The 60,948-nt window shown below is 44.7% G+C and overlaps 1 protein-coding gene and 3 non-coding genes across 4 annotated transcripts; 1 reads left to right on the top strand and 3 right to left on the bottom strand.

The window, feature by feature from the left end:
* Positions 1-13,469: 13,469 nt before the first annotated feature.
* On the bottom strand, positions 13,470-13,561 carry LOC126019468 (small nucleolar SNORD12/SNORD106). The gene has a single exon (XR_007499158.1). It is a non-coding gene; the product is annotated as a small nucleolar SNORD12/SNORD106 (small nucleolar RNA).
* A 394-nt stretch (positions 13,562-13,955) lies between these two features.
* On the bottom strand, positions 13,956-14,043 carry LOC126019466 (small nucleolar SNORD12/SNORD106). Its single transcript, XR_007499156.1, has one exon. It is a non-coding gene; the product is annotated as a small nucleolar SNORD12/SNORD106 (small nucleolar RNA).
* Positions 14,044-14,564: 521 nt separating this feature from the next.
* Positions 14,565-14,656, bottom strand: LOC126019469 (small nucleolar SNORD12/SNORD106). Its single transcript, XR_007499159.1, has one exon. It is a non-coding gene; the product is annotated as a small nucleolar SNORD12/SNORD106 (small nucleolar RNA).
* A 3,260-nt stretch (positions 14,657-17,916) lies between these two features.
* On the top strand, positions 17,917-59,283 carry ZNFX1 (zinc finger NFX1-type containing 1). Its single transcript, XM_049781303.1, has 13 exons — positions 17,917-18,061; positions 27,546-29,342; positions 33,619-33,747; positions 36,272-36,480; positions 37,261-37,410; positions 39,694-39,808; positions 41,955-42,202; positions 46,616-46,755; positions 47,885-48,039; positions 48,347-48,492; positions 53,300-53,410; positions 54,774-54,869; positions 55,892-59,283. Exons 1-13 carry the CDS (start codon positions 18,001-18,003, stop codon positions 58,331-58,333), a joined length of 5,799 nt encoding a protein of 1,932 aa, XP_049637260.1. The 5' UTR covers positions 17,917-18,000; the 3' UTR covers positions 58,334-59,283.
* The last annotated feature ends 1,665 nt before the right edge of the window (positions 59,284-60,948 follow it).

Here is a 60,948-nt window from a genome sequence, read left to right as displayed (position 1 = left end):
TGACTTATACATGGTTTTCCAAGATCACAAAGCAGGAAAGTGTTAGATCCCAGCTGCCAATCTATATGCTATTTGCTGGAGAATGGGGGTGGGATATAAGGTACCAACTCACTCATATAAAACACACAAAATACACATATGTGTTGGAGCCAGAGAGATGTTTGTCTTGCAAGCAGCCAGTCCAGAACATCCCATATGGTCCCCCATGCCTGCCAAGAGCGATTTCTGAGCACAGAGCCAAGAGTAACCCCTGAGCGCTGCTGGGGTGTGACCTAAAAACCTAAACAAACATACAAACAAACAAAACCTACATATATGTATGTATATTTCTTTTTTGTTTTTCTCTTCAAAGCAACATTCTTAACACTCATGGGAGCTGTGTGATTGCCTATGTCTATCCTTAGCTGAAAGATCTGAATAGAGTTGGTATGTGTTGGATTAACCGTGTTCCACTCTATTCGGTACTTATTGGTTGGAAGTACCTTTGGATGAAGCACCTTTTGGATTAGTGCCTTAGAACACCAATGCTTTACCTGAGAGTGTGGTCTGGCACTTCTTAATAAAGACCCTGGGTCTCAGGGGGAAAAAAGCCTTTTTTGGTGGCTTCAGTTTTCCATTACTGAACTATTTGCTACACAGGAGCAGAAAGCTTGCGTGTGGAGTTACTGAACTGGTTTTATCCCTTTAACTATGTGTGGATTATTTTCTGCATTGATGTGTGCTTCTAAACTTGCATCTCTCCAATGTCTTGGACTTGAGGCATGAGGCTTCTGCTTCACCTGACTCTCAAACAGGGACCTGAATCCTGGACACTGAGGCTTGTGCTAATCCATTAACAGCTTTTACTGCTAAGTTTAAAGAGAAAATCCAATCTTAATACTTGAAATTCAGGGCAGGAAGTTTGAAGGAAAGTTAGACTCTGGGGCAGAAGTCTCAATAACTGAACATTGCAAGACATTTCTTACAGTTTATTAAGCATAGGAGGTATCTTGCCTCCAGATTCTGTTCACCAGAGCACTAGGTTTTTGAAGTGTATAGAGTCAAAAAATCAACAGGCTGGGTTTTTGGTTCATTTTTTACCATTTACTGTTCCAGTTTCAATGAACCTCTGGGGATATTATATACATAAGGAATGGGGGACGGAATATAACATCCCTCACCCAAGCCCCTCATTTTACCAAATCAGATGTTTCACCTTATTGCCCAACCCCCTTCCAGCACAATAGCTCAAAGTTTTTGCCTTTTTTTTTGGTGCCACTGGATTTAAGTGCCCAGAACCCAGCCCAATCAAATGGAAATTCAATGTTCCAATCTGGATTCCCCAGTGGGTGATCCACAGCACAAAACTAGAGGCACTTAGGAACTTAGTCAACAAACATCTGAGACAGGGACACATTGAAACCTCCTTTTCTGAATAGAAATAGCCTATATTTGTAATTAGAAAATAATCAGGAGTAGCTGGGAGACTTTTATCTGATTTAAGAGCTGTTGATGCATCCATGGTTTCTTTTGTGAAACTAAAAAACAGCTTAGCCTCATCAATAGCTATTGCAAAAGACTGGTCTTTGATTGTAATTGACTTAAAAGACTGTTTTTATAACATTTCCACTCACCCTTTTCTGCTCCTTTTCTCAATAATAGGGTCCCCATATAGTGATTTCAATAAATGGTTTTGCCTTAGGGCATGGCAAACTCACCCAACATTTGTCAATATTTTGTTGATACAGTTTTACGTCCCTCCAGCTTGCAAAAGTTTTTCCCAAGCACATTTGGTTCACTATATAGATATTTTGATGCCTGTTCTACTCACAGAGAATTACAATGTGCTTATGTTTTTATGTGTTTTATATTTTATGTGTTACAATGTGTTTATCTTTATTTGTGTCATCTACTGGTAGAGTGCTGGCTTAACAATAGTCACAGGGGAAAAAAAAAAAAAAACCAGGCTTTTCCTCCATTTCAATACTTGGGCTCCGTGTTGGAACATACTTCAGTGTGCCTCTATTTCTTTTTCTTTTCTTTTCTTTTCTTTTTTTTTTTTTTTTTTTGGTTTTTGGGCCACACCCGGCAGTGCTCAGGGGTTACTCCTGGCTGTCTGCTCAGAAATAGCTCCTGGCAGGCATGGGGGACCATATGGGACACCGGGATTCAAACCAACCACCTTAGGTCCTGGATCGGCTGCTTGCAAGGCAAACACCACTGTGCTATTTCTCCGGGCCCTCTATTTCTATTTATCAGAAAAATCTAAGGAGTCTTAATGACTTTCAAAAACTCTTAGGTGAAAAAAAAAACTCTTAGGTGATATAAATTGGGTCTGTCCCTCCCTTGAGATTCCAAACTCGGAACTCAGCAACTTGTTTAGTACTTTGGAAGGAAATCTAGACTTAAAGAGCCCCAGGTGTTTAATTCAAAAAACTCAACAGGAATTGGATTTTTTTATGGACCAGCTCCAAAAGTCCTAGCTTTCCAGGTTTATACCTGGAGAAAAGGTGTGGCTTTTACTTTTTGCAGTCACTTGTTCTACAGGTGCTATAGCCCAGCTATCTGGGCCTCTAGAATCAGTAAACAACCTCTCACATTTGTGCCCTATGTGGACTTGATTGCTGCTCTTATCTTCAGATCAAGGCTCAGAGTTGTTTCCTTGTTAGATTTTGATCCTGAAATAAAAGTGCTGCTGATTCAGAAAAAGGAAATAGAGTGCATACTACCTCTCAGTGATCCCCTTCAACGAGCCCTATCTGATTTTCAGAAGAAATTTCCTCTCATTATCCTGCCTGGAAGGCCTGAAATTTTTTTTAAAAAAGGACACATTTTGTGATTTCCTTTATTATTCACTCCTTATTATTGACGACCCCGTGTTTTACATCATCAGGAAAAGATGGTATCATTGGTCCTTCACTGACCACAACAGTGCATACTAATTACATGTCTGCTCAACAAATAGAACTTACTACTTTAAATTACTATCACATGTTTCGGAGCCATGCAATGTAGTAAGTGATTCAGCTTTTGAAGTAGAGTTGTTCCCAGGCATAGTAATCACCTCCTTAAATGCTCATAACTAGGTTGTTAAATATTTGCTGCAGCATGGGACCAGAGTGGTGGCACAAGTGGTAAGGCATCTACCTTGCACGTGATAGCCTTGGATGGACCACGATTCCATCCCCCAGAGTCCCAGATGGTCTCCCAAGCCAGGAGTAACCCCTGAGCATCACCGAGTGTGCCCAAAAACCAAAGGAAGAAATATTTGCTGCAGCAATTACAAGGCCTCATGCAAAAACATTTTGAGCCATTTTTTTGTTTTGTTTTGTTTTGTTTTGTTTTGGGCCACATACGGTGACGCTCAGAGGTTACTCCTGGCTATGTGCTCAGAAATGTCCCTGGCTTGGGAGACCATGTGAAATGCCGGGGGATTGCACTGCAGTCCATCCTAGGTCAGTGCGTGCAAGGCAGATGCCCTACCACCTGTGCCACCGTTCTAGGCCCTTGAGCCAATTTTTATCACTAACATAAGAGCCCACACTGACTCCCCAGGGCTCAAGGAAATGAAACTGCTGATCATCTTGCCATGCCAATATTTAAGTTATGTGCAGAAGAATATGTAGTGTTACACACAAATGTCCACCATTTGCATGTAAACTATCATAATCCATGGAGTCAAGCCATACAAATAATCAATACATGTATCATTTGAATCCCTTGAATAAAAGAACAAATGTAGGGGCCGGGCGGTGGCGCTAAAGGTAAGGTGCCTGCCTTACCTGTGCTAGCCTAGGACGGGCTGCGGTTTGATCCCCCGGCGTCCCATATGGTCCCCCAAGCCAGGAGCAACTTCTGAGCGCATAGCCAGGAGTAACCCCTGAGCGTCACCGGGTGTGGCCCAAAAACCAAAAAAAAAAAAAAAAGAACAAATGTAGCTGGAGCCAATCCCCAAGGTTTACAGACAAATGAATTATGGCAAATAGATATTACACATGACTTATTTTTAAAGAAACCCTATCTCTATATGGTGGTGGATACATATTCTCATTTCACATGGGGAGCATCAATGACTTCTGAAAGACCTAATCTAATGAAATTTTGTTATGGGCATCCCCCGATCCATAAAGATGGACAGTGACCCTGCCTACACCAGCAAAACTTTTCAATCATTTTACAAAGAATGGCAAATCAAGCGTAATACAGGAATCCCCTATAATTCACAAGATCAAGCCATAGTTAAAGAGCTCACAGAACCCTCAAATTATTAAAATATAGGAAAAGGGGCATGCTGCCAATGGACATTTATCACTACTTTCTTTTTTTTTTAATCTTTTTGTTTGTTTGATTTTTTGGGCCACACCCGTTTGATGCTCAGGGGTTACTCCTGGCTAAGCGCTCAGAAATTGCCCCTGGGTTGGGGGGACCATATGGGACGCCGGAGGATTGAACCCTGGTCCTTCCTTGGATAGCGCTTGCAAGGCAGACACCTTACCTCTAGTGCCACCTCTCTGGCCCCTTATCACTATTTTCAATAAACTGTTTTTTGGGGGGTCACACCCAGCAGTGTTCAGGGGGCTACTCCTGGCTCTGCGCTCAGAAATTGCCCCTGGCAGGCATGGAGGACCATATGGGATGCTGGGATTTGAACTATCATCCTTCTGGATGCAAGGCAAACACCCTATCTCCATGCTTTCTCTTCGGCCCCCAATAAACTTTTTAAATTTACCACAAGAAGAGCCCTACACAGCTACAGAAAGACACATAATAGAAGATGTTCAGATACAATAAAACAATTAACTCACCTATTTGGGTAAAAATAGATAATGCATGGATTGTTGGTAATCTCATTCGAGGAAAAGGATATGCTCATGTTTCCATAACTGGCGACCCAGCCAAGAAACTCTGCATTCCACTAGACCTTGTCAGAAGCAGGATTCTCACAAATGAAAAACTCAGACACCAGTGCAACTGTGACCTAACAGGTAACCAGGACAACAAGCTGACATCACACAATGAAGCAGAGACTATCGGGGGTGGAAATGGCCAGTTCCAGAACCTTGGTTCTCTAGATGAGGGAATTGGTCCTGCTCTCACCAAACTTCATAGTTTAGGAAATACTTGTTATATGAACTCAATAATACAATGCCTGTATAATATTCCAAGTTTAACTGATTACTTTTACCAAACCATTATAAGGAGGACATTAACAGGTTAAATCCTTTGGGACATAAAGGCAAAGACAGAAGAATTGGGTGAGATTATAAAAGCCTTATGGCAGAACAACATAGGTATATAAACTCAAAAGGCTTTAAAATGACCATTGGAATGCTAAATGACCAGTTTGCAAGAGACAATCAACAAGATCCACATGAACTACATCTATTCTTGACGGAGGGTCTTTATCAGGACTTGAACAAAACTGGTAAGCAAAATAGATATATAGAGGAAAATAGTGACCATTTTTTTTACTCAAAAGCCACAAAACAAGTTTGGCAGGGACACAGCAGTTTAATGAGTTTATTATTGTTACATTTTTCCAAGGCCAGTTTAAATTCATAATTCAATGCCTTGTCTGCCAACAATAATCTCAGACAATAGAGATCTTTATTCATTTATCCTTGCCTTTGACATCTACAGCTAAATGCATATTGCAAGGTTGCCTTAAAGTGTTTTTCAAAGAACTGAGAGACAATCATAGGGTTTATTGCAGCCACTGCAATACATAGCAGGATTCCTTAAAGAGAACAGAAATTTGGAAATTACCATTTGTCGTCTTAAAATATTTGAAACACTTTTTTTTTTTTTTTTTTTTTTTTTGGTTTTTGGGCCACACCCGGCGGTGCTCAGGGGTTATTCCTGGCTGTCTGCTCAGAAATAGCTCCAGGCAGGCACGGGGGACCATATGGGACACCGGGATTCGAACCAACCACCTTTGGTTCTAGATCGCCTGCTTGCAAGGCAAACGCCGCTGTGCTATCTCTCCGGGCCCTGAAACACTTTTTTTATATATTCCTTTAGACGCCAATGCTCATTATGATAATGTCTTAACAAATATTTAAATTATTAATTTTCCATTTGATTATACCTGCTTATATGATCTAATGTCTCTCTTCACAGAGATCCTTGGAAATCTGAATTCCCTGGACTCAGTGCTGAGTTGTTGCTTATGTTTTTTGCAATTTAGTTTTAATTCTTACTAGGTTTTTTTTTTTTTGGTTTTTTTTTTTTTTTTGTGGTTTTTGGGTCACACCCGGCAGTGCTCAGGGGTTATTCCTGGCTCCAGGCTCAGAAATTGCTCCTGGCAGGCACGGGGGACCATATGGGACGCAGGGACTCGAACTGATGACCTCCTGCATGAAAGGCAAACACCTTTACCTCCATGCTATCTCTCCGGCCCCTTTTTACTATTTCTTATGCCTTTGTTCTCAGTTAATCTTTAGGAAAGGAACCTGGATGTTCCAAACATGTGATACTATACTCAAAGATGTAGACCCTTTTTATAGTGATCATTACCATATTACTTAGTATTCTAGACTTGAAAATTATGATTGTTTGGAGGAATGTTCTGTGTTCATTCTAGACCATGAAGCCATTTTTTGTTTGTTTTTTGGTCACACCCGACAGTGCTCAGAAATCGCTCCTGGCAGGCACGGGGACTATATGAACTGTTGGGACTCAAACCACCTTTTGTCCTGGGTTGGCTGCATGCAAGGAAAACACCTACCGCTGTGCTATTTCTCTGGCCCCCATGAAGCCTTTTTTTCAGCTTTTCAGCAAAGTTCCCCTCCATCAATGTTGATTACTCTAAGGAGCTGGAAGTTTGTTTGTTTGTTTGTTTTTTCTTTCTTTTTTTTTTTTTTTTATGGTTTTTGGGTCACACCCAGCAGTGCTCAGGGGTTATTCCTGGCTCCAGGCTCAGAAACTGCTCCTGGCAGGCACGAGGGACCATATGGGGCGCCGGGATTCGAACCGGTGACCTCCTGCATGAAAGGCAAGTGCCTTACCTCCCATGCTATCTCTCCGGCCCCTGTTTGTTTGTTTTTTCCCCTTATTGAACATAAAATAGATTTTGGCTCGTAGGTGTGAAAAATGTTCAACATGAATTCAAAGTTTAACTATGATTACGTTCACTAAATAGTATATTTATGGGACTGTATAAGACTGCTGCTTTATTGGACAAATGTTTTTTAGGGTTTTTTTGTTTTGTTGTTGTTTTTTATTTTTGTTTATTTTTTTTGGCCACACCCGTTTGACGCTCAGGGGTTACTCCTGGCTAAGTGCTCAGAAATCGCCCCTGGCTTGGGGGAACCATATGGGACACCGGGGGGATCGAACCACTGTCCTTCCTACATTAGCACTTGCAAGGCAGACACCTTACCTTTAGTGCCACCTTCCTGGCTCCGTTTTTTTAGTTTTAAATGTTATTTAGTTTTTAATTCAAACAGGTTTTTTTTTTTTTTTAAATTGGAACTGGAAGTCTTTTATACCTGCATTTATGCCAGCTTTATATTTTGAAGTGCTTTGACCCATTACATCTGGGTCTATCTATGTGTGTGTGGTGGCCACTTCTATTTCTGTTTAATGTCCATCTGTATTATATGCAATGTCTGTCTATGTTGCATATAGCCCTTCCTTTTGGTTTTTAGTTTTTGGGCCACACCCGATGACACTAGAGTTACTCCTGGCTATGCACTCAGAAATTGCTCCTGGCTTGGGGAACCGGGGATCGAACCTAGGTCTGTCCTGGGTTAGCTGCATGCAAGGCAAATGCCCTACTGCTGTGCTATTGCTCCGGCCCCTGTTGGAAGATTAAGTAGCATGATGTTTTACATCCTCATCTCGGGCCTCAGAAATCCTTCGTTTTCTATATTGCCTTCACTTACTTAGCATGCTTTTCCTTTCCTTTTTTTTTTTTTTGTTTGTTTGTTTTGTTTTTGGGCCACACCCGGTGACACTCAGGGATTACTCCTGGCTAGGCACTCAGAAATTGCTCCTGTCGGGGTGGAGAGATAGCACAGCAGTGTTTGCCTTGCAAGCAGCTGATCCAGGAGCTAAGGTGATTGGTTCGAATCCCAGCATCCCACATGGTTCCCCGTGCCTGCCAGGACCTATTTCTGAGCAGATAGCCAGGAGTAACCCCTGAGTGCCACCGGGTGTGGCCCAAAAAGCAAAAACAAAAACAAAATAAATTGCTCCTGTCTTGGGGGGCCATATGGGATGCTGAGGATAGAACCCAGATCCATCCTGGATCAGCCACATGCAAGGCAAGTGCTGTACCACTGCACTATCACTCCGGCTCTTTACCCTCAGTTCTTAACTTTTCAGGAACTTCCACCTCCAGCCCTGACTCATGTCTACATCCCAGGAAGAAGATGCCACCACCACACTTCCCTTAACCATATACTGTTGCTCACAACAGTTGCTGATATAGGCTTTTGAAAAATTCTTAGCAATAGGACATTTCTTGATCTGTGACTGCTGCAAGCCGTTTTTTCAGACCCCACAAGACCATGTTGCTGGCTGTAGTTATGATCTGAAATTTATCCTCACCTCACACTACTTCAAAAGACTTAAAAGAGATATGTATACCTTCTTTGTATATTTCTTAAGTGTATTTATTCAACTTGTATTTATTGTGTATGTCTTTATGTAATTATAGCTTACCCCTTCTCTTTATATTTGCTAGTAGGACCTTAGAAGATAGTATAGATAGTAGTACTCTTGCAGTTTTGTGCCATTTGGGGGGGGGGGGTTGGGTCACACCAGAAGCGCTCAGGGGTCACTCCTGGCTCCACGCTCAGAAATCGCTCCTGGCAGGCACGGGGACCAAATGGGATGCCGGGATTTGAACCAATGACCTCCTGCATGAAAAGCAAATGCCTTACCTCCATGCTATCTCTCTGCCCCCCCTCCTTTTATCCTTTTTCTACATTTTAAGCAGTATTTTTTTCTTTTATTTATTTTTGTTTTGTTTTGGGGGGGCACACCTGGTGACCCCCAGGTTATTTATTCCTGGCTATGTGCTCAGAAATCGCTCCTGGCTTGGGGGACCATGTGGGATGCTGGGGGATCGAACCACGGTCCATTCTAGATTAGCGTGTGCAAGGCAAACACCCTACCATTTGCTATGGCCCCTTAAGCAGTATTTTTGTTTTATTTTGGTTTGGGGGGCCCACACCTGGTGACGCTCAGGGGTTCCTCATGGCTATGCGCTCAGAAATCGTTCCTGGCTTGGGGGACCTTATGGGACACTGGGGATTGAACAGAGGTCTGTCCTGGGTCAGCTGCGTGCAAGACAAATGCCCTACCACTGCGCTATTGCTCTGGCCCCAAATGTTGAACTTTTTTATATCCTTCCTATCTACATTTATTTTTGGTTTTTGGGTCACATCCAGCAGCTTTCAGGGGTTACTCCTGGTTCTGCACTCAGAAATTCTTCCTGGAGATGCTTAGGGAACCATACAAAATGCCGGGAATGATGAATCCAGGTCGGCTGAGTGCAAGGCAAATGCCCTACCCACTGTACTATTGTTCTGGCCCCCTATCTGCACTCTTAAGATGATCTATACCTTTCAAAATGTACATGATGAAATAATTTTATCTTCTAGTAGAAGTTCTCTGGGCTAGGAAGGATCAAAGGACTTGAGAGCTTTGGCAATATTAGTCTCAGTTCCATGCCTGGTACCACATGGACCCCTGAGCAAGCTGGGAGAGACCCTTCAACGTTGCCACATGTGGCTTAAAAATTATTGTTAATTATTGTTAATATTAAAGAAATAGTTAATGTTTTTGGTTTTTTGGGGGTCACACCCAGTAATGCTTAAGAGTTACTCCTGGTTCTGCACTCAGAAATTACTCCTGGTGGTACTCAGGAACCATATGGGATGATGGAAATCTAAGCCAGGTTGACCATATGCAAGGCATAGACCCTACCCACTATACTATCACACTACGCACTCCAAGGAAATATTTGTAAATAGAAATTTTCTTTGAAAATGGAACATTGTGTACTGTGTATACATATTTATAATTTATCAGAGAGAGGTCTCTCAAACTATTTAGGAAGCCTAAGGGGGTCTTCCAGTGATTCCCAGGTAATAGGGCTGGAAATCCTATGTAAGGACCAAGAGAAGCCCCTGCACACTGCTGCCCTGCCTCCCCCACTTCTGCCCGCCCCCTACCCTCCCACACAACCTACTGAGAAAATAAAATCAGGTCAAACTGAGAAGACCAAAAGTGTGTCCAAGTGCCAGACAGCATCTGCTGCCTTTTAACATCAAAGCAGAAACATATTCTCAGCCACTAAGACCTCCCATCCCCCCTCATTCCATCTCAGGCCTTTCTTGCCTGCAAATGTGGCTCTGGGCCCCACGCTGTTCCAGCCAAAGGAGCATGAATTTCAACCAATGAGCCTGCCAAGTGAGAGTATCCAGATTCCTTTCTCTCTTTTTTTAATGTCACAGCTATAAATAAGCCCAATATGGTCTGTTTCTGCCGTAACTCAGATCAAAGAAAAGTCCATCTACAGACGTTAGTCCATCTAAACCGCACTTCATTAACTTTGGACTCTGGGGAGTTTGGTTTCTAAGCCTGTTTGGAAACAAGCCATCGGGAAATGCCACAAATCTCAAACTAACTCCACCTTATACAATCTTGAAGGACAAAAGTCCAAGTTGAGGAAGAACATGAGATACTCAGAAAGTGCATGGTGCCATCAGAATCTTCCCCCATCATCTCTAGCCAGGTGTTGCGTCCTAAATCGTGTCAGATTTACAACAGAAACACAGGGCAAAGGCAATGCTCAAAACGCTGAAGTGTACACATTGAGTCCTGGGATGAGATCTCATGGTTCTGAGACACTGCTGGATGTGTCCTATCGCAAAACACAGAACTGGGTTATTAACATCTTATATCAGATGGGTATTGGGGGAATAGTTTCTCTCATTCCATGGGCAGTCTTTGTATCTGTTCACCGTTTTCTTTGTGACACAGAAGCTTCTTGGTTTAATGTAGTCCCATTTGTGTATCTTTGCATCCACTTGCTTCGTCAAGTGTTTCATCCTTGAAGATGCCTTCAACTTCAATGTTCTGTTTGCCTACACTTTTCCTTATGGTTTCAAGTATGATACAAAGGTCTTTAATCCATTTTGACTTTTGTGCACTGCATTAAAGAGAGGTCTTAGTTCATGTTTTTTGCATGTAGTTGAACATTTTTCCCAAAATCACTTGAAGAGGTTTGCTCCACTTCATATTTCTTGCCCTCTTAGCAAAAATTGATCAGGGGCCGGAGCAGTAGCACAGTGAGGACTTTTGACTTGCACCCAGCTGACCTGGGTTCGATCCTTGGCATTCCATATAGACCCAGAGCCTGCCAGGACTTGAGCGTAGAGCTAGAGGTAACCTGAGTACCCCGGGTGTGCCAAAAATTTTTTTAATTGATCATATAACTGAGGATCAGTCTCAGGATATTCAAGTCTATTCAATTGATCTGAGGGTCTTTTTTTTTGGGGGGGGGGCAGCTTTGTTCTCAGAAATCACTCCCGGCAGGCTTAGGGGACCATATGGCATGCTGGGAATAGAACATCCAGACGCTCTATCTTTTTTCCAATCTAAGGTATATTAGGCACTGATAGAGCTTAAGAAAAAACAAACCTGGCCGGAGAGATAGCACAGCTGTAGGGCGTTTGCCTTGCTTACAGCGATCCAGGACAGGTGATTTGAATACCGGCAACTCATATGGTCCCATGGGCCTGCCAGGAGCAATTTCTGAGCAGAGCCAGGATTAACCCCCGAGCACCAAAAATGTCTGCCAGATAAAGGCAGGGGCTGTAGAAAGTAAACTGAGGACATTGTTGTTTTTTTTTTTTTTGGTGGGTGGGTGGGGTTTGGGTCACACCCAGCAGTGTTCAGGGGTTACTCCTTGTTCTAGGCTCAGAAATCGCCCCTGGCAGGCTCGGGGGACCATATGGGCTGCCGGGATTTGAACCAAAGTCCTTCTGCATGCAAGGCAAACAACTTATCTCCATGCTATCCCTCTGACCCGGCCATTGGTGGCAGGAAATGTGCACTTGTAAAGGGTTCTGGACATTTGTATGACTGAAACATGAGAAGCTTTGTAACTATTATCATGGCTATTCAAGAGTTTTTTTATATGAAACAATAAAAAGTCTGGGCAGGAGTGACAGTACAGAATAGTTTGTATGCTGCCAACCTGAGTTCAATCCCCATATGGTCCCCGAACCACCAAGTGACTGCTGAGTGCTCAGGAAAAAAAAAGCCAAAATGCACACAAACCTCAGGACAAGGAAATTTGATCCCTGACATCCTGTATGATCCCAAGCCTGCCAAGAACATCTGAGAATAGTTGGTTGTCTCCCATCTTTAATGCTACTTAAAAAATTTAATAACATTAATAAAAATAGAACACAACACAATAAGGTTTGGGAACCTAGGTTTACCTGATAGCCCAGCACTCACAAACATACCTCCTTGGAATACCTCATTGGTGTGCTTACACCCCCAAACTGTGGACATTAATTTCAGGCTCTTTTGGACAGTAGATTGTAGTGAGACCTACAACTTGTCTCCTGGTTTGTCATTAATATTTCTCTGGGGCACAAGAGTAACTTCACAAACTATAGGTTTAAATGTTTAAAAGCATCCAATTACTGAAATGCCTTTTTTAAGCTGGTGTCCTAGATAGAAAATATGTAACTGGTTCTAAGCTCACACAAGATCAAGGAACTGAGTAAATAAACATCAGCTTATTTTGAACAAGCCATGCAACTTTATCTCAACCTATGGTATTTCTGATTAGATAGTTAAAACTTACTCAAGGGAATAAAATTCAAACCTTGCTTGGACAATTCTGTTAAATACCAGCTACTCTTCACCACGTTCCCCTCAACACACTTCCAAATAAAATACAAGAAAACGGAGTAATTTAAAGAACTTTTAATTCTTCCAATGTTAAGACAGTAAAAAACCAAATCATTCAACATCTATATATTTTAACACAATCCTCATGTGGTCACTGGGAACTCAAAACTTCAGTTGTCTCATTCCAGCTTCAGTAGATATTCCTAAAAAGGAAAGTCAGATCATTAATTCTTCATTCTGATACAGTATATTTAATTTGAGCCTAGCCCTCCCTGTTATAATAATCAGTAATCTAACAAAGAAACACACATTGCTTAAGGCCCAAAGGGTTTTTCTGAATTCAATATCAAAATGTGACTGGGGGCACACCAACCACATGTCTGACCTGGTTCTGATTCCCCACAGGGTCCACTGTGATTCGCCAATAGGACCTCTAACCCAAGTAAAACAGCTCACCTGAAACAGGGCTGACAAATGGGCAGGTTACAGGCTTCTGGCAAACGTTAATGGACCTTCATGAAGATATATCTGTAAAAGTAATCAATCTAGTAAGAGATAAAACATCTACAAGCACTACCATGCACAAAAATACAGACAAGTACTTTGGGGACAATGCATCAGACAAAAACTGGCTTATAGTTTAGTGAGATCAACAGGGTCGATCTGATGGGGAAAAAAGTCATGTCATCACTGCAGTGCCCCAACTGAGTTCTATAAAGACACAAGTTAAAATTTAAAGATATCGGGCCCAGAGAGATAGCACAGCAGTGTCTACCTTGCAAGCAGCCGATCCAAGACCTAAGGTGGTTGGTTCGAATCCCGGTGTCCCATATGATCCCCCGTGCCTGCCAGGAGTAACCCCTGAGCACCGCCGGGTGTGCCCCAAAAACAAAACAAAAATTAAAGATACCTCTCATTCTGTAGACCCTTTCTCAGTGGCATGTGGGCACATGAGATACATCCTTTTTCTCATATGAAATTCTTCCCAGATCCATTCAAGTCGGCTTCCTGCCAATTAAGCAAACATGAGAAAACATCAAACTTTAGCCTTTCAGCTTCCCATGGAGGGGGAAATAAAGCTGCTGCTCTATCTAGCTGGCATATCAGACTAAAACTGGCTAAGAAATACGAGATCAACACGGTCGATCTGCCGGGGAAAAAATAGTCATCATATATGCCAGCAAGATGCTCTTGTCCTCTCCAAACCAAAATAAAGATCTACTATTCGGGCCACAGCACAGTGGGTAGGGCGCTTGCCTTGCACGTGGCTACGCTGGTTCGATATCCCACAAGGTCTCCTGAACTTGGCAGGAGCGATTTCTTTATGCAGCCAGGAGTAAACTAAGAGCACAGTACCTATATTGTTACTGACCCTGTATCACTCCATCACGCAATCGAGCAAAGCACATGGCTCACCAGTTAAGCCTATTTGGAAAACCACCCTCCTGATTATGGAAACTCTTTGTCCAGTAAACTAAAGGAAAAGTTAAACCAGGGCCTCACACGTGCCTCTTATTAACTTAGAAACAACATACTTAGACTTTAGTCCGCGTGACGGCCACTCGCAGCCTGCAAGAGCCCCTCTTTCCTCCGAGATCCATTCGGAGGTCCCCTTCGGCCGGGCTACCTGCAAACCAAAGAGAAGGCATTCATGACATGTTCTATAGCAACAAAGACAAAGCCCCGCGATGTTAAATTAAAAAGCTGGTGTGATCAGAACCAACTGGCAAATGTTCAAAAGACATCACCATTGTCGATCTGACGGGGAAAAAAATCAGTCATCATGCACACCAGCCGGGTCGCAGCCTATTGATTGCCTCCACATCTAACCCACTCTGCTCAAAACAATGGGAGCCACGGAATAGGCAGCCTGCACAAATGAGGAAGGTAGAGCCCTAAGGATAACTAAGGAGGCCTTCCCACGATCGCACCTAGATTTTTTTCTTTTTTTGATTTTTGGGTCACACACCCGGCAGAGATCAGGGGTTCCATATGGGATGCCGAGATTCGAACCGTCCACCTGCATGCAAGACAAACACCTTACCTCCATGCTCTCTCCGGCCTCCGCACTTGGAATGTACAGAACCTACTGATTGCACACCGCTGGTGCGAAAGAACGCGAAGGCCGCGAGCCCTCCCTTATATAGCAGGTGGAATTCTCGCGCGTGCGGACTGGCCCGGAGAACCCGGGTCTCGTCTCGCGAGGCGCGCGGAGGAGGCTTCTGGGACATGTAGTCTCCTAGCCGCAGAAAGCGGACGGACAGGCTCATCCGGGTCACGTGTAGCCCCGCCCCCTCCACGGACTCTCGGGCCTCCCCGGGCGCGTCGGCCCAGCCGCCATGTCGCGTCTCGCACGCACAAAGCCGCCCGTGGGGGGAGCGGCTCCCCTTCCCCCGGGACGCGCCGCACGGGACCCGCCTCCCACAGTCCCCGCCCCGCAGCCCCGCCGGCCCCAACTACCGGCCGCAGCTGGAGGCAGTTGAGGCGGCCCGAGCCTCACGCCGCCGCCGCCTCCTCCCCCTCCTCCCGCCCCGCCCAGCGCCTGCGGGGAAAGGAAACCGAAAGTGCGCGGCGTCGGGCGGGGTCCTTGCGCTCTCCGGCCCGGCTCGAGCTCCAGACGCGGCGGCGGCGGTCGGGGCGGTGGGACGCGCGGCCGTGCGGAGGAGCGAGCGAGCGAGTGAGTGAGCGAGCGAGCGAGGCCGGCCCGCGCCCCAAGCCCCGCGCCCCTCCTCGAGGCCCCCCGCTGCCCCTCTTCGGGCTCCCCTCGCTCTCCCTTCCTCGGCGCCCCCCGGGCCCCGCACCCCGCGCCCCTAATTGCACCCTCCTCCCCGTCTTCCCCACTATTGTTGGCCCCGACTTGGCTCGCACCTCTGCAGCCCGGACGCTTGTCGGCCTTGCAACGCCATCACTCTCCCCTCCCTCCTCCCTTCGCTCCCCCCCACACCCCGCTCTGTCTCTGCTGCCCGCACCCCCGCAGCTGCTCGAGGCCTCCTCCCCGGCTTCTTGGGGCGCTCTGGCCGCCCCCCATCCTATCCCACCCCACCCACCCCCGTTGCAGCCCTGCCTCGGTCCCTCTTGCTCGGCTCTTGCCAAACACGGCCCTGGAGCTGTCCGGGATCTCCCCCGTGACTTGGCCTACCCCACCCCATCCCACCCCACCCCTCCGTGGCCCGACTGTCCCCCCAACTTAGGACCCTGAGACTTGCCCCCCCCACTGCCAGGCTCGGCAGTTAGCTGGCTCCAGCCTCTTCTATCCGTTCCCCCGGTAATGCAATGGCCATTCTCCGAGATGACCTGCTTGCCAGCTTGACCGGCAGTAATTTTCTTCAACGCCTAAATTTTCCACCTCCTTTTCTTTCCATCCTTTCTTTCCTCTTCATTCTTCCTCCCACTGCTTTCAAGATTCCGGAGTTTCTTTTTAAAGCAGAGAAAGGAATTTTCCCCTACCGGTCATTTTTGGTTTTTTTTTTTGTTTTTTTTTTTTTTTTTTTAATTAAAAATAAATCTCTAGGCCGTAGTACAGCGGCAGGGCGTTTGCCTTGCACACGGCCAACACAGGGACCCTATAGGTTGGGTTCCCGACATCTAAATGGTGTCCCCTCACCCCCTCATCGCCTGCCAGGAGCGATTTCTGAGCTCAGAGCCAGGAGTAACCCTTGAGCGCCACCGGTGTGACCCGAGAACAAAAAAAAAAAAAAAAAAAAAAAAAAACACAAAAAAAATCTAAATATTGAATCTGAGCCATGAAAGCAGGATTTGGATACGTTGAGGGGAGAGAGTCACCCAAAATACCAGTGGGAAGTCAAGAGGCTCCTTTTGTTCTGATGATGATAAAAGCTACTGGCGACATAATGCCAAATCTATTCACAGTTTCCAGTTATGAATATTTTAAAACTTGAAAAGGACAGGCTTAAAAATTCCTGGGCTGAGGGTTCTGAGTCACCCACTGTTTCCTGGCCCACATGGTCTGTGTAGGAGCTGAACTGAGAAGTGCTCTGAAAGGGCCTTCCTCTTCCAGGACCACTGTCCACAGTGCCCCTAGAGAGAGAAAGGGGAGAGGAAAAGCTCAGATTTCTAGCAGCTTCTCCTAGAACCTGGCTGTGGAAACGTGTCATTTCTTTCTCTTGATTTAGTAGACGGAGGTCTTAATCAGCTTGGCTACATTTGAAAGGACTGGAAAAGGATAATTGCCTATGAGTTTGTTATAAACAAGAGTAATGTAAACTGGAGAGTACTGCATGGTATAAATGCCAGATGAAGTGACAAATCATGGCGCTTGGGTAAACAAAATTGCTCTTGTTTCGGTTCTGTTCTGTTGACAATATTTGTGCTGTAGGAAAGGAAAATGAAACCTAGCAACTGATTAAGTAACTTGACTGAGGTACAAGCCAGACAATAGTATTGTGTGAAAACCCATGGAAACTGCTTCCTGCCCTTCAGGCCTAGATTTCCAAAGAGATCTGCTCAGTGGGCTTTTGCTTCCCAGCATTTCCTACCTCTCTGTTCCTCCTTTGCCTTTCTTTTCTTTCCATCCATTTATTTCACTCACTTCCTCCCGCTGCTTTCAAGATTTCTGAGTTTCTTTCTGACAAGAGAAAGGGATTTCCCCTGCCGGTCATTATTTAATTAAAATATAAATCTTAAATATTGACTCTGGGCCATCCTACCTCTGAAAAATTGCAAGATAAAAGAAAGGGTTTTGACCACCTGAATCATCTAAAATCACGATTGAGGGCCGGGTAGGTGGCGCTGGAGGTAAGGTGTCTGCCTTGCAAGCGCTAGCCAAGGAAGGACCGCGGTTCGATCCCCCGGTGTCCCATATGGTCCCCCCAAGCCAGGGGCGATTTCTGAGCACATAGCCAGGAGTAACCCCTGAGCGTCAAACAGGTGTGGCCCCAAAAAATAAATAAATAAAAAAAATAAAATCACGATTGGCCATTCACAGATGTAGATCATTTTAAAATCTGTGTTTAACTCTCACTTAACAAATTATGAAAGTACTAAAGCAAAGAATTGGCTTGATATGGCTATTTTGTTTTTCTTGCTAGATGCCATGCCTGTGAGATTACTGATAACTGCCCAACTGTGCAGATTTCCAAATAACAGAAAGTGAATGTGGAAAGTTCTCACTGGTCAGATATGGAGGACAGAAGACCTTGTCCAGAGGCCAGACCCAGGAATCCCCACACTAATCACAGAGGTAAGGAAAGTTTTCTATAATGGAAATATCTGAAAAATGGACAACCCACATCATTTTTGGCAATGCTGATGAATGATTGTAGTTTACAGAAGTATTACTAATCCATGAAAATTTGTGATTTAGGAAAGCACTATCAAATAGATTCATAATGCAAGGAAAATATGTCATTTTCAGGGCCTTAGCAGTAGTATAGCAGGTAGTGCATTTGCCTTCCATGAGACCAAGCTGGGTTTGATCCTCAACATCGCATAGGGTCCTCTGAGCCCAGCCTGGAGTGATCCCTATGCACAGAGCCAGGAGTAAACTCTGGTTTACATCCCTGGTACCACCAGGTGTGGTTCAAAAACAAGCAAATGAGCCAGAGTGATAGCACAGAGGGTAGGGTATTTGCCTTGCATGCATTTGACCGGGGTTTGATACCCGCCATCCCAAATGGTCCCCTGAGCCCAGCGGAAGTGATTTATGAGCACAGAGCTAGGAGTAACCCCTGAGTGCAGCTGGTGTGACCCAAAAATAAAATAAAAGAGTTATTTTCAGGGTTTTTTTGTTTTTGGACTATACCCAAAGATTGAAACCAAGTCGTCTGAGTGCAAGGTGAACGCCTACCTGCCGTGCTATATCTCCAGCCTCAGGTTTTTGTTTTTGTTTCTTTGCTTTGGGTTCATACTTGGTGGTGCTGGGGGATCATGACGTGCCAGAGATTGAACCTAGAGCTCCAACATACAAAGGCCTTGAAGCCATTTCCCTGGCCCCATACTTTTTAAGTAGCAACAATTGTTTGTTGTTGGCTTTCTGTTTAATTTTGCTTTTTGGGCCACACATGGCAGTGCTCAGGGAACCACATGGGATACTGGGGACCATACTCAGATCAGCCACATGCAAAGCAGATACTCTTTCTGTTGTACTACTTATCCAATCCCACCCTGTAGCAACAATTGAAAAACAATTGAAATTGAAAAAGAAAGGATGGGGATATAGCTCAGTCTGAGCATGTGAAAGACCCTGGGTTTGATCCCTAGAACTGTATGGCCCTTAAACACCATCAGGGGCAATATAGGTTGGAACACCAATGTGGTAGATCAATTTGGAACTGGCAGGCTTATATTGCTCAACTGAGCATCATAGGGACTGACCCTGTGTTCTCTGGGCACAGCTAGGGTAGCCAAATTGAAACCATTTTACTGCCAATTTAGTAGTTAATGAAGTTTTTAATAATTTAATATTTGCTAATCATATAATCATAAAGTAATAGTCCAAATAGTACTGGTTTTTTGTTTGTTTTTAGTGGGTGGGGTTTTTTGTTTGTTTTGTTTCTGGGCCATACCAGCTGCTGGGATTACTACTGACTCTGCCCTCAGAAATCACTCCTGACAGGCTTGAGGGACCATATGAGATGGTGGGGACTGAACCCCGGGTCTGCGGTGTATAAAGCAAATGCCTTATCCACTGTGCTATAGCTTCAGCCCATTTTGGTTTTTGATTACTGGACACACCAGTCATTCTTGGAGGCTATGAAGCTTTGGACACTTTGTGGTACCAGAATCAAACTCAGTCCTGGAGCATGCACAGCACACTCTCTGCTCCTTTGAACCATTTATTTCCCCTGCTACAAATTATATGATTTTGTTATGATTAAATATATTTTGATTATGGTGGGTTATTTTGGTATTCCTGCTTTTTTGGATCACACCCAATGGTGCTCAGGAACCATTGCCTCTGTGCTCTGGGTTATTTCAGGTGGTACTGCTCAATGCCATTTCAGTGCTGGCTGGAATTCAAACTCAGACCTACATAAGATTGTGTGCTTTGGGGGCCGAAGTGATGGCGCAGCGGTAGGGCGTTTGCCTTGCACACAGCTGACCCAGAATGTACCACAGTTCAATTCCCCCTACGTCCCATATGGTCCCCCTAGCCAGGAGTGATTTCTGATTGAAGAGCCAGGTGTATCACCTTAGCGTCACCAGGTGTGGCCAAAAAAACAAAACAAACGAAAAAGAATGTGCTTTAGCACATTGAGTTGTTTCTCCAGCTCCAAAGATGTAGACATTTACTTCATAATCTTTTATGAATGTTGGGGGCGAGAGCCACTTTTAAAACATTTCCACTTAAGAGATAGTACAGAAGGTAAATTGCTTGCTTTGCATGTAGCAGACCTAGGCTTGATTTCCAGCTCTACATATAATCCCTCAAATCCTGCCAGGAATAATCCCTGAGCACAGACAGGATTAAGTTTTATTTTGAAGCTTGGCTTACTCCTGGCTATGCACTCAGAAATCCCTCCTGGTTTGGGCAACGATAATGGGACACTGGGAATCTAACTGAGGTCATGAAAGGCAAATGCCCTATTGCCCTGGCCCAGGATTAAATCTTGAGCAGCTCTGGGTGTTAGCCTAAAACAGGAATTTCTTATTTGATAAAAATGTTAGAACAGTTCTGCATGGGGCCAGAGAGATATCATATCTGTAGGGTGTTTGCCTTGCATGCAGCCAACCCAGGACCTGCTATGGTGGTTCGAATCCCGGCATCCTATATGGTACCCCGTGCGGACCAGAAGCGATTTCTTTTTTTTTTTTTTTTTTTTTGGTTTTTGGGTCACACCCGGCAGTGCTCAGGGGTTATTCCTGGCTCCAGGCTCAGAAATTGCTCCTGGCAGGCACGGGGGAACCACATGGGGCACGGGGGAACCACATGTGGCGCCGGGATTTGAACCGATGACCTCCTGCATGAAAGGCAAACGCCTTACCTCCATGCTATCTCTCCGGCCCCCAGAAGCGATTTCTGAGCATAGAGCCAGGAGTAACCCTGAGCGCTGTCGGGTGTGACCCTCCCCCCAAAAAAAAAACCCTGGAGAGATAGTATGGAGGTTAGGCGTTTGCCTTGCATGCAGAAGGTCGATGGTTCGAATCCCGGCATCCCATATGGTCCCCCAAGCCTGCCAGAGGCGATTTCTGAGCATAAAGCCAGGAGTAATCCCTGAGCGCTGCCTGCTGTGACCCAAAAACCAAAAAAAAAATAAGTTAAAAGTAGCAGATGACATTTTGGGAATTTGAAAAGTAAACATGAAAATAGTCACAAAAATCTCAGTCTTTTTTATCTCTGGAGGCCAGAGATATAGTACAAAGGTATTAAAAAGGTAAAAAGATATAGTACAAAGGTGTATTACAAAGGCAAAAAACCAAGAGTTTAGGGCCAGATAGAATTTGAAGCTTCTGGGGCATTTTTGCCTTGCACGCAGATAACCCTGGATGGACCCAGATTTAATTCCTGATATCCCATATGGTCCCCCGAGCCTTCTAGGAGTTACTTCTGAGCACAGAGCCAGGAGTAACCCCTGAGTGCTGTCGGGTATAGTCCCCTCCCCCCAAAAACAATAGAACTTGAAGCTTCTGGTGCTTTCCTTGCACATGGGCAACCTTGGTTTGATCTCTAGCACTGAGTATGGTTCCTCAAGCACTGCCAGAAATAATCCCTTAACACTGCAGGGTATAGTCCATAATTTCCCCCCCTCCACTACCACTCCCCAACTAGAATGATGAACTATACTTTTGGGCATATATATCCCAACTTATTCCTTTCAGTTGTTATGTGAAGGTTTTCTCAAGAAAGTTTAGAATATAGAGGGGATGGGATGGACTAGAAATGACTGAAGGATTGTAGTAAAAAAGTTTTGGCCCTTTGGTGGTGGTATAATATAATGACTTTGTCGAGCTTAGACATTAAAAATGTTGTAACTATGTAATAACAATCAGTGTAAAATAAAATTTTTTCCTTGGTTTTTGGCTCTATGCTCAGGCAGACTTGGTAGGGTAAAAGGTGGCAGAAATTTGGTTGGCCCACCTGCAAGGCAAACTTTTACCCATTGTACTTTTGCTCCAGCTTCAATAAATGTAATTTTTGAGGGGTTAGTTTGTTTTTGGGCCACATCCAGTGATGTTCAGGGATTGCTCTTGGCTCTGTGGTCAGGAATTAGCCTGGCATTGCTCAGGAAACCATATGGGTTGCCAGGAATCAAACCCAGATTGGACGCATGCAAGGCAAGTGCCCTGCCTGCAGTACTATTGTTCTGGTCCCAGTGTAAAATAATTTTAAGCTGGGGCCGGAGTGATAGTACAGTGGTAGGGCATTTGCCTTGCAAGCAGCAGATCTAGGACGGACCTGGTTGTCCCATATGGTCCCTCAAGCCAGGACCGATTTCTGAGCATCACAAAAAAAAATTTTTTTTTTTGGTTTTTGGGCTACACCCAGCAATTCTCAGGGGTTACTCTTGGCTGTCTGCTCAGAAATAGCTCCTGGCAGGCATGGGGGACCATATGGGACACCGGGATTCAAACCAACCACCTTTTTTTAAAGCTAAGTAAGAAACATACACATCAAAATTTAGCATCTATTGTTATGAAAGGATGGTCTTAAATGTACAAACTTCTGAAACATTTCTTTAACCTAGTCAGTGTATATTTTGATTTTGTCTTTTTTTCTAAATCTCTAAGATGCTATTTTGCTGTTTGTTTTTGTTTTTTATCACATTTATTGATGCTCAGGGTTACTCCTTGCTGTGCACTTAGGAGTTAACTCTTGGTCGTGCTTGGGGCACCATATGGGATACCTAGGATTGAACCCAGCGTATGCCAAGGAAAGCACTCTGTCCATTGTATTATCACTCCAGATTGATATTCTGTTGTTTGAGTCAGCTCAAATAAGTTTTAGAATAAGTTAATAATTCAGAATAAGATTTAGGAGAAAGGAAACTGAAAACTCACTTTGGGTATGTTTGGCCAAGGTCACTTACCAAACAAAGCAGAATAGGGAGACAAGTTCAGCTTGCCACAGGGCAAGTTAGCTTTCCTGTACTGGATGTTTCTTTTTCATCTAATTGATAAGTACTATATGGGTGAACATGAGCTACAGGAAGAGAAAGAGTTGAGATTTCTTTTCTCAGTTTCTTGAATCATAGTTTTTGGGTTTCACATTCCAATTTCCCTTCAAAATCTGCTAATTAACTTAAAAACATCTTGGTAAAGTGAGCCCTTTGCCTTCTGCATTGCTTTTGCTGATGCTGAGCAAAGGTCAAAGTAAAACTTACTGGGAGGTTGAAAAGGAGCGGGAGTCCATCCACCACCACCACCACCACCCACACCACCAAACCCACCACCAACCACCACCACCAAATTTAAAAAGAAAGAAAAAAGAAAAGGAGTGGGAGAGAACCTGGAGATACTGGTGGAGTAACTGGTGCTGGAACATAGTATGCCTAAAACCTCATCTATGAAGAACTTTGTAAATCAGTGTCTTTATGAAAAAATTAAAAATAACTTAATGGTGCCAGAGTGAGAGCATAGCGGTAGGGTGTTTGCCTTGCATGGTGCTGACCAGGACATAGCTGGGTTCCATCCCCGGCATCCCATATGGTCCCCCCAACCCTGCCAGGAGCGATTTCTTAGCGCAGAGCCAGGAGTAACTCCTGAGCCTGGTGTGGCCCCAAAACAAAAATAACTTAATGGAAGGAGCTGGAGAGATAGTAAAGTGAGTAAGGTGCTTGTCTTACATGTAACTGACACAAATGAATTCCCCAGCTCCCCGTTCACCTCAGGAGTGAGCCCTGAACACTGACATGTATGGCCCAGAAACAAAAAGAAGATTTTAATGATTTTTTTTCCCCATTTGGTGCCTCTGACACCTGTAACATAATTGTTTCTTGACACAACCTAGAATCCTGTGACTCAATAGGGTCCTAATAAGAAAATACAGGGGCCAGCGAGATAGCATAGTGGTAGGGCGTTTGCCTTGCACGTGGCTGACCTGGGAGGGACTCGGTTCAATTCCTGGCATCCCATATGGTCCCCCAGCCTGCTGGGCGATTTCTCTCTCTCTCTCTCTTTTTTTTTTTTTTTTTTTTTTTTTTGGTTTTTGGGTCACACCTGGCTCAGGGTTTACTCCTGGCAGGCTCGGGGGACCATATGGGAAGCTGGGATTCGAACCACTGTCCTTCTGCATGTAAGGCAAACCACTTATCTCTTTTCTATCTCTCTGGCCTCCGAGGGGCGATTTCTGAGTGCAGAGGCAGGAGTAACCCCTGAGCACTGTTGAGTGTGGCCAAAAAAAAATCAATAAAGTGGTTTTTTTGTTTTGGTTTGGTTTTTGGTTTTTTTTTTGGCCACACCCGTTTGATGCTCAGGGGTTACTCCTGGCTAAGCACTCAGAAATTGCCCCTGGCTTGGGGGGACCATATGGGACGCTGGGGGGATCGAACCACGGTCCTTCCTTGGCTAGGGCTTGCAAGGCAGACACCTTACCTCTAGTGCCGCCTCACCGGCCCCAAATAAAGTTTTTTAAAAAGGAAAGAAAATAAAATATTACCGGTGCTATACTAGTAATAAATAACATTTATGGAAATTTTGTGTCAGCTGGTATATTAAACATTATAAATATTTTATCCTTATGACATTCTGTATGCTGAGGCTTAGCAAAATTACACAACATGGCAAAGGCTCAAATGACAAAGTGCTCAAACTAAGACTTATGCCAGAGCTGTTTGACTCAGAACCTCATTTTCTGACCATTTGTTTCTGGCGAACTATCTTTATGACCCTCTGCTTGAAACAGTTCACTACGATACTATAAACTGGGGAAAGAGCTCAAAGGGCTAACATGATCCTACCTCCTACCCCACGAAGGGACCTTTCTTATTTATTCTCCAACCTGTTTTAAGAATACAACAAATTGAGGCCAAAGCAGTAGCACAGCGGGTAGGACATTTGCCTTGCATGCAGTGACCCGAATTCGATATTTGGCATCTGTATAGTCCCCCGAACCTGCCAGAATTGATTTCTGAGTGATAACCAGGAGTAACCCCTGAGCACTGTTGGGTGTAACCCAAAAACCAACAAAAATAAATACAACAAATGTTTGGGTTTTTTTTAACTTGATTGATTGATTGCTTGAGTGATTGGTTTTTGGGCCACACCCCAGTGCTGCTCAGTGATTACTCCTGGCTCTGCACATGGAAATCGCCCCTGGCAGGCTGGGGGATCACATGGGGTGCGGAAATCTAACCGGGTCTCTCTGGGTCAGCTGCATGCAAGCCAAACACCCTACCGCTGTGCTATCTCTCAAGCCCCCCAAAAATATTTCAACAAATGTTTATTTCTTTTCCCTTTTTTGTGCCTTCTGAAAAAGACTTTTTATGATATATGCACACAATAACTTTTTTTTTTTTTGGGGGGGGGTTTTGGGCCACACCCGGTGATGCTCAGGGGTTACTCCTGGCTATGTGCTCAGAAGTCGCTCCTGGCTTGGGGGACCATATGGGACACCGGGGGATCGAACCGCGGTCCGTCCGAGGCTAGCGCAGGCAAGGCAGGCACCTTACCATTAGCGCCACCGCCCGGCCCCATCACACAATAACTTTTATAATTTCTTTATGTATATTCTTGTTTGCTTGTTTGGGAGCTTATACATGGCATTCCTTACTCAAGGCTTGTACCTGGTTCTGCATTCAGGAATCACTCTTGCAGTGCTCAGGGAACCATATGGGATACCAGGTGGGCTTGCAGAGCAAGCACCCTACTCACTATACCAGAGGTCTTCAAACTTTTTAAAGTGGGGGCCGGACTATATGACCTACTAATTCCTACTCACACTGCACATATCTTTTATAAGTAAAATGAAAACCGTTTATAAACAAACAGATTACGCACCAATATTTCAATGGGAACTGTGGGCTGCTTTTGGCTAATGAGATGGTCAGTGTCTGGTTCCATATTTGTCACTGCCAGCCGTAACAAGTGATGCAAATGGGCATCAGTTAATCTCGATCTGGTTGGAGATTTCAGATGTTTCATTCTTGAAAAAGTCTGTTCACAGGCATAAGTGCTACCAAAGATGGTTACCATTTTGAGTGCATGGTTCCTAATATTTGGATATACACTGAGTGTATATGCTGTCAGGTATCTTGGCAACCAATCAGCACTCACTGCTGGCAGGCCGGATCAGACTCCTTGGGCCATAGTTTGAAGACCCCTGCACTATACTGTTGAATTAATTAATTAGCGATGGCATCCTCCACCATCCAGCCCACGTGGCTCTGCAACCTCCATGCAGCCGGCGAGTTCCAGGCCCAGGTGAAATCACTCACTCACACGCAGCCATTAGGAAGCATCAGCTTTATTCATGCCCTAGCCACCACAGGTGTGTGGCCTATTCATAACCTTTCAAGCACAGCAATATTTTGCTAGCCCTGCATCTTATCTCCTGTTAGCCATCTTCCCTTTGGGCTCCATGCTGGTCAAAGACCAGAACAGAGAAACCCAGAAGCCAGAGCGCACAGCAGCGCAGAAAGGGCAAAGAGCCAAAAGGGCCGAATTCCCTTGATTCAAGCCTTATTTAACATTTCCCAGACCCCTCCCAGGAATGGGAGGGGCTCGCAGGTAAAGTTACACCTACTATCCGGTTCCCAAGACCCCTCCCAGAAATGGGTGGGTCTAGGGTCTTAAATAGGTACACCCACACTATACTATTGCTCCAGCCCCTGTCTTTTACATTAAGAAAAGAAATTCCGGGCCCGGAGAGATAGCACAGCGGTATTTGCCTTGCAAGCAGCCGATCCAGGACCAAAGGTGGTTGGTTCGAATCCCGGTGTCCCATATGGTCCCCCGTGCCTGCCAGGAGCTATTTCTGAGCAGACAGCCAGGAGTAACCCCTGAGCAATGCCGGGTGTAGCCCAAAAACCAAAAAGAAAAAAGAAAAGAAATTCCCCTTCCTTTTGTAGTGCTGCCTCAGGGTTGCACACTTGATTGCAGTGCTCATTGTAAATCACACAGTTGGGACCGGAGCAGTGGCGCAGTGGTAGGGCATTTTTGCCTTGTACATGCTAACCTAGGAAGGACCACAGTTCTATTCCCTGGCGTCCCAGATAGTCTCCCAAACCAGGAGCAATTCCTGAGTGCAGAGCCAGGAGTAACCCCTGAGTGTCATCAGGTGTGGCTCAAAAACCAAAAAGAAAAAAAAAAAAAAAAAACCACACAGGTGTGGTTCAAGGGATTACACAACAGTATGGGTTGGAACCAAGGATTAGCCTCAGAGCTTCACACTGGAAGACAGGAGTGGAGTGTGATCACTGAACTATATTCCCAGGCTCTCTTTTACATTTCTTTTTTTTGTTTGTGTTTTTTTTGGGGGGCCACAGCTGGTGATGCTCAGGGGTTACTCCTGGCTATGTGCTCAGAAATCACTCCGGGCTTGGAGGACCATATGGGACGCTGGGAGAGCAAACCACAGTCTGTGCTAGGCTAGCTCAGGCAAGGCAGACGCCTTACAGCTTGCACCACCACTCCAACCCCTCTTTTACATTTCTTGTACAACATGAACCCTTTTTTTTTCTCTCCAAGTAACAACCTCAGCTCCTTGGTTGTTTTGGGAAATGTGAATTATTGTTCTGTATTCTCTTGGACCTTGATTTTTGTTTTACCTGCTATCCCATTCTATTTAGGACCTGTGGATGGAGAATTACCAAGAGTTAGAAATCAGGCCAACAGTCCAGCAGGCGGTGCTGTCAGGGGAGCCAGTCATCCGGGAAGGCATTCGAGGACCAATAATCAACCTCCTTGCCGGCAAAGGGAGGAGAGGTTTGCAGCCATGGGCCGGAACCCACATCAGGGAAGAAGGAACCAAGAGGGGCATACCAATGACGAGCCAAGAGGCCAGAGACATGGTCAAGAGAATGATAACAGGCGGAGAAATGGTAACCAGGAGGGAAGGAACCGAAGACCACCATGGTCTGATGAAAACTTCCAGCAGTGGCATACTCCCCACCAGAAGCCAGCAGAACAGCCACCGCAAGTCAAAAAACTGGGCTACAAGTTCCTAGAAAGTCTTTTACAGAAAGACCCTTCTGAGGTGGTTATCACACTTGCCACAAGTTCAGGGCTTAAGGAGCTTCTGTCTCACACATATATGAAATCCAGCTTCCTTGAGCTCATCTGCCAGGTTCTTCAGAAGGCTTGCAGTTCCAAAATGGACCGCCAGAGTGTTCTTCATGTCCTGGGATTACTGAAGAATTCTAAATTCCTCAAAGTTTGCCTACCGACTTATGTAGTAAGAATGATCACTGAACCGGTCCCTGAAATTCGAAACCAATATCCAGAACATATTAGTAACATCATCTCCCTCCTCCAGGACCTTGTGAGTGTCTTTCCTGCCAGCTCTGTGCAAGAAACTTCCATGCTTATTTCTCTCCTGCCAACTTCTCTTAATGCCTTGAGAGCCTCTGGCATTGACATAAAAGAGGAGACAGAGAAGAGCCTAGAAAAAGTACAGACTATCATTGAACATTTGCAGGAAAAGAGGCGAGAAGGTACATTAAAAGTAGATACCTACACTCTAGTGCAGTCAGAGGCAGAGGACCAGGTGAACTACCGAACAATCCCCATTTACCCTACCTACAATGAGGTTCACCTAGATGAGAAGCCATTCCTTCGCCCCAACATCATTTCTGGAAAATATGACAGCACTGCCATCTATCTAGACACCCACTTCCGCCTCCTGCGAGAAGATTTTGTCAGACCCCTGCGCGAAGGCATTTTGGAACTTCTTCAAAGCTTTGAAGACCAAGGGCTGAGAAAAAGAAAGTTTGATGATATCCGAATCTACTTTGACACCAGGATTATCACCCCAGTTTGCTCATCATCAGGCATTGTCTACAAGGTGCAGTTTGACACAAAACCACTCAAGTTTGTTCGCTGGCAGAATTCCAAGCGATTGCTCTATGGGTCCTTGGTGTGCATGTCCAAGGACAATTTTGAGACATTTCTTTTTGCAACTGTGTCCAACCGGGATCATGACGATCTTTGCCACGGATTTGTTCAACTATGCTTCAATGAGCAGAGTCGACAACTGCTAGCAGATGTCCAGCCCTCTGACTCCTTCCTTATGGTGGAGACGACTGCATACTTTGAGGCTTATCGGCATGTCCTTGAAGGACTTCAGGAAGTCCAGGAAGAAGATGTGCCCTTCCAAAGGAACATTGTCGGTTGTGATTCTCATGTAAAGGAGCCACGGTATTTGCTAATGGGGGGTAGATATGACTTCACTCCCTTAATAAAGAATCCCTCAACCTTTGAGGAATCTCTGAGGAATGCAGAGAGCTCACAATATTCCAGCGTTAATGTTTTAGATCCCAGCCAGTGGCCTTCAAAAGAAACCCTGAAACTGGATGACTCCCAGATGGAAGCCTTACAGTTTGCTCTCACGAGAGAACTGGCTATTATTCAAGGACCACCTGGAACAGGTAAGAGAATTCTATATATCTGTTCTGTGAGATAGGCAAAAGGAGTTTGACTTTATATTCCTAGACATACTTGTTTAAAATTATTTTTGTGAATGGATATCTGGCTATTAATAAAGCAGCTGCTCATAATGATTTCCCAGTATTCTGCATTCCTCAGAGATTCTCCAAAGACTGAGGGATTCTTTATTAGGAAGTAAAGTCATAAGTGGTAGGGCATTTGCCTTGCACACCATTTATCCAGATTCAATCCCCAGCATCCCATATGGTTTCCCAAGTGCTTCTTGAGTGCAGAGTTAGTAACTCCTGAGAACAGCTGGGTGTGGCCCCCCACCCCCCAAAAAAAAAAAACAAAAAGAAAAGGCTGTTAGTGGTTAAATTTAGAAAGTTTTGTCAGTCTGTTTGTTTTGTTTTGTTTTGCTTTTCTTTTTTTGGTTTTTGGGTCACATCCGGCAGCACTCAGGGGTTACTCCTGGCTTTATACTCAGAAATTGCCCTTGACAGGAACAGGGGAACATAAGGGATGCCAGGATTCGAACAACCGTTCTTTTGCATGAAAGGCAAACGCCCTACCTCCACCCGGCCCCTTGTTTTGTTTTTTGGGCCACACCTGGTGACACTTAGGGGTTACTCCTGTCTATGCACTCAGAAATATTGCTCCTAGCTTGGGGGACCATTTGGGACGCCAGGGGATCAAACCGAGGTCCGTCCTAGGTCAACCGCGTGCAAGGCAAATGCTCTACTGCGCCACCGCTCAGGCCCCATTTTATTTATTTTTTAGTTATTTATTTACATTTCTTTTTTTTCTTTTTTTCTTATTTGCGGGGGAGAGCCACATCCGACAGCACACAGGGTTACTCCTGGCTTTACACTTAGAAATCACTCCTGGCAGACTCGGGACCATATGGAATGCCGGAATTTGAACCACCGTTCTGCATGCAATTGCAAACAAACGCCTTACCTCCATGCTATCTCTCCAGTCCCCCCGTTTTATTTTTTCCGTTTTATTTTTATATTGAATTTAATGTATATAATAATAGCATTGTGTACTGTTCCACATGCTTTTATAGATTAACCCAGCATCTTTGTCAAACATTGTTTGTTTTTTTTTATAATTTTTTTTGTGTGGGGAGCCACAACCGGTGATGCTCAGGGGTTACTCCTGACTATGCACTCAGAAATTGCTCCTGGCATGGGGGACCAAATGGGACACCAGAGTCTGTCTTGGGTCAGCCACTGCAAGGAAAACACCCTACCGCTGCGCTATTGCTCTGGCCCCTGGTTTTATTTTTATGTTGAATTTTATACATATAATAATAGCATTGTGTACTATTCCACATTCTCTTGTAGATTAACCCAGCATCTTCACAACTCTGAGGAGTGGAGACTTAGTTAACCTATTAACAATTTTTTTTTGTTTTTTTTTGTTTTCGGGTCATACCTGGCGGCGCTCAGAGTTACTCCTGGCTCTGCGTTCAGAAATTCAGAAATCGCTCCTAGCAGGCACAGGGGACCATATGGGATGTCGGGATTCGAACCACCTGGATCGGCTGCTTACAAGGCAAATGCCACCGCTGTGCCATCTCTCTGGCCCCTATTAACAATTTTTTTTTTTTTTTTTTTTGGTTTTTGGGCCACACCTGGTACTGCTCGGGTTACTCCTGGCTTTACGCTCAGAAGTCGCTCCTGGCTTGGGACACTGGGGATCAAACCTTGGTCCGTCCTAGACTGGCGCTGGCAAGGCAGAGACACCTTACCTCTAGCACCACCACGCCGGCCCCCTATTAACAATTTTTGTTGTTTTTATTTGGGGGGCCACACCTAGGAGCGCTCAGGGGTTACTCCTGGCTCTGTGCTCAGAAATCACTCCTGGCAGGCTTGGGAGATCAACTGGGATGCTAGGGATTAAACCTGGGTCAACCATGTGCAAGGCAAACGTCCTACTCTCTGTGCTATTGCTCCAGCCCCAGATTTTTTTTTTTTTTTTTTTTTTTTTTGGTTTTTCGGCCACACCCGGCGGTGCTCAGGGGTTACTCCTGGCTGTCTGCTCAGAAATAGCTCCTGGTAGGCACGGGGGACCTTATGGGACACCGGGATTCGAACCAACCACCTTTGGCCCTGGATCGGCTGCTTGCAAGGCAAACGCCGCTGTGCTATCTCTCCGGGCCTTCCCAGATTTTTTTTTTAAATCTATACCTTATTAACAGATTTTTTTGTTTTGTTTTGGTTTCTGGGCCACACCCAGCAGCACTTGGGGGTTACTCCTGTCTCTGCGCTTAGAAATTTCTCCTGACAGGCTCAGAGGACCTTATGGGATGCCAGGGATCGAACCTAGATCAGTCCCAGGTCAGCCACATGCAAGGCCCTACCCACTGTGCTATTGCTTTGACCCAATTTCTTTCGTTTGTTTTTTTGTTTTTATTTTTTTTTTTTTTTTTTTTTTTTTTTTTTTTTTTTTGGTTTTTGGGCCACACCCGTTTGACGCTCAGGGGTTACTCCTGGCTATGTGCTCAGAAATCGCCCCTGGCTTGGGTGGACCATATGGGACGCCGGGGGATCGAACCGAGGTCCTTCCTTGGCTAGCGCTTGCAAGGCAGACACCTTACCTCCAGCGCCACCTACCCGGCCCCATTGTTTTTATTTTTAATTTAAATTTAACTTAATTTAAATTAAGAAGGTTGAACGATACATTGAAGCTCACACAGTAGTGTATTACCTAGACTTTCTAAATAGAGTTTTGGTTCTTTTATCTAACTCACTCTATTTGTTAATTGTTTTGTTTCCGGGGCCATATCTTGCAGTGTTTAGGCAACTTTCTAGTGCCATGGATTGAATTGAACTTGGGGCTCTGGTACAAAGCATGCACTCTGGTTCTGGAAGATAATTCAAAGAATTGGAGCACATGCTTTGCATGCAGGAACCCCAGATTTTGATATTGGCACTGCTGGACACATGCCACCTAACCCTACCCCCATTACCAGGAATCCAAAACAAAAGCTCTTGAATCAAAACAGACAAAAACCATACATGTACTTAAGACCTTTGGACTATTTCTCTAGCCCTTTTTGGTATTTTTGGGGCAGGGGGAGAAAAGGGGGGGGGCTGGGCTGCACCTTAACCCTTCTATTATCTATCATCTCTATTATCTCTTTTGTTTTTGGGGGCCACACCCGGCAGCTCTCAGAGGTTACTCCTGGCTCTCTGCTCAGAAATTGCTTCTGGCCGCATTTGGAATGCCAGGATTTGATCCATCATCCATCCTGGGTCAGCTGCGTGCAAGGCAAATGCCCTACCACTGTGCTATCTCTCCAGCCCTGAGACCTGAGTTCTAACACTAGCCAAGGGGGAAATAAAAGGAAAAGAAGAAACAGTTGAAGAGATAGTACAGTAGATAAAACATTTGCTTGCAATTTGTTCAACTTGATTTCAATCCTTGGTATTATGTCATGCTGAACACCACAAGGAATGAACTCTGAGCACAGAGCCAGAAGTAAACCCTGAACATAGCTGGGTGTGATCTAGAAACCAAAAACAGAAAAAGGGAAAGGTTTGAAAAAAGAATAAATAATCTTATTTTTAAACCCATGGTGACTTTTCTTTGAAAAGTTTTGCAAGAAGCTGGTAACATTGGTTTCTTGCAAGAGAATAACTAGATGACTAGGAAACATTTGATTGAGGGGGGCTGTTCATAATAAATTCACCTCAAGGGTTACCTTAAAATTAAGAACAAATCTGGACTGGGGAAATAGTACATGGACTAGAGGTACATGTTTTTATAGTGGGAGTCCAATTTAATCCTACTATAAAGCCTCCAAACACTGCCAGGATAGCTCTGGGGACCCTTGAACATCACTATTTGGCCTTGGTGATCCCCAGCATCATAGCACCCAAATTGTGTTCCCTTAGGTCCCAGCATTTAACTTATCCTGGTTGATCCAATCAGTATTGCTTGAGAAGAACCTAAATATTACTTGGGAAATCCAAACCTTTAGTTAAATAAAGATAATTTGTTATAAGTAGTTTCTTTTTTTTTTTTTTGGTTTTTGGATCACACCCGGCGGTGCTCAGGGGTTACTCCTGGCTGTCTGCTCAGAAATAGCTCCTGGCAGGCACGGGGGACCATATGGGACACCGGGATTCAAACCAACCACCTTTGGTCCTGGATCAGCTGCTTGCAAGGCAAACACCACTGTGCTATCTCTCCGGGCCCTATAAGTAGTTTCTAACTCTTTAAATGAGTCTCCTAGTTTGTTAATCCAACTTTGTCTTTGTTTTCTAGGCAAAACCTATGTGGGTCTAAAAATTGTGCAGGCCCTTCTAACCAACGAATCCGTTTGGCAAAATAACCAGAAGTTCCCCATCTTGGTTGTGTGTTATACTAATCATGCTTTGGACCAGTTTTTAGAAGGTAATGTCGAATTTTGTAGACAAAATTGTTCGCTGTTGTTGCTTTTGGTTTTTGGCTCACATCCAGCAGCGCTCAGGGGTCACTCCTGACTCTACACTCAGAAATCACCCCTGGCAGGCACGGGGGGGGGGGGGGGGGGAGGGGGGGGCGGGGGGGGTTGGGGGGAACGACGACCACATGGGATGCCGGGATTCGAACTACCGTCCTTCCACATTCAAGGCAAAGGCCTTACCACTGTGCTATCTCTCCGGCCCCTGAACCACCGTCCTTCTATATGCAAGGCAAATGCCCTACCTCCATGCTACCTCTCCATCCCTGTAGAAAAAATTGTTATCAGGACATTCATTGCAAGTTCACTAGCTTCTTTTGTTCCACAGTTCTTATCATGAACTATCTGCTAGTCCATGTGTTCTAGCCTATTTCAACCCTAAAACTCATTGCCTACATTTTCCCAGTTTTCCTCATCCTATGCTGTTTCCCCTCACTACACTCTTGATTTTCTCCTCTTTCCTCATTTTTTTTTTGGGGGGGGTCCCCCGCACCTAGCAGCGCTCAGGTTACTCCTGGCTCTGTGCTCAGAAATCACTCCTGGCAGGCTCAGGGGATCATATGGGATGCCGGGAATCAAACCCTGGTCAGTCCAGGCTTGGCAGCATGCAAGACAAATGTCCTACGTTTATGCTATCACTCAGGCCCCTTTCCTCCCTTTCTCCCTATATTTTTTTTGTTGTTGTTTGTTTGTTTTTGGGTCACACCCGGTGACCCTCAGGGTTACTCCTGGATTCAAACTCTGGAATTTAAACCCATCCATTCATCCTGGATCAGCTGCTTGCAAGTCCAACACCATACCACTGTGCTATCTCTCAGACCCTATTTCCTTCCCTTCTTTTCCTTTCCTTTCCTTTCCTTTCCTTTTCTTTTCTTTTCTTTTTTTTTCTTTTCTTTTTTTTCTTTTCTTCTCTCTCTCTCTCTCTCTCTCTCTCTCTCTCTCTCTCTCTCTCTCTCTCTCTCTCTCTCCTCTCTCCTCTCTCCTCTCTCCTCTCTTCCCCCCACCCCACCCCCCGGTGATGCCCAGGGTTACCCTGACTCAGAAATCATTCCTGGCTTGGGGGACCATAAGGGACGCTGGGAGCTTGAACCGCGGTCCATCCTAGGTCAGCCACATGCAAGGCATATGCCCTATCACTGCATCACAATTCCAGTCCCTCCTCCCTATTTCTATCTTAACCTCCTCAGTCTATGTTCCAGCTCATTCTTCAGGCCTCACTCTTGATCTTTCTCCCTTCAAGTAGACATTCCCTGTTACTACACCGTGATATCTCCTTTTAAGGTTTTTCTTCAGATGCTTACTTAGCGTATACATAGCAATTCATTTATTTCTGACTATATTATGTATACTATGAGTGTTAGTCAAGTTTTTTGTTTATAGCATACTATTGATATTCATAAAATATTATAAAATATTATCAATATTCAGAAATACTTTACTATGCATATTAGTGAATATTCATTATTGAGTGAATATTATTTTTTTCTAAAATATTATATTTTATTGTTATTTTATGATTTAAAATATCATTTCCCATTTCTCTTTTTTTCAACTATAACAATCTTCCTTATTCTTAAAGTCCCATTAGATTCTCAACAATTAGATCTCTCCATCTCTGAAGTAAAGTCCTGTGTACTTATCATTTCTTACTACACTTACTGAAATAAGTATCTTCTCTTCAGACTATGAGACATGAGAACAATTTAGGAGCTGCTTACCTGTCACATGTCTGACATGTAATAAGCAATCAATTTTTGAAAATTGAATAATAATTAAATTCTTACTATGTCTTAGATCCTACCAAAGAAAGCCTGTGATCATAGGGCCAGAGCAATATAGCACAGTGGGGAGGACATTTGCCTTGCACACAGCCAACCTGAGTTTGATCCCCAGCATTCCATATGGTCCCCTGAGCTTGCCAGTCATGATTCCTGAGTGCACAGCCAGGAATACCTGAGAACCATGTGAACCAGGCCCCTTACCATCCCCAAAATCAAAAGCCTATGTTGGGGGCCGGGCGGTGGCGCTAAAGGTAAGGTGTCTGCCTTGCCTGCGCTAGTCTTGGACGGACCGCGGTTCGATCCCCCGGTGTCCCATATGGTCCCCCAAGCCAGGAGCAACTTCTGAGCGCATAGCCAGGAGTAACCCCTGAGCGTTACCGGGTATGGCCCAAAAACCAAAAAAAAAAAAAAAAAAAAAGCCTATGTTCTTTTTTTTTTTAATGTCTTTTTAGTTTACAGGATTTTAGGAGTTGAGCATCATATATCTATGACCCTATATCCAAAACACTAGACTCCTTGGCAGATCACATCATCTCTGGGCCCTACCCACACATGAATGCTATAGGTTTCTTGTAAGTACCAGTTTGTTCCTTAATGGACCAACTGAGACAACATGCCATATACTTAAAGCTCTCACCAGAAAGACTTAAACATGGCTCCTTCTAAGTCTACCATGCTCCATTTTGCTTCACAGGCATCTACAATTGTTTAAAGACCAAGTTCATTCCAGTAGGTGGAAGGATGAAACAACGCATTACAGTTCTTGACCACCAGCCCAGCATTGTGCGGGTAGGTGGGAGGAGCAACAGTGAAATCCTGAAGCAGTTTACCTTGAGAGAGCTGAGGAACAAACGGGAATTCCGCCGCAACCTCCCGATGCACCTGCGAAGAGCCTACATGAGCGTAAGCCCAGGGCTCAGCTGTCTAAGGGAGTGTTGAGGGGGGTCAGTGTGGGAAACAGGGAAGGGATAGGTGTTGCAGATCTTAGAACCCTATTCCTTCCATTATTCCCATTCTATCCTTTTTGCCCTTGTAATCTAAGAAAGAGTAGAGAAAGGGACACTAACCACCATCTAACCCCAGCCCCGAAATTCCTTCTCCCAAAGCATATGCATCATTTCTGCTTCCTGCTCACTGACTGAGAGATCTAGCTGAGAAAGGTATTTGATTACAATGCCTGCTTGCTTTTCACTGAAGAATAAAGTCTCCAGCATAGTGGTCTTGGCCTGTATGTCTATCATATTCTTGCTTCCTTTTCTTCCTGATGTCTTTGTTTCATTTTGGTTTGGATTTTGGGCCATAACTACTATTGTTCAAGGACTACTTCCTGCTCAGAACTTGCTCCAGGTGATGCTAGAGGGAGCAAACTATTGCTGAATATTGAACCCAGAACACCTGTGTGGACAACATATGCTTCAACCCATTGAGCTTGGTCTTTTGGTTGTTTCAGTTTTATTTTTGTTTTTTAGGTCACCACCAGTGCTACCATGCAGCCTCTGGGATCAAACACTGCATGCAGGACATGAGCTAAAACCCACTGATAATGCTTTGGGAAATTAATATTTTTTTGGACAGGTCTCTTCATGCATTCTCCATCTATCTGTTTTAGCTTTGTTTTTACCTCAAGGATCTGAGTTTGGAGGTGGGGTAATGATCCCTTTTCTTTCCCTATGTTTCTGGCAGATCATGACAGAAATGAAAGAGTCAGAGCAAGAATTGCGTGAAGTAGCCCAGACCCTGGAGTGTACTATGCGTGGTATACTGCGAGAACAGCATCTTGAGAAATACATCTCCCCACAGCATTGGAAAAGCCTAATAAATGGGCCAATACAGGTAGGGGTTATCCTGTTTTTAGTGAGTATAACTTTTGCCTTGCATCTTGAGAAATACATCTCCCCACAGCATTGGAAAAGCCTAATAAATGGGCCAATACAGGTAGGGGTTATCCTGTTTTTAGTGAGTATAACTTTTGCCTTGCAGTTATACAGAAATTACATTTGTTGGTAGTTTAATCCTGTCAAAATGTGAAAATGTCTTTTTCCTTTTTTATATACAAAGATAAAGTCTATTAGTGCACAGGGCAAAATATGGAGTCAGATGTTTGTACTGTTCCCTGGCCACTTTTTCAGACTGAAAATGTCTTTCTCCTGATGATAGACAGCGGAGTACATTGGTCAAGAACAAGTCTCTGGAGAGAGCATGCTATTCAAATCCTAGTTAGGGAAGTTATTTTTCTGTGCAATTCAGTTCCATAAAATAGGATAATGATGCCATTATTAGCACTTAGAAGGTGGCTCAAAGGACGGAGTACATGCGTTGTATGTATGAGCACCAAGTTCAATCTCCAGAACTACTGTAATTACTACTTTTATTTGTGTGCCCCCCCCCAAATAATAACATGTTGAACAAAATGAAATTGTCAATATTGGTGAAATTCTCTTGCAAAAACGATTAGATTGTTACAAATTAGATTGTTATTTGGATAAGCAAGTCTCTATTTGTGTAATGTTCTTTTGTTGTTGTTTTGTTTGGGGCCTATCCAGTGATGCTCATGAACTTCTTCAGGTTCCATGTGTGATGGTCACTCCCAGAGTTTGTGCAACCCCATGTGGTACCAGTGATTAAACCCAGGCTCCAACATGCAGAATTGTACTCTAGCTGGCTCTATTACCTATTGCTCTACCAACCATTTGTAAAATTCTTTGTTTGGTTGTATTTGGTTGGGGGGACCACACCCAGCAATGATCAAGAGTTATTTTTGGTTCTTCACTCAGAAATTATTCTTGGAAGTACTCAGAGGATCATATGGTGTGCTGGGAATCAAACCTAGATCAGCCTTATGCAAGACATACCCTCTGTATGTCGCTCAGCCCTAGTTGAAAAATTCTTAATGAGAATGCCATAAGTACTTTCGTTAGTTTTGGGTACCATAGCTAGTGGTATTTGTTTTTTGTTGTTGTTGTTGTTTGTTTGTTTGTTTGTTTTTTGGTTTGGGGGCCACACCCGGCAGTGCTCAGGGGTTCCTCCTGGCTGTCTGCTGAGAAATAGCTCCTGGCAGGCACGGGGGACCATATGGGACACCGGGATTCGAACCAGCCTGGATCGGCTGCTTGCAAGGCAAACGCCGCTGTGCTATCTCTCCGGGCCCAGCTAGTGGTATTTGTATTATTACTGGCTCTGTGCTTAGGAATCATTCTTGGCAGGTTCAGGTGACTACTTGGGATGCTGGGAATCAAACCCAGGAAACTGTGTGCACAGAAAACACTCTTGCTACTATAGTTCCAGCCCCATAAGTATTTGTTAAATAAAACATTATAACGAGGCAGTATAACACATAGAGAAGATTTGGGATTCATGATTGCAAGTCACAGAGACTGGGTGACTTGGATCCATATACTCTGCAGATTACTCAGTCATCTGGTAGGTGTAATGATGATAATGCTCCTTACTTTAAAGAAGCTAGTATAAAAACTAGTATGATTGTTATAAAGTGTCTCAGTCATTGAAATGTTAGCTCTGTTATCAGAGGGTGACTAAAGCAGGCTATTAGGATACAGAGGATAGGATACTACCTTGAACATGACCAGGTACATCATATACAGTATAGTCCCCTAAGTCTGCCAGAAGTGATTAGTGAGTGCAAAGCCAAGAGAAGCTCAGAGCATGACTGCTATGACCCCAAAACAAAAATAGAGGGGCCAGAGAGATAGCATGGAGGTAGGGCATTTGCCTTGCATGCTGAAGGACAGTGGCTCAAATCCCGGCATATCATATGGTTCCCCCAAGCCTGCCAGGAGTAACCCCTGAGCGTTACCAGGTGTGACCAAAAAAGAAAAAATTAGAGCAGGCTGTTAGATGTTAGACTTAGTGAACTTTCAAAAAGATTTTTGGCAGCTACAAAAGGCATGTCAGAAAACCCCTTCTAACCATTTGTTGCCATTGAAGAATGTAAACTTGTTTCTACCATAGCTTCTAATTTTTCATGAGCCAGGAAGTTTTCTTTTGTATGTCTGGAGTGGGGATGGTTTCCTTTTTCTTTTTTGAAACTTGAAGGGCCCTTTTCCATCACACTAGTTGTTAAAGAAATCTCATAATTGATTATTCTTTCTTCTTCAGGATACTGATTGGGTTTGCTACCAAAGTGGAAAGCATTCTATGATGCAGGAATGGCTAGGCTTGGGAATCAGTTCTTTTACCCAAAGTGTTGCTCCCGGAGGACCTGAAAATACAGGTAAGATATGCATATCTACTTAAGTCACATCTTGTAGCATTAAATAATTAACGATGGAGCTTGATGGAGGTGGATGAATGGAGAGATTTTTCTCTGCCATCCCAGGCCATGTGGCTCCGCAAACCCCATTCAGCTGGAGGGTCCCAGGTTTAGGTGAACGGCAGAAACAGACTCATCCAGAGACAGGCATCAGGAAGCATCAGCTTTATTCATGCCCTATCTACCACATGTGTGGCCTATATCATAACCTTTTAAGCATTCGGTCATTCTTAGCTAGCCTGCATCTTAACTCCTGTCAGCCATCTTCCCTTTGACCTCCATCCTGGCACAAGACCAAAAAGGGCCAAATCCCCTGGGTCAAAGGCCTTATCTACCTTTTCCAAGACCCCTCCCAGGAATGGGCGGGGTCTTGCAGGTAAGGTCAAGTTACCTAGGGAGAATGGAGGGATGAGGCTTCAACATCTGTGGGTTTTTTTTTGGGCGGGGGGGCAACACCCGATAATGCTCAGGGGTTACTCCTGGCAATGCGTTCAAAAGTCACTCCTGGCTTGGGGGACGATATGGGACGCCAGGGGATCAAATTGCGGTCCATCCTAGGCTAGCGCTGGCAAGGCAGACACCTCTAGAGCCACCACGCTGGCTCCTAAGTCACATCTTAAGGTAAAATAAATTAAAGACTTAAAAGCAATACACAGTTCTTCCCTTCCTTTGGAAGGGGTAGAGGGAGAGGATGCAGTCTGGTAATAAAAAAAAAAAAGCAATATACAACATATAGGAAGAGTTACAATTAGATAAAAATCAGCAGGAAAATAGATTAAAAGATTTTTAATAGACACAAACTAGGAAGTCTAATGATCTTGAAACATGTGAAAAATTGGGCTGGAGAGATAACACAGTTGTAGGACGTTTGCCTTTCATGCAGCCTGCCAGGAGCAATTTTTGAGCGCATAGCCAGGAGTACCCCCTGAGCGTCACCGGTGTGGCCCAAAAACCAAAAAAAAAAAAAAAAAAAAAAGAGGCAATGGAGACTATTATAATCCATTACTAGCTAGATATAATTAGAATAGCTACTTCATGATAATAGGAAAATAGGACTCAGATGTCCATTGTTACAATGGATGGATCAGTTTTATGGGACTAGAGAGATAGTACAGGGATAAGGGACTAGCTTGTACACAGTGACTGGAGTCAATTCCTGTACTCCAAATGGTCTTCAAACTCTGCCAAGTGTGATTCTTGAGTGCAGAGCTAGGAATAAATAACCTATTTTTGTGTAGTGTTGCATATTCTTATGCTTTATTTAACTTATTTATTACCTAGCCTTGGCATAGGATGAATATATTTCCAAGAGTAAAATTTGGCCCCTTGGATCCTGGCAGGAGATGATGCCATCCTCGAATAACAGGGAACAGATAGCTAAATGTGTCCTAAATTTTCAGACTTTGGGGCTGGAGGTAGGTCATTTGCCTTGCATGCAGAAGGATGGTGGTTCGAATCCTGGTATCCCATATAGTCCCTCGAGCCAGCCAGGAGCAATTTCTGAGTGTATAGCCAGGAGTAACCCCTGAGTGCTGTCAGGTGTGACCCAATACCCAAATACCTCCAAAAAAAAAGAATTTTCTAACATTGCTGAGTGTGGCCCTAAAACAAACTATATATGGGGGGGTGGGTTACACCTGACGGCACTCAGGTTACTCCTGGCTCTGTGCTCAGAAATAGCCCCTGACAGGCTTGGGGGACCATATAGGATGCTGGGAATCGGACCACCATTTCCTGGGTTGGCCATGTGCAAGGCCACTGTTCTATCACTCGGGCCCACAAAAATATCTTTTTAAATCTACTTAGATCACAGAATATTGTACAACAGTGTATAGGAACTCATGGTGGCATAAGTACCAACATATATGGATCTCAGAAACATTATGAACAGGGCCCAGAGTGAGAGTACAGCTGGTAGGGTGTTTGCCTTCACATGGCTATCTTAAGTTTCATATTTGGCACCCCCCATATGATCCTCTGAGCCCTGCTAGGTGTGATCCCCAAACATAGCTAGGGCACTGTTGACTGTTACCCAGAAGCCAAACCTTTGGTTTCCTCCATCCTTTGGCTCAGCTGCATCCCTGTCCTCCTTGCTTTCTTCTCGTAGCCCAAGCAGAAGGGGAGGAGGAGGAAGAAGGAGAAGAGGAAGGCTCTCTGATTGAGATCACAGAGGAGGCTGACCTGATTCAAGCAGACCGGGTGATTGAGGAAGAAGAGGTTGTAAAGCCCCGGCGGTTGAAGAAGGAAGAGAATGGAGCCATCCAGGAGTTGGCTAAAGCGCTTCTGGCCATAACGCTGGACAACTATGGCCCAAGAATAGCAGCTGGGCATGAGCAAGCCACAGGAGAATGGGAGGTAAACTCACTACATTGCTTTAAATGGGGCCAGTTCACTGACCCTCTGACTATTAGAGGGCTGGACTACAGTTTAACAAAACTGAACAGTAGTGGCCCACTGGTCATAGTTTGAGGACCCCTGCCCAAGACTGAGAGGAAGAGTTGAGAGACAGACAGAAGGAGGGGGTTCAGAGTGCTGCACACATCCCACAAATGCACACTGTGGGCCTGGAACAATTTGCAGTTAAGCAGAACAGCAGTGGCAAAAACTCCCTGCAGGCCAGATAAATGTCCTCTGTGGGCCAGTTTGAGGATCCCTACCTGAAAGGAAATAAAGGTTCAGTTATTAGTGCCAGAGGATAGCATTTAGAGATTCCTAAAATAGAGTTCCAGTATCAGTTCCTGTCAGAACTGCTGTCCATTGGTTTTGCCCATTTTTGTGTAGTGTTGTCAGATTATTCTTATGATTTATTTAATTGCTTATTACCTAGCCTTGGCATAGGATGAATATATTTCCAAGAGTATTAAATTTGGCCCCTTGGATGCTGGCAAGAGATGTCATCCTCGAATAACAGGGAGCAAGTAGCTAAATGTGTCTCCTAAATTTTCTTTCTTTTTTTTTTTTTTTTTTTGGTTTTTGGGCCACACCCGGTAACGCTCAGGGGTTACTCCTGGCTATGCGCTCAGAAGTTGCTCCTGGCTTGGGGGACCATATGGGACACCGGGGGATCGATCCGCGGTCTGTCCAAGGCTAGCGCAGGCAAGGCAGGCACCTTACCTTTAGTGCCACCGCCCGGCCCCTGTCTCCTAAATTTTCAAAAGAATCCAGCTCAGAGTTCTGTCAAACACATGGTCTCAGTGCTTGAACGCTTTCATAAATGATCTCCTAACAAGTCTGAAAATGTATTCAGATTGTAGAGGAGTAACAGAGCAAAGCTGGGTATAATAATCATCCTCCAATCACTCTGTAATTTGATATTGAAAGCCAGTATAGTGCTTTTGGGTTTTGTTTTGTTTGGGAGCCCACACTAAGTTACTATTACCACTCAGTTTACAACTGGCTCTATATTCAGGATTCACTCCTGGCAGTGTAATATTGGATGCTGGGTATTGAACCCGGGTTGGCTGCGTGCAAAGCAAATATGCTACCTGCTGTATTATTTCTCTGGCCCTGTAAAACAAGAATAATGTGTGCCAAATGTCTGTATAGACTTGCTCTCTGCTCTATCTTTGGTAGAGCCCATTGGCCCACAGAATGGACTGGGCATTTCTCTGATAATGGAAGACAATACTCAGAAATTTTAACATCTAAGCCAGATTGATAGTGCAGTAAATGCGGCTGACCCCAGCATCCTAATGCTCCACCAAGTCCTGCCATGAATGATCCCTGAGTGCAGAGCCAGGAATAAGAACTGAACACCAGTGGTATGGCCAAAACAAATTTAAGATCATCTTAACCCCATTGAAAAGGGACTTGTTTGTTTGTTTGTTTGTTTTTAGACCACACCCAGTGGTGCTCAGGTTACTCCTGGCTATGTGCTCAGAAATCGCTCCTGGCTTGGGGGAACCATATGGCATCCGGGCGGGGAGGGATTGAACAGCACTTTGTCCTAGGCTAGCATGCTCAAGGCAGATGCTTACGGCTTGTGCCACTGCTCCGGCCCTCTTTTTCTTTTTTTTTTCTGATTTTTGGTCCACACCTGATGGTTCTCAGAGGTTACTCCTGGAAGACTACGGGACCGAGCATATGGGAAGCCGGGGATCAAATCTGTGTCTATCATCTGTGTGCAAAGCAAAAATGCCCTACCGCTATGCTATTGCTCCAGCTCCTGTGAAGGGACTTTCAAAGATGACTTTGATTGGAAAAGTCACTAGTCTGCTAGCTTTGAACTTGATATTTTTGTTTGGTTTAACATCACAATGATGGGTAGATTCATGACCCCAGTTAGTGGAAGTGTGTATTGGGGCTTTCACTACAACGTGGACACAGGAGTCCATTCATTTGAGTTTTAAGTGGGAGTAGGTTGATCATACTGTGACATTTGTTCATCTTGTGTACCAATCCTTCTAAAGGCTTATGACCTCTGACTTAGTGACAGAGCAAAGCTAGAGAGCACTTTGTCATAAATAGTGCCTTTTGCTCATGCTTAATATTACACAATGACATTAAGATCATATTTGGGGGGAGGACTACACTGTGTCTCTGCACTCAGAAATTACTCCTGGCAGGCTTGAGAGACTATAAGGGAAGCTGGTATCAAACCCAGATCAGCCAGGTGCAAGCCTTATCTGCCATGCTATTGCTTCAGCCCCAGTTATGCCGAAGATTTAAGATTTGCAAGTGGAAAGCTATGTTAGGCGAGTTAAAATATTTCATTTCAAGGGTGGGGAATAAAAAAAAAATTATTTCATTTCTAGATTCAAGAGATGGTTCAGATTAAGTAAAAACAAAACCAAAAAATTTTAGAGTGCCAGAGCGGTAGCATAGCAGGTAGTGCGTTTTATCCCTAGGTTTGATCCCTCTCATTCCAAATGGTCTACCAAGCCTGCCCGGAATGATTTCTGAGCACAGGAATAACACTTGAGTTCTGCTGGGTGTGGCCAAAAAAAAAAAAAAAGTTCATCTTAACAGCCTCTGTACAACATTCAACATGAGAGGAAACACACCTCTATAATGACATGTTTTAGAAATGAGAAACAGACTGGTTCAATAACAGCAGCACTCTTTTAAGTCTTTTTCTTATTTTACTCCTTTAGTCAATCTAACAGGTCTATAAGAAGGTCTATAATTATTTCTTTCCTATTTGAGCAGTCCTGACAGTGACTTTGCTAGACTTTCTGTTTAAGACTCATTCCCAGGGATACTCAGGGAATTACTTGGTGCCAAGGATTAAACTTGAGGTTTCACATAAAAAGTTGTGTTCCACCCATTTGCACATTCTCCCAAGCTATTTTCACCTTACAGAAGGGGGTGCTGAGGCAATTTTAGGGGAAGGATCTCATCGCTATTAGTAGATTGTTGGGGCATTGTTTTTTGTTTTGTTTTTGTTGTTGTTTTTGGGTCACACCCAGCAGCACTCAGTGGTTACTCCTGGCTCTGCACTCAGAAGTCGCTCTTGACAGGCTCGGGGGATGCTGGGATTCGAACCACTGCCCATTATGGATCGGCTGCATGCAAAGCAAATGCCCTACCACTGTGCTATCTCTCCAGCCCCAATAGTTGGGGCTTTTAATCACAGGAAACTAGTTCCAAGCCTCTTATCTACTCAGTCATTGAATAACTCTTCAGAGATTGAGATTCTCATGGATTGGTTGGTCTATTGTTTTTGTTTCTTTATGGAGAGAAGTAGACCAGGGGTGGGGACAGGTTGGGTTACATCCATCTGTACTCAGATTTCATTCTAGGCAGTTCTTGGTGTACCAGGATGTTGGGGGTTGAACTGGGGTCAGCCACCTGCAGGGCAAGCTCATTAGCTCTTATACTCTTTCTAGCCTCTGAGATACTCTGTCTAGAATTGTCAGTCCCTATTTTTTTTTTTTTATGTCAATGGTATTTAAGTGGGTAGAGCCAAGGGCCCAGAAAGGTAGTACAGGCGGATAAGGCCCTTTTCTTGAATCGTATTGTCCCTGCTTCAAATCTCAGCATCATACATGATTTCTTGAGCACAGAGCCAGAAATACCCTGGGCACTGCAGAGTGTAGCCCCAACCCCTTCTCCCAGGATGGGGAGAGTCAAAGTCTTGTTTGGAAGACAGTTGTAGTTGCTTCAGAAAATCCAAGGGACTGAGGTAGTATAGCATGTAGGGCATTTGCATGCACTTGGCTGACCTGGGTTCTATCTATCCCTGGCATCCCATATGGTCTCTGAGGCAACCAGGAATGATAACCTGAGTGCAGAGCCAGGAGTAAGTCCTGAGCCCTGAATACAGATAGGGCCCCAAAACAAAAATCCAAATGGCAATTCCCCTGGGAGCAACACTGGCAGTGACAGGCCTCCAGAGGGCCTCCTACACACACATCCAGCATCTGAGATGAGGGTGCCATGGCAGGGTAGTAGCTAGATATAGCCTGAACTCACTGTTCTACCTTTCCTGGCACTACCATCTCCCTTTCCCTCCAGAGGACACCTTGATCCTCCCTGGAGCAGAACAGATGTTATTGCTCATTTCTTAAAGGGAGATGTACATAAGGTCTGCTTGCACTCTGACCTCTGCCATGCCCCAGAAGTATCCCTTTCCAGCCTCTGTGTACCAGCAGTGCTTGCTTAAGCCACCGCCAGAAGGTGCCCAGAAGTAGCCTTTGCTCAGTTCATGGCTGGTCCCAGGGCCCCAGAGGCAAGTCCCTATTTTTATGTATACTGATCCCTACCTTGGGCTTAAATGAGGCCCACCTCTGTTCTTATGGTGACCTTAGTTAGTTTTAATGTCTACAGATGCAACGCAGCCAGAAAAGGAAAATGAAGAACAGAGTAAAAGAAGAGCTTCGTAAACTGAACACCATGACGGAGGCTGAGGCCAATAAAATCCAGGATGTTTGGCAACTGGACCTGAGTTCTCGCTGGCAGCTTTATAGGTATAGTGCTTGGTCCTCACTCCACCTTAGCTCATCTAGTTTCTGGGGAAGGGGCGGGGGGTTTCTTTTTATTTTTAGACCATAACTCTCCCTCCAGACCTTACATCATTGAATGATACATTGAGCTTCTGTTGAGTGCTAGAAACATAGTTGTAGATTTGGTTTATCTTCATGAAGACTCAAGTGTTTCCAGAACTAATTTCAGAAATTAAAAAGTTACTACGAGGCATCAAAACTGAGAAAAAAAGAGAGAAACAAGTATTAAAGAGAGCCTAAAAACCAGTTTCAGGTGTTCAGGGAAATGACATTGGAGGCAAGAATTGTGAAATGAGGTCGGGGGAAGAAGGTGCACATGGGATAGAACGGGAAAGTAAATGAGGTTAATACAGGGCTTAAAATGGGACTATGGCTATGAGGAATTGGGAAAAAATGCAGGCAACTTTGTAGTTCAGAGAGGAAAAGTGATATTAGAGATATAGACAGGGACCACAATGAGCCATGCCTCAGAGGCCCTCCCAAAGTGGGGAGCTTGGATTTTATTTGAAGAATATTGAGAAGCCATAGAAGGTTTGATAGATTAATAGCTAATTATAAAACAAGGATCATGGAGAATTAGGGAAAGAAAGAAGATAATACGAATAGAATAGGGAGCATTTATGATAAACTTGTTGACCTTTTTGAAGTCCCCAATTCTCTTCCAATAATTGAACTGTCTTTATCCTACCTCTTCATCTCATTGCATGTCTTTTTTTTTTTTTTTTTTTTTGGTTTTTGGGCCACACCCGGTGACGCTCAGGAGTTACTCCTAGCTATGCGCTCAGAAGTCGCTCCTGGCTTGGGGGACCATATGGGAAACCAGGGGATCGAACCGCGGTCCATCCAAGGCCAGCGCAGGCAAGGCAGGCACCTTACCTCTAGCGCCACCGCCCGGCCCTGCATGTCTTTTTTTGTTGGACATGGGGATATTGGACAGTTTGGATTTTAGGTCTCTCTTCCCATCCTGTTATCCCCCACACCATCCAGTCTATAAGTTCCTGTGTGTCTGGGAGCCATTATAGACATAGCATACTGAATTGGGGTCTTGCACCTCGACACACAACTTTTTCTCTGGATTCTTTATGCTTTTCAGGCTTTGGCTACAGATGTACCAGGCCGAAATGCGCCGCAGAATACTCAACTCTGAGCGCCACTACCACATATGTGCCGAAAGAATGACCGAACTGAGACTCCAAGAAGACCTGCACATCCTAAAGGACGCCCAAGTTGTAGGAATGACAACCACAGGTAAAGAAGTATGGCACACTTCACGTGCACCAAGCATTTATCAAATTGTATAAGATCATGAAAGATTAAATTGAAGATAAATACCATGAAAAGCTAGTGAAGGCAAGTTGTGTTTAGGAAACTATTGGTAAAATCTACCCACTTGATTCCTGCTGTTTGGAAATTCAGCAATAACCAATACGAATGTTTCTGGAGACCACCTGGCAGTGCTCTTTCTCAGTGGTCACAGCCCTGGATGACAGAAGGCTTTGTGCCTCAGTGTTTCTAAAACATCAACCTAAAAAACTTTTTTCTTTACCCCATCAAGGTGCTGCCAAATACCGCCAGATCCTACAGAAGGTGGAACCTCCGATTGTCATTGTAGAAGAAGCTGCTGAGGTTCTTGAAGCACACACCATTGCCACATTGAGCAAAGCTTGTCAGCACCTAATTTTGATTGGGGATCACCAGCAGGTAGGACTGACTCCTGGGATTGAAGAATCAAAGGCAGTCTCAGATATCTGCTTCAGTAGTCCTTAAACTTATTACTTAACTAATCTCCCACATTTACTCTTGGGATAAGGTGCTCTTAGATTTGAAGTATACCCTAGAGAGGGTGTCACTCATTCCATCTTCCTCTGCCACTTTCCTAGTCTACTTAGCTGTTTATGTTAAAACATGACTCAGATTTGGGACCGAAACAGTGACACTAGAGGTAAGACATCTGCCTTGCAAATGCTAGCTTAGGACAGACCAAGGTTCAATCCCCCAGTGTCCCATATGATCTCCTCAAGCCAGGAGTGATTTCTGAGTGCATAGCTGAGAGTAACCCCTGAGCATCACTGGGTGTGGCCCCAAACAAAAAAAAAACATGACTCAGATTTGATTTTTTTTTTTTGCTTTTTGGGCCACACCCAGTGATGCTCAGGGGTTACTCCCAGCTATGCACTCAGAAATCACTCCTGGCTTGGGGGACCATATGGGCCAGGGGATCAAACTGCGTTTCATCCTAGGTTAGCACATGCAAGGCAAACAAACGCCTTACTGCTTGCAACACCACTCTGGCCCCCTTTTTTGGTTTGTGTGGGTTTTTTTTTTTTTTTTTTTGGTTTTTGGGCCACACCCGGCAGTGCTCAGGGGTTACTCCTGGCTATCTGCTCAGAAATAGCTCTTGACAGGCACAGGGGACCATTTGGGATGCCGGGATGCAAACCAACCACCTTAGGTCCTGGATCAGCTGCTTGCAAGGCAAACACCGCTGTGCTATCTCTCTGGCCCCTTGTTTTATTTTTTTTTTATGACTCAGATTTGATTCCCAGAATTCCAAATGATCCCTTAAACACAGAGCCAGGATTATGCTCTGAGGGGTATGGCTATTTCTCCCCCCCACTCCCAATAAAGAAAAGAAAAGAAAAAAATTAGGAGCTTGAGATAGTACAGGGATTAAAGTGTATTCTTTTTTTGTTTGTTATTTTTGTTTTTGGGCCACACTCGGTAACGCTCTGGGGTTACTCCTGGCTATGCGCTCAGAAGTTGCTCCTGGCTTGGGGGAACCATATGGGACACTGGGGGATCAAACTGTGGTCTGTCCTAGGCTAGTGCTGGCAAGGCAAACAAACACCTTACCTCTAGCGCCATCACGCCGGCCCCTTAAAGTGTATTCTTTGCATGTAGTCAAACCTAGTTCAATCTTTTTTTTTTTTTTTTTTTTTTTTGCTTTTTGGGCTACACCTGGCAGTGTTCAGGGGTTACTCCTGGCTGTCTGCTCAGAAATAGCTCCTGGCAGGCACGGGGGACCATATGGGACACCGGGACTCGAACCAATCACCTTTGGTCCTGGCTCGGCTGCTTGCAAGGCAAACACCGCTGTGCTATCTCTCCGGGCCCAACCTAGTTCAATCTTAGCACCATTTGGTCCCCAAGCATTGCCAGGTATAGCCTAGGGTTCCTCAGCACTGGAGTGGCCAGCACTTCTGGTCTTGAACAGCACTGCATCTTCAGGCCCTCACATTGAACTGCTATGTTTTTTTTTTTTTTTTTGAACTGCTGTTTAAGACTTTCACACTCAGTATCCTCACCAGCTATTCTTGGAAGTCCCCCAAAATAAGGTAAATCAGGAGTACAAGGGATCGGAGCAATAGTACAGTGGCTTAGGGTACTTGCCTTGCACATGGCCAACCTGGATTTGATCCCTAGCATCCCATATGGTCTTCTCAACACCATCAGGAGTAATTCTTGAGTGCAGAATCAGGAATGATCCCTGAGCACCACTAAGTGTGGCCCCAAAACAAACAAAAACTCAATCCAGGGAGGCTCAAAGGGGGGTTAGAGCATATGCTTTGCTAAGGGGAGGCCTGAGAGTTAAGGTCCTGGCATCACATTGATTCCCCAAGTATGTTGGAGTGACCTCTGGGCATAACTTGGTGTCACCGAAAAGCAAACAACGCTAAATAGGGTAAATAGAAGATGGCACTTCTCAGCCTAATATCTTCCCTAATTACACTTGTTATAAAAATCTAACCTCTGGAGCCAGAGCAATAGTACAACAGGTAGGTAGCTTGCCTACAGTCAACCTGAGTTTGATCCCCAGCATTCTGGTCCTCCAAATACCACCAGCAGAGCCAGGAATAAACCCTGAGCATAATCAGGTATGGCCCAAAAGCAAAAAACAAACTCAAACTTTCTTTTCCCCCAAATTTTTCCTTTGCCTTACCCCAAACTATTTCATTGACAGGTGTTTCCCCAGTGGTGATTGGGGCCTAGAAGTTGTTCTGGAAATACTTAGTCCACATATTTGAGTCTGACAATTCCATGCTTAGACCTAGTGATTTCAGGCCACACTAAATAATGCTCTGGAAGCCATGTAATGCTGAGTATCAAAATCGGGGCCTTCTACATACAAGTATGTGCTCCACCCTTTAAGCTACTTTCCTGGCATATGATTGGCTTTTTGAATGACCATCATATTTCTCCATGTTGGCATAAAGTCATCTACTACTGTTCAGAATGGCCTATAAGAATCTCCACTACTGCAATTTTACTGCTACCAAAAGAAATACATTGGGGTTAGACAACGTAGTATGCTGGAACCTATAGTTGGTTTTAGAGCAGGATGCTTTATGGCAGGGGTCTCAAACTCAATTTACCTGGGGGCCGCAGGAGGCAAAGTTGGGGTGATCCTTGAGTGCAAAGTCAGTAGTAAGCCTTGAACATTGGGGGGTGTGACCCAAACAACTAAAACAAAACAAAACAAAAAAAGATTCCTCTAGGGCAGGGCCACAAAATGTACAGCCCATGAGCCGCAAGTTTGAGACCCCTGCTTTACGGGTAGCATCTTCCTATATTCAGTCCAAAGGCTTTTTCTTTCTATTTTCCCCATCTTTTGCTGTGCCTTTGCAAAAAAAAAGAAAATCCTGCCCCCCCCTACACCCTCCTTTTTTCTTTTCTTTTAAATAGGGTCTCCTGCATTTTTCATAGAACCCTGGGACATAGATTACTTTTGTTTACCACATATTTCTGCATTTTTCTATAAAACTAAGAAGAAAGGAATAAAGAAAGGCTGGGGTCTGGGGACCAATGGGTCTCAGGTGCACTATTAGGGAAAATATATGGACAGAACTAAATATCCAAGCCAGTCAATGACAGAATCAAGAGACCAACACTTTTAATAATCTAATCTTTTTTTTTTTTGCGGGGGTGGGGGGGGTGGGGTCACACCCGGCAGTGCTCAGGTTACTCCTGGCTCTACACTTAGAAGTTGTTCCTGGGGCCGGAGAGATAGCATGGAGGTAAGGCGTTTGCCTTTCATGCAGGAGGTCATCGGTTCGAATCCCGGCGCCCCATATGGTCCCCTGTGCCTGCCAGGAGCAATTTCTGAGCATGGAGCCAGGAAAAACCCCTGAGCACTGCCGGGTGTGACCCAAAAACCACAAAAAAAAAAAAAAAAAAAAAAAAAAGAAGTTGTTCCTGGCAGGCTCAAGGGGCCATATGGGATGCCAGGATTCGAACCACCTTCCTTTTACATGCAAGGCAAAACACCCTAACTCCATGCTATCTCTCCAGTCCCTAATAATCTAATTATAAATGGGTCTTTTATACTGGCAGGCCAGGAGGCAAAGGGTAGTGGTATAGGATGTACTCTGACTTCATTGGTGTAGGGGAGGTTGACACTGACACTGGCAGGGATAGCCATGACTCGCTGTGTATTTAAAATTCAACTAAGAAGGACTTTGTAGATCACAGTGGTTCCAATAAAAAAATTTTAGGAGCTGGAGTAATAGCACAAGGGCATTTGCCTTCATGTGGCCGGTCTGGGACAGACCCGGGTTCTATCTCCAGCATTCCATATGGTACCCCAAGCCTCTGCCAGGTGCAATTTCTGAATGCAGAGCAAAGAGTAACCCCTGAGTGCTGCCAGGTGTGACCCCAAAAACTAAATAAATAAAATGAAATGAAAAAAATTTTAAATAATAAAAATTGGGGGGGCCGGTGAGGTGGCGCTAGAGGTAAGGTGTCTGTCTTGCAGGCGCTAGCCAAGGAAGGACCGCGGTTTGATCCCCTGGTGTCCCATATGGTCCCCCCAAGCCAGGGGCAATTTCTGAGCGCTTAGCCAGGAGTAACCCCTGAGCATCAAACGGGTGTGGCCCAAAAAAAAACAACAAAAAAAAATTGGGGGGCTGTCGAGATAGCATGGAGGTAAGGTGTTTGCCTTTCATGCAGAAGGACAGTGGTTCGAATCCCGGCATCCCATGTGGTCTCCTCAGCCTGCCAGGAGCGATTTCTGAGCGTAGAGCCAGGAGTAACCCCTGAGCGCTGCCGGGTGTTACCCAAAAACCAATAATAATAATAATAATAATAATAATAATAATAATAATAATAATAAAATAACTTATTTAATAAAATAAAAAATATCTGCTCCTGGGAACACATCATCTAGTTTCTTACTTTCATGACCCTTGTCACTGTCCTTAACATGTCAGCATATCAAGTATTAGCTGGCACAGGATTTTGTACAACTTTGGACGGGTAGATGCTTAAAATATATATATATATTTTTTTGTTTTGTTTTGTTTTTTTTGGGTCACACCCGGCAGTGCTCAGGGGTTGTCTGCTCAGAAATAGCTCCTGGCAGGCACAGCGGACCATATGGGACACCGGGATTCGAACCAACCACCTTTGGTCCTGGATCGGCTGCTTGCAAGGCAAACACCGCTGTGCTATCTCTCCGGGCCCTTAAAATATATTTTGAGTCAAAAACCCTTAACCATATTTCTCTTCACAGCTGCGCCCCAGTGCCAATGTGTATGATCTGGCTAAGAACTTCAACCTAGAGGTGTCCCTCTTTGAACGGCTGGTGAAAGCAAACATTCCCTTTGTCCGTCTTAATTACCAGGTGAGAAGCAAGGTCTCTGTTTTTATCAAATATGCAGAGGACGGGTCGGACAGATAGCATGGGGGTAAGGCGTTTGCCTTGCATGCAGAAGGACGGTGGTTCGAATACTGGCATCCCATATGGTTCCCTAAGCCTGCCTGGAGCGATTTCTGAGTGTAGAGCTAGGAGTAACCCCTGAGCACTGCCGGGTGTGAACCCCCCCACAAAAACAAAACAAAACAAAAACAAAAACATGCAGAAGAGTTAACTGCCAGTAAGGAGAGATCTTAGAAGTTTACAGTGATTTATTTTTTTTTTTTTTTTTATTTTTTATTTTTTTTTGGTTTTTGGGCCACACCCGTTTGACGCTCAGGGGTTACTCCTGGCTATGAGCTCAGAAATCGCCCCTGGCTTGGGGAGACCATATGGGACGCCGGGGGATCGAACCGCGGTCCGTCCTACGCTAGCACTTGTAAGGCAGACACCTTACCTCTAGCGCCACCTTCCCGGCCCCAGTTTACAGTGATTTACTGCTAAAATTATCGTATCGTGGAACTGGAGAGACTGTGCACAGTGGGTAGAGATAAACAAATTACCGTATTTTTCGTGCATTCCCTGTCTGTATCTTATAGAGGGAATGCTACCTGGAGCTGAAGCCTTAGTGACTTTTTTTTTTCTGATGTAAAAAAATAAAATTAGGGCCGGGCGGTGGCGCTAAAGGTAAGGTGCCTGCCTTGCCTGCGCTAACCTTGGACGGACCGCGGTTCGATCCCCCGGTGTTCCATATGGTCCCCCAAGCCAGGAGCAACTTCTGAGCACATAGCCAGGAGTAACCCCTGAGCGTTACTGGGTGTGGCCCAAAAACCAAAAAAAAAAAAAAATAAATAAATAAATAAATAAATAAATAAATAAAATAAAATTAGAGGGGCCGGAGAGATAGCATGGAGGTAAGGCGTTGGCCTTTCATGCATAAGGTCATTGGTTCAAATCCCAGCATCCCATATGCCCCCCCCACACCCCCCGTGCCTGCCAGAAGCGATTTCTGAGCATGGAGCCAGGAATGACCCAAAAACCAAAATAAATAAGTAAATAAAGTTAGGTAAATGTGTTTAACCAGCTGTGGACTGGCGTATTGTAAATATACTTCGGCATTATAGGCTGGTTGTTTTCATGCGCCGTCTCCTGACGGTATATCGGGTTGCACCATTTGCTGTAGAATATTTTTTTTCTTGTTTTCCTGCATCTTTTGTCGGGTATATCTTACAGAGAGAAAAATATGGTATCCTGTCAAACTTACTTTAAAACAGCATAGGATCAATATGTTGGGTTAGTATTAATTGAAAACCATTTTCTGTTCACGTTTTCGATGACTGTCTACTTTCAGCATCGAATGTGCCCTGAAATATCCCGACTTTTGACACCCCACATTTACCAGGACCTGGAGAATCATCCCTCTGTTCTTAAATATGAGAAGATTAAGGTGAGTGCTCTTACCACTCCTCAAACTAGAAACAAACTAGGAGTCAGTTTATTCAGAACTTTCAGGAAGAAAGAGAACCAGCTGGATTTTGGATTGGGGGAGCCAAATAACATGACTTTTAGGATAACACTGGCAGTGTTTGGAGGCAAGCCTGTTTCAGTACTTGGGAGTAACTCCTGGTGGTACTTAATTAAGCCACCTTTGTTGATAAGTATGGCAATACCTCTGGCTCCCTATAGTGAACTGCTTTCTTTCCGTGGGTTAGGTAACAGGGTGACCATAATATTAAGTTTTTATATCTGTATTTATGGTACTGGTGCAGTTATCCCCACCACCATATAATCCCCACCACGTCTAATTCACATCCAGTTTAATCTTTAATCCCTCCCTTTCCTCTACACCAAGCTAGGTTTGTTTGTTTGTTTGTTTAATTTCTTTCTGGGAGAACTAGCATTATAATTAAGAATACAGCCCAGGATTGTTGAATCCTAGTTCTGCCACTTAGTAGCTCTTTAACTTTTAATAAGTTATTGGTCAGTTTTGAGACCAGGTCTTCTGTCTAGTGAACGTAAATAGTTGCTACGCCATTAACTTAATTGTATTGAAGATCAGGCATGTAAAACAGCACCATAGAGCATTAGTGAGTTGTTCTTTTGCCATCTTCATCATTATAGATATCCTTTGTTGTCTGGAATATGTCTGTATGACTATTGATATCAAATACATATTTTAAAAGATCTTCACTATTTGCTGCGATTCCAGAACAGCACAGTGACTAATTCCAGAATCAAAGATTGTGGCACTGAGTATATGAAAAGATATTTCTGATTTCTCTCCGGAACAGGCTTAATTGCTAATGTATGTGAAGACAAAGGAAAAAGTTGGCATGTAGGATCAGGATGTAGCTCAGCAGTAGAGCACTTGTCTAACGGATGAGGCCCTGAGCTCAATTCCTGACAGAATTCCCAGAGGTGCTCCAGAGAGGATAACCTTCCTAACATTTCACTTCTTTTCCTTTCTAGGGGGTCTCTTCCAACCTTTTTTTTGTGGAGCATAACTTTCCTGAACAGGAAATCCAAGAAGGCAAAAGCCACCAGAACCCGCACGAGGCCTATTTTGTTGTGGAGCTGTGCAAGTACTTCCTGTGCCAGGAATACCTGCCCTCCCAGATCACCATCCTCACTACCTACACTGGGCAGCTCTTCTGCCTGCGCAGGCTCATGCCTGCTAAGACATTTGATGGGGTCAAGGTACACGTAGTAGACAAATATCAAGGGGAAGAGAATGACATCATTCTCCTCTCACTGGTGCGGAGTAACCCGGAAGGCAAGGTGGGTTTTCTCCAGATTCCCAATCGCACTTGCGTGGCCTTGTCCCGTGCCAAGAAGGGGATGTATTGCATTGGGAATATGCAGATGCTGGCCAAGGTGCCCTTGTGGAGCAAAATAATCCATACTCTCCGAGAGAATAATCAGATAGGCCCCACACTGCGCCTGTGTTGCCAAAACCACCCTGAAACCCACACCCTAGTATCCAAAGCATCTGATTTCCAAAATGTGCCCGAAGGAGGCTGTAGCCTACCCTGTGAGTTCCGCCTGAGTTGTGGGCATGTCTGTACCCGAGCCTGTCACCCCTATGACTCCTTACACAAGGAGTTCCAGTGCAGGAAGCCATGCCAGAAAGTCATTTGCCCAGATGGGCACCGGTGTCCTCGTGAATGCTTTGAAGAGTGTCAGCCGTGTCAGGTAAAAGTACCTAAGATAATTTCCCGCTGTAACCATGAACAGATGGTCCCTTGTTCTGTGCCTGAGGCAGATTTCTGCTGCCAGAAACCATGCCACAAATTCCTGAAATGTGGGCACAAGTGCAGTCGTCTGTGTGGCGAGGAGTGTGTGCGAATATGTTCAGAAAAGGTCACCGAGAAACTCAAGTGTGGGCACAGCCAGCAGGTGAAGTGTGGCAATGTTAAAGACCTCATGTTTGGCCTGCCTGTGGAGTGCACCACCAAGTGTGAAACCATCTTGGCCTGCGGGCATCCTTGCCCTGGCTCCTGCCACAGCTGTTTTGAAGGACGATTTCATGAACGCTGTCAGCAGCCCTGCCAACGTCTGCTCATCTGCTCTCACAAGTGCCAGGAGCCATGCATTGGCGAGTGTCCACCCTGCCAGCGGACCTGTCAGAACCGCTGTGTCCATAGCCAGTGCAAGAAGAAGTGTGGGGAGCCATGCAGCCCCTGTGTAGAGCCCTGTGTCTGGCACTGCCAGCACTACCAGTGCACCAGACTCTGCTCTGAGCCCTGCAACCGACCCCCATGCAATGTGCCTTGTACTGAGCTGTTGGCCTGTGGCCATCCTTGCATTGGTTTGTGTGGGGAACCATGTCCCAGTAAATGCCGTGTTTGCCACCACGACGAAGTCACCCAGATCTTCTTTGGCTATGAAGACGAGCCTGATGCTCGCTTTGTTCAGCTTGAGGACTGCAGCCACATCTTTGAAGTGCATGCCCTGGACCGCTACATGATTGAGCAGAAGGATGACGAAGTGGCCATAAGGTTAAAGGTCTGTCCGATCTGCCAGGTGCCCATCCGCAAAAACCTAAGATATGGAACCAGCATCAAGCAGCGGCTAGAAGAGATTGAGATTATCAAGAAGAAGATTCAGGGCTCAGCAGGAGACACAGGAGCTCATCAGGAACATCTTAAGGGCTTGCTAGAGAAAGAGAGCCTCCATTACCACCTGCGTCATGAAGAACTCCAGATGCTAGAGGAGAAGCTGGCTCAGAAAAACCTGTCAGCAAAGGAGCTGGTCCTTGTGGAGAATTACATCAACTTCTTTAACCACCTGGCTGGCCTAAAGGACTCCCTGAGAAAGTATCATGTTTCTGGAGGAGAATGGGGAGTGGGGATGCGCCTAAATCAGGTCTATGAATGGATAGCCAAAAAGCGTTTGAGCTTCACCAGCCAGGAACTGGATGACCTTCAAAGCGAATTGCAGAGACTCAAGTACCTGGTGAACCTCCTGACCCGATGTAAGATGGCAAAAGAAAAGGCAAAAGAGGTCGCACAAGAGGTCCTCAGTGTTAGGCAGATCCTGGAGAAAACATGTAAGTTCACAGAAGAGGATAAACAGCTTGTGAAGAAAATGATGGAAGCTCTGAAAGCCTCGCTTCCCTGCTCTGGTCTGGGCATCTCTGAAGAAGAACGACTGCAGATCGTCAAAGCCATTGGTTTCCCTAAAGGCCACTGGTTCAAGTGCCCCAATGGCCACATCTATGTGATTAGTGAGTGTGGAGGGGCCACACAGAGGAGCACATGTCCTGATTGTAAGGAGGTGATTGGCGGCATAAATCATACTCTGGAAAGTAGCAATCAGCTTGCTTCTGAGATGGATGGAGCTCAGCACCCTGCATGGTCTGACACAGCCAACAATATGATGAACTTTGAAGAGATCCGAAGAATGCTCTAGGAAGACAGCACACTGCGGCCTTTTGCCCTGGCCACCATCTGGTTGCAGCTGGCTGCCTTAGGGATAAGTGAAAGCCTACTTTGTACTATTGTCTTTAATCTTAGCACCTATTCAAGGATCCACTTCTAGGGCTTGCCCACATTTCTAGGTTTACCCCTGCGCTAGAATAAGCACTTTACCTCCAAAACTGAGAGCAAAGTTAATATTTCTCCTCTCGTTAGTGGACAGATTCCCCAGAGTTAATCTGGGGTTTCCACCTAGGGCTCTCTAGTGGCATCTCTGAGTCCTGTCTTGATCTTTCTTCAGCACTCTAGGGTCACAGAGTATGACTTTCAAATTAGTAGGCTTTATAATTCCTAGGCTATACTTGCAGACTAACGTTATGTCTAATAACAAGAGGCCCAGAGTTGTTTATCCTTTGTGGAGCACAAGTATCCTACCTGCCTTCCTCCTTGAGGCAAGTGATATAACAAATAACTTCTCTAACACTGGCCCAATCTCATCATCATTGGGGCGGGGGAGGCAGAATGTGAGCATTCACAGCTGGGGGCTTATACAGTCAGCCAGGAATGATTCCTGTGCCCTTTGGGGTGATGATTTGCAGTAGCAATGCTGGTGCACAGGGGACTCAAATGGAACTGAACAGACACTTGTTACACATTATCCAAAGCGTGAATCTTGTCTCAATACCCTCTGCAGCTTTTGCCTGGGCAGGGTTAGCATGAGAGCAGCTTCTGCAGGCCCCAGACCCTTGCTGAAAGCCAGCTCCCCAGGCCTGCAGTCTGCCTACATATTCTCAGTCCAGTGTTCCCTAGAATAAACACCTAGGCATCTCAGGTCTTTCTAATATTAGCAAGAAAAAGTTCTTTTTTTCCTATGTATGCAGTTCCTTTTTGTCTTTACTATGCACTTTAGCCTATAAAGCCAATTAATAAAAACAGGAAAAAAATTAGTGGTTCATGTTTGTCGTCAACTGTTAGAAGCAGCTAGGACTTGAGCCTGCAAATACAGAAATGTAGGCTGTCTATAAGAGGTCTGTAACTGTTGCAGCAGGGACAGGCCACATCTACACCTGAACTCAGGTACTTGCCATCACTGTTGATCAGGTTCCAGTATGTGAATATTTGGCCAGTTATTCACTGAATGCTTGCACTCTAGTGGTGCTCTCTTATTCTGGTAATAATGTTTTTCAAGTGCCCTCTTTGTGACTGGTAATCCCACCACCCAAATTTGCTATGTTCATATGTACCTACCTGATTATGGTGTAGCCAGAAGTAGCTTCTTTGTGGTGCCAGGGATTGACAGCGCTACCAGGATTATAACCAGTGTTTGTGGTGACATGAGCATTTGAACCATGATCTTTTAAAGCAATTGTTCTAGTAGGAAATGCTCTTCTGGGCCCCCTAGTGAAACATTTGTACTAGTCACCAAAAATGAGAGCAATTTGGGTCGATACCTCAGTGTTCAGGGATCATTCCTGGCAGTAGTTGAACCAGGGTTGGCCAGATTCAAAACAAGCTCCTTAACTTACTCTCCTGGTTAATAAAAAAAAAAAAAAAAAAAAAAAAAAAAAACTGTTTTTAACCAGGCTCGAGTGTTAGTACTACAGTGAGTAAGGTGTTTCCCTTATACAAAGCCTATGTAGGTTCCTTGCCACTGCATAGCATCCTATATGGTCTCCTGATGCCTACAGAAGTTATCCCTGAGGGCAGTACCAGAAGTAAGCCAAGCGTAGCCAGGTATGGCCAAAAACAAAAGTAAATATGGGAAGGCCATACCAAACTTACTCCTGGCTCTGTGCTTAGGAATCAGCTGGCAGGACTGGGACTATGTGGGGTGCCAAGGATCCAACTTAGTTTGGTGCCCCACTACTTTCTCTCTGGCCCTGAAGCACTATGACAGAGGCAACTGTTTAACAGCTTCTGGGTCTTGCCAAACTGTCCACAGTGTGTTCAGGTAAGTATATAGCGCTACCCTGGTTTTGTTTGTAAAGTGTAAAGACCTTGAACTCTTTAGTTATGCCATCCTTCATTTACTGAATTGGCAACTATTAGCAATTGTTAAGTACAAAGCAAATAGCCTTGGGCACATTCTTCAATATTGAAGATCTAAGTCACTAGATACTTTGTGGGGGGGGGGGCGGGGGAGTTGGTCACACTCATCAGCGCTCAGGGGTTACTCCTAGCTCTACACTCAGAAATTACTCCTGGCAGGCTCGGGGGACCATATGGGATGCCGGGATTCGAACCACCAATAACTGTATGCAAGGCAAACAACTTTCTCTGGCCCCTTTTTTGTTTTCTTTTTAACTTAATCTGTTATTGCCAAATGTCAAGTTGGCAGCAAATGCAGGATTACTCTAGCCAGTGGTCGGCAACCTTTTTTTTCAACTGAGCCAAATCTCGCCAAAACCACGATTGAAATTTATTTTGAGAGCCACACAGGGCACGCACTGACTGGCTAGGAGCAGAGTCCTGACTCCTGGAGCGGCCGCCCAACAGAAGAGCCAAGTTAAAAGTGTAAAGAGCCACAGGTTGCCGACCACTGCTCTAGACCAGTGATGGCTAACCTTTTTGAGCCCGAGTGCCCAAACTGCCACACTGTTGTGTTAAATA

The sequence above is a fragment of the Suncus etruscus genome, chromosome 9 (genome assembly GCF_024139225.1).
Source record: "Suncus etruscus isolate mSunEtr1 chromosome 9, mSunEtr1.pri.cur, whole genome shotgun sequence".
Taxonomy (NCBI): Eukaryota; Metazoa; Chordata; class Mammalia; order Eulipotyphla; family Soricidae; genus Suncus; species Suncus etruscus.
The sequence above is the reverse complement of the archived record's forward strand: the minus strand, read 5'-3'. Positions and strand labels throughout refer to the sequence as shown.

Excerpts from the sequence above, each read along its gene's own strand:
- ZNFX1 (XM_049781303.1), top strand. The coding sequence starts at position 18,001 with ATGGAGGACAGAAGACCTTGTCCAGAGGCCAGACCCAGGAATCCCCAC. Across the intron at positions 29,343-33,618 it reads TCAAGGACCACCTGGAACAG|GCAAAACCTATGTGGGTCTA; the intron begins GTAAGAGAATTC and ends TTTGTTTTCTAG. Across the intron at positions 39,809-41,954 it reads CGGAGGACCTGAAAATACAG|CCCAAGCAGAAGGGGAGGAG; the intron begins GTAAGATATGCA and ends TTCTTCTCGTAG.